The sequence below is a fragment of the Taudactylus pleione genome, unplaced genomic scaffold (genome assembly GCF_031769625.1).
Source record: "Taudactylus pleione unplaced genomic scaffold, aTauple2 ptg000041l, whole genome shotgun sequence".
Lineage (NCBI taxonomy): Eukaryota > Metazoa > Chordata > Amphibia > Anura > Myobatrachidae > Taudactylus > Taudactylus pleione.
In genome coordinates, this window is record NW_028284443.1 from 41,959,200 (window position 1) to 42,031,288 (window position 72,089).

The 72,089-nt window shown below is 38.9% G+C and overlaps 1 protein-coding gene across 1 annotated transcript; it reads right to left on the reverse strand.

The window, feature by feature from the left end:
- Nucleotides 1-2,706: 2,706 nt before the first annotated feature.
- On the reverse strand, nt 2,707-46,273 carry EFNB2 (ephrin B2). Its single transcript, XM_088458288.1, has 5 exons — nt 45,646-46,273; nt 25,236-25,516; nt 10,611-10,703; nt 8,238-8,351; nt 2,707-6,303 (listed from the first exon to the last, which is right to left on the reverse strand). The coding sequence occupies exons 1-5, from the start codon at nt 45,765-45,767 to the stop codon at nt 5,921-5,923; spliced, it is 993 nt and encodes a 330-aa protein (XP_088314414.1). The 5' UTR covers nt 45,768-46,273; the 3' UTR covers nt 2,707-5,920.
- Nucleotides 46,274-72,089: the final 25,816 nt, after the last annotated feature.

Below are 72,089 nucleotides of genomic sequence, written 5' to 3' on the forward strand. Positions count from 1 at the left end.
CACCCACAGATATATAGTGAATGACAAAAGTGTTTTTTTTAAAGTGGAAGTTATGTTTGGACTTTCTTGACTACTATTCATATTGCTGGCATTGGCTGCTCAGTTGTAATGTCAACAAGACGCATTTCAGCCATTTGACAGGCTACAAGCACCCAAAGACAATTCTGTTTTACTTATTCTTCTGCATTTCAGAGGCATTATCTTGTCAATCAAAAGCCTCTGAGGGACCAGTCATTTTGTAAATAGCCACCATGGCAAAATGTCAATCAGTAATTTACAAGAATAAAAATGTATCACATAGTTTGCAATTAAATATTATTGTTACAAGTATTGATGATATCATATAGGCTCAATGTAAAAGGGTAAATGCTTACATACTGCATAGGAATATTCTGGTCTTTTCAGATTTCTGCACGGCCAACAGTTAGGAAAATGTGAAGTGACAGTTGAAATTATGCCCTTTACAAAAGATGATAGGTATGCGCGTTAAAAATAGATTTTATGTATTGAAGTAGGGTGCATATTTTTATTCTAAACTGCTAGGACCTAGTATTTTGTAACACCTAGTACACGTTGAAGGCACTTAAGAGCTACAGTCACAACTTTTAAATTACCATATAGTGACAGAGAACAATAAAAGAATCAATAATGAAAACACAAGCTATAGGCAGTGCCAGATTAAACCCTGTGAAGGCCCCTGGGCAGTCAAAATCTCTGGCCCCCTCGCAAATTGTCTCCTAATACATTTTTAATTTTACCAATCAACATTTTTAATGAACCGTACTTAGGATGCAGCAAACATTTTCAAACTGACAGAAGATAAACTTTTAAGAAACAAACTGTATGGTGAATCTGATTTCTATGGTTTATGTACTTTAAGTTGTTAATTGGTACATTACATTAATACAGTATTTTCTCTATAGACTTTAATGTAAAGTTTTTTTTTCTTTGAGTTGAGTCATTGTTTCTGTCTTTTGGAAACAATTTAGGAAAGCTTGAGTGTAATTTTCTTTCAAGATCAAATCAATATTCTTTTTATCCGTCACAGGATCCATAGGCCAGTGCCTACTCTGCCTAATTGGTAATCTGGCACTGGCTATAGGTACGGAAGCCCTACTTTCATGGAGTTCTCTTCTAAAGCCCTATGCAATATCACTATCCATTGGCCTTGTGTAAATTATGATTCCAACTTACCGTTAGGTGCGGCAGCAGACAACATTGCACCGTAGCAATTCCGTATTGTTTGGACAGCTGACACAAAAAAGCAGATGACCCAAAAGCCCTACCACTACTACTATGCTTAGACTGGCAGGCAGAGTTACTGCACATGTGTGTCATTAGTTTATGCATGTCACAGTGAGGTCTGGAGTAGGCAGAGGGATGCAAATGGATCCCTTTTTACAATCCAGCTCTCCTTCCAATAGGAAGGCTCGGAGCTCAGGAGGCTACACCATCTGAAGATGGCATTAGTTCTCTCAGCCAAGCTACATAAGCTTTTAGTTTTTGGAGCTTGATGAATGCAGCCATATTTGGACTGCAATGGTGAATGGCAAGTTGCATAAAATATGCAGTAATTAGCATTTCTACATGTATAAACAGATTAACTGTGCAAAATAGGCTAAAGGAATCTGTCCTATCTGTAAGTGTTTGCCATGTACACTCTCTAGTTTTGCTTGTACAGAATAAAATGTATGAGGGAGGCTGTCTAATGGTTGGCCCTGCTGCTGCATAATCTGGTTTAACCGGAGTAACATGAATATATGCATGTGTCCTGAGAATGAACTTTACTGGGCAAACTAGATTCCAAATTAGTAAACAAGATGTTTATATATGTTGTAATGTTTCTTAGGTCTTATCAATACATGTTAAAATGAAAGCTGCATACACTCAGGCATAACTATAAGAAATCCGATTGGATCTGGCATAGCCAGGCAGAAAGTATATAATGACTGTGTGTGGTGTCCTTGGCAAATCAGAAAGTAATAAACACCAGACCCTCCAACATGACCCCTTCCACCAGGTACACAATGCTCTGCTCCTGGACTTCTCTCTTAGTATATAATTGCAGTCAGTGTAGAACTGATTAATTGATGTGAAGGGTGCTTCAGCACAGGTGATGGCAATGATCAATTAAGAGTGAAGTCCAGGAGCGGAAAATTATGTACCTGGTGGAAGGGGTCACGTTGGAGGGCATGAAACACTAGCAACACAACTTGTGATCTTAGCTTATGATCTTGACTATATAGCCCATCAGTCATGCAGCCTGCAGACATCTATTTATAGAGCAACTGTCAACTGGACCGATGCAGGATAATCCTGCAGCTCATCTGACCTGCAGTATCAGTTTTTCAAACAAAGAGCCCCTAAGATGACCAAGTTGGAGGAGATCCAAATTTTTGGCAGCTTCAGATGAGTGCAGGGCTGCTTAGCTGCTGCCTGTTAATTTGGCACAGATCGTAAAATATATTTCAACTAAAGGTTTCATGTCAAAGAATGTCAACATAGTACAATTAATTAATTATTTTGAGCATAATACATAAAAAGCAGCTGCAGTTCTAGCATACCAAAGGACATTATACACTACTTGTTCCATATTTAAAAAATGTATGTGTGTGTTTGATATAGAAATTTAGGATAACCCAAGGACATCTTAGTAAAAACAAAAAAAAAAAAATCAAACAAGAACTTCCATAGGAAAAAATATTTTATTTTTTTAAGAACAAATTCAGTTTGAAACAGACGTGGAATGTGAAATTTCAGAGTTTTGTTGTCTGGGAGGGAACGGGCTGAAGGGCTAAATACAATGTGAAACTAAAGCAAAACTTGTAAACCTAGGAAAGGCTATTTCGTTTCTTAAAAAAAGGAAACAAATATTTATAAACTCAGGCATAATACTGTGTTACTTACAAAATTGGACAAAAAATTATTTTAAATAAATATTCATGGTACACAATTACAGCACATATATGCAGCAATTTGGCAACCTTTTTACCTTTTCTCTCTCATTACAGTGCAAAGGGAAAATGACACTGCCTTTAAACAAGCGGTAGCTAAATACATAGCAAAAATTCAATTTTATACAAAACATTTTGCTTAGACTTTGTAAAAAAATCCAACATTGCTCTATGTACACAATCTGTTTAAGAAAATCCATTTTCTGTCTTTTTTTTTCCAAGTGTAATTTTTTTTCTATATTAATATTTAAAAAGGTGAATAAGGCTACGGACACACCCCAAATCCAGATACATTTCTTAACATATTTACAGCATCTTTACTTTGACATAATGGTGCAAATTCCTAAGTCAGGTGAGGATCACATGATCTCACAAGCAAGGCATTTACAGAAAAAAAAAATAACTTTCCAAACCTGAACCAACTAAACAAAAGGGAACAGTTTGAAGATTGTCATTCGGCGTCATACACAAAACAGACATAAAATAAAAGGGTTTGACACTGCAGGTTGATGCATTTGTTACCAAGATTTTCACAGCTTTAATAAAAAGAAGGACACTGCCAAAGGATGGTAAAAAAAAAAATATATATAATATATATATTTTTTTTTTAAGTTCCTTCCTATAGCACAGAGGATGGATAAAACAAGGTAACGCCAAGGAAAGGTCATTCCTATCAAATGAGTGTTCCTTTATGTTACATGTTGTGTTAGGGTGCTGAACAATTACATGCGTCATATTGGAATTTTGAACAAAAAAAAAAAAAATTGTATTGTAAATGCTAAGAAATAATTGCCATCACTCATTTGTTTAGCTGACCACACAACTATTCCTTCTTGCCAACAAAATTTTTCAGGTTCAAGAAAAAAGGAGAGCAATCAATCCTGTGACAGTTCATCGTTGCAGGTGCTCCTTAGAGACTCGAGAACCTTAAAACGCTGTTACTAATTTTTTTCTTTCCAATTCAGAGAGCAAAGTGTTACCATAGAAACAGGACGGTGTTGATGATATCTGTTTTGCATAGCACATAACTGTAAGAAAGAAAGAAAAAAAGACAGAAGGAGGGAAGAGGGATGGTGGCAGGAAATAAAAGGTAGAAGAATAACATAGGTATTGCTCTCTGTAACCTGCTGAAGTCTAGTAACATCGTTGCATTAAGGCAAAAGGAAATTCTAATGCAGAAAATGACTGACAAAACATCTTCTCATCTTTGTTATATGTACGATGTAGTAATACTGATTTCCTGCTTTTTTGGGCTGGAACTTCCTAGTCTGCTCTTGTGTAAGACGCCTTTAGAGGTCTTTGTTATTTTTCCTTTTTCTCATTATTGTTATTTTTGGAATCTAGTTGCTTTCTTCCCCCCAGAAGCATTGTCTGATTCTACTCTGTAATGCTAACAGTTAAGCCTATTTAACTGCTGCAAAATGGATTTCACATCTTCTGGAGGGGCAGGCTGTGCAATATTAAATTATATATTAGTAAAATCTTTTTACTATATATCCCCTGTGTGCTATACACCTATTAAATAAGTCTTTTTTTATTCTTTCCTGCTCCCCATACTAATAATTTATTTTATACCTAAGAACTGTAACATGTTTGCCATATGTGCTTTACTTTGAAACAGAGCACCAGCGATATGCCGTATCAGCTACGATACCAATGCTACACCCCTCTGGGTAGTGCGACCACAATGAAAATGCGGCCAATGATTTCTTTTAGAAGGACCAGGTAAATGGCTTTCTCAAATACATATCAAAGAGAGAAAAATTTAATTTCATATTTTCACAGACTTATGGAACATCTGCTCTTCTATGACCTCTGACTCTTGAAGCACTGGTTACATTTGGCTTTCTGTTATTATCTAGAAAGCTTTTCCTAGCTGAGGAATAATATGGTCAGTATAGCACCTGAGTCCGTTTATAGATTCAGTCACAACAGACTAGGAGTTTCACACAACATTCTCTTATTGCCTTTGTCGCCAACAGTCTTGCCTCTTAGCAACTTACTATTGTCTTTCTCTACCTGCTTATCATTTGTCTAAACATACTTCTTTGTCTTTACTTGTAGTGAAGGTTTTCTGGAACTCCATACACTGCAACTAGATAGCGCTACTAGACAGAAATCCGCCTGGTGTAGTCTTACTCCACTACATTTCATTTGCCGCTCAAATCCTAAGATATCAAAGTGCTTTGCTGCCTATGTAGGTCTCTTTCCTATGCTTGTTTTCAGTAGCAGCAGCATTTAACTGCAACCAGCTCGTTATCCTATGGACTCCTGTATATGCCGGGAGCCTAACTTCTTGCTGGAAGGCTCTGTATTAGCAAACACAATTTCCATAATACATTACCCATTCGAGTGTAACTGCGGTAGAATGGATGGAGTAAAGAGCCCACAAAGGTTAATGTTCCATTAGTGATTAAGGAGGTGGAGTGAGAGAGAATCTTATGTGAAGGATAACGTCATCATAGACAACAGACAAATATGAAACTGTGAAGGACTAAAATGCCAAAAAATTTCGTTTTTGTCTTCTTTCACGTTTCTGACAAATCCAGTATGTATTGAAAAATCTAGTTGTTATTAGATTAGGACATTGCATTTCATGATAAATATGCTAAAGCATCCTTAAAATGCCTCAGATGAATAATGTACTTGAATATGTCTATATTAACCTGGTTTTCATATATGCTTAGATGCCTGGCGCTCATGGCTTAGAGTAGGGTGAACATGACCAGGGTATAGCTATCAGAATGGGTATTTTGTTGTAAAGTCTACCAGCTTGCAGTGAACACTTGTCACAGGAACCATCACATCCCATAAACTGTGCGGCTTTCTCTGAAGAAAGGTTTTCTCTTGTGCCTGTTCCCTTATGCAAGTCCATGTTTATGCATAAGGAATCGCCAAAAACCCCCATCAGGAAGCAACAGACCTTTACTTGTCCTTAATATTGTCAAAAGGTGCCACCGAATACCTCAAACCTTGTAGTAAATATTTGCTGGACTCTGTGGTGGCATTTCTTGTACAATGTAAACAGGATGTCCGTAATCTCCACTGACCTTCTCATAATGGGGACAGAACACGCTGTCTGCAGTCCTTAGAGGGATGATAATGTCACTTGGCTCTGAACCATTATTATTGCCACTGCGCTTTGGTGTGGCTAATGTACTAAGGGACAAAGTTGTAGTATGTTGAGGTGAATGCTTTCTGTGTCGTCTTCTGTATTTCAACAAAAGCACCACAAGAGTAATTATAATGACGATGAAGATGATGCACCCTGAAGCAATCCCAGCAAATAAGGCCACTTCGGATCCTATGATACTTGTATGTCCAGCGTTTTTGCCATCTGTGCTAGAACCTTAAGGAAGAAAAAAAAAAAGACAAAGAAAGCTTTATGAACCATAACATAAACATACAGCACAATTTCATTTTAACGAGGTTAACATTTTGATTTGTCAGCAGAATAGGAAGAATGTACTGGCTCATAACTGAACTTTGACAAAGCAATTACCATCATAGGTAGCTAAATGCAAACAAAAGGAGCAAGTGATCAATATTAAACAATACTTTGTGTCTCATAATTCTATTTCCATGCTGATTTCTATCCACAGTATTTCTGCTATGGCCATGCATCAACATTGGCAACAAAGCCTTAGATATGCCTCTTCTAGAAATCCTGGCTTTCCTGTGACTATTGCAGGACAGCATTTCCCAGAAGATTTACCACTACTGTACGCAGCATATCTTATTGTGATTTTCGAAAGAAAAAAAATGCTGATCAACCTTTTTAATGCCTGAGGGAGCTGCAGCAATGTTCCCTTATTATGATATGAGTCATATCTCTCACCAGTGCAGATGCCTGTAATGTAATGTCATTTCATGCACTTTCAGTGCAGAATTAGGATCTATCTACACTCATGAAAACTGAAGGTAATTTGGGCAACACAGTAGAAATATTAATGATTCAGCTTATGTAATACACAATTAACTAAACAAATGACTGCACATCTGGCAAGCAGTAAAAAGTGTCACATTGAACAGTCTGATATTCCGTGCTCTCAGCACATTATGAATTAATTAGAATAATAAGCACATATAACATAATGAGCACAATGGGGGACATTATGGATGAACACATGGTAACTGACTCCTCCCTTTTTCTCGTTATCGCATATGTTACAAAGATTAGTCACAGTAGTCTCACACATAAGGCATCCTCCAATAGATACAATGACATATTAATGAATTAAAATGCACCAGAAAATGACTGATGTGTCAGTGTATTAGTTTAATTGTTCTCTAAATGATAACCTATAAGATTAAGGAGTGTATCCAGGGAAGACAGTACGATTACGACATCGTAATCGTACCATCGTTCCCATCCCCTGCAGTGCCTACACTGAACGATATGTCGTTCACTGTCTGCAGGCACCCTCCGTCATCCCCGAACATGGTTAATCTGTCGTTATCGGCAGATTGACCAGGATGTTCGGGCGATGATTGATGTCAGAAACGACCAGCGGGAGCGCGCATCGCTGTTCGTTTCCGACATTTTAGTGGCCAATTCATGCACGACTGAGCGATAACGATGTAGTTATCGTTCACTCGTCCATTAATATCTGCTAGTGGATGTGCGCCTGCCTGATGAAGACATCATGGACATGAGTATGCCTAGGGAACAAATCACCATTAACCCCTTGTATTTGATATATAAAAATACACTAAGGGGTAAATTTACTAAAGTGAGAGTTTTTAGAAGTGAGTTTTAAAAGTGATGTTGCACATAGCAACCAATCAGATTCTACTTAACATTTAACTAGCACCTTCTAGAAGATAATAGCTAGAATCTGATAGGTTGCGATCGGCAACATCACTTTTAAAACGCACTTCTAAAAACTCTCACTTTAGTAAATTTACCCCTAAGAACCTTGAATTTCATGCTCCACCATCACATTATATTAAATGCCCAAACAGAAGTAATTTTGTATCTACACAATATTTCTGTTTCAAAAGCGAATAGGACATTGGTCCCCAAGATGTACCAATTGTAAAGGCCATTTGTGACAGTTTGATATGTACACACGTATATAGAAACCTCTGATAAAAATAACTCAAATATGTATATTATGTATATGAGGAAGGGACGGAGCAGGGAGGCGAAACAGAGCCACTGAGGAGCCAGGGAATAGCAGAGAGGACCAGAGTGGGGTGAATATTAGACAGCTGACAGACTTACAAAGACTACAGGCGGCAGACTATTAAAAACGCAAGAAATATGAGAATGAAACCTACTTTTAGGGCCATTGACATATGGACTAGTTGTTGAACTCTTCCCGTTGATACCAGGCTCTTGATCTGCACGTCTTGTCGGATTTGCATTCAAACTGGTACCTGGAGAGTCAGCATCTACAAGAATACATAAATAGCTTCATTATACTGGACTTTATAAAGCAGAGACCACATGCCAAAGTATGCAAAAGGTATTAAGCAAAACCAGTGAGATATGCAGCAGTAACAAACAATCCTTGGTGTACGTGCTAAGATAACAGTGATATTTTTCCTCTAAGAAAGCACATAATGCAAGTTATATATGAAGCTGAGATTGTAAGACCATGTGGGGAAACTATAGGGATTCTCGCAGAGTCGCAGTTGGCAAGCAATGCTCTGCAAATGACATTTCAATTTAACACAGTGAGTTGATTGACTACAAAACTAAGTTCTAATTAGAAATATTATTAATTCTACACACAGTTATCTATATCCAAAAACAAGGAAACTTGTACAGATTAAATGATAAATAATATGCCTTTTGAAGCAGGTTGAAGAATTTGATGTCTACGATTAACACAAAGCAAAAAAAACATTAATAATTATTTAATGGCCCAAAACTTTTTTTAAACTGTATTACTGCCCAGTATAGTTAAAAATTACATTGAAAAACAGGAACGATTGTCTTGAATTTAACGTTTCTATCTATTGATGAATAGGAACCTGCAGTAGATGGAGAGTAAAGAGTGAAGCTGCTGCAATTTCCATGTAACTCCTACTTTGAATCAGAACAGGTTAGCCATAATATAATCCAGTTACACTTTCTTTTCCATTTTGTATGGTATTTGTAAATGAACATTTTATGGAGCTTATAGTCTATGGGTTGTGCTGGAATGTTGACGGATGCAGTATGAGGTGTGGTAGGGGTTACAGTAGAAGTAGGGACATGTAAGGCTGAAATCCTCTGCCATAAAGTGCACAATCTCATGGCTTAATGTTGGATGAAGCAAATATTCCTTGGAGGTTTCTACAATTCATCTGATCTATATTGCAGAGGTCAGGACTATTAGCAAATAACACTGTTGGCTCTGCTGACTGTTGGCATTTACATGTTGTGAATTAGCAGATACATTGTAAACAATAATAATGGGAGGACTTACAGTATAATGAAACTTTATTGTTCTTAAACAAACCTATGTTTATGTTTTGTAAATCAAGATTTAATTAGATCATATGGGAGGATAATTAAATTTTTGTGAAAATCTTTAAGAGTAGGAGGTAAAATAATTGGCTTTAGTAGATAGAAAGTAGATCACAACAATTGCTTGTAATGCTGGGTACACACTGTACAATATATCATTCAGTGCATCTGCGGGTGTTTACACACGATATACAGTATCTGTGAACGAGGGTGTTCACAGATATATTGTGCCGGTGTGTACGGGTGACCGACCGAACTGTCAGGAACTGCCGACAATAATATCACACAACTGGACAGGCAAATGACAATGCCAGTTGTGATATCTGGCCAGACATATCGAGTGGCCAATTGGTAAGTGTGTATGCTCTTACCAAATCAGTTGCTCGGTAGGCTTGTATGGTTGGCCGGCCGCTGGGTCAGTCACATGTGTACCCCACATAACAGTGAAGAATCCAAGTCTAATAGGCGGTCTCAATTAGCCACAATGTTCCGATGACACCTCGTAATATAAGGGAAGGAAAACTTCATTTGTAGGGATCAATCAAATTGTCTGCGATGATCTCGCATGTGCGAGTCATCGCAGCATGCCGCACTTGACGGCAGCTTGAACTCACACAAAAGTGCTTGCAGCCCATAGGTCTCCAAACAAAATTGTACGAATTCGGACACGATGCGAGAGGAGGTGCCATTGCTGGCGTTTTAACGCCATGACAACGGCAACTCGCACCCTTCGCTGCAAATTGGATTGACACCATTGTGCTTGCGTCCCATAGAGGTATGGGCAAAAGTAAACATACAAGGTTTGACCTACCATAATAACCAGAAATGTGTAGAGGCGCACATAGAGCGAGGTTCCCTGGGAATCTGCAGGCTAAATAAATTAGCCTCGATCTCTGTTACTACCACTACCACAATATGCATGCAATTGTTTCTGTGCAGTTATGTAAAGTGTATTTTACACAAGCAACCAATATACTGAAATAGCGTCAAATAAGTTATGATAATATATATTACAAAGCTGTGCCATATGGAAAACTATTAGTCATAAAAAAGAATTTACTCAGATTGTCATTGTTCTGAATAAAAAAATGCTATTAAAAGTCCTTTGCTCTGAAACATAAATATTATTCAAAGTTAATCAAGTAATATTAATCTCTAATGGATGATGAAGTGAAATTAAGTAGTGTTTTTCCTACCTTGTCCAACCTTCATGAGGATCTTCATGGCTTTAGTTACACACACTCCTCCTTCTTGGTTATCCACACCCTCTATTGAACCATTAGATGTAGCTGTAGAACAAGACAAATTGTGGGATTTTCAAAACACGTTCTATATTGTATATATTACACAGTAATACATTTACTTCTCTTTACAGTCCACTGGTAACTAATGACTATATTTGAGCCCAGAGCCACAAAATGTTTAAAATTTTAATCTTGGGGCTTAGAAGGCTTCTCCCTAGGGCTTTGCTGGTTTAAAGTAGTTTCCCCACATCAAAGCCATTTATTATGTTAAATAAATAAGATCAGGAAATTACATGGATGGTTTAACGTATCAGTTAATTGTTGTCATTAACAATAGTTAGCTGTTTTGTGTCAAGCCAATCTCACATTTCATTAGATGTTTTCAAAATGCCATATTCACCATAGAGGAGTACGAATGTCAGTGCGTGGCAGGTTCCTAAGTCAGCACAGGGGTTTATTATATACTTTACTGACTTAGGAACCTTATACTTTTAGAAAATTGAAGACAGTTTGCCAGCATTAACTTCTTTTCAAAGTGAATCTAATGCCTCGATTTTTTTGGTCCAAACAAGACTCCCGTGATATTTGGTATATACATATTTATTTTTCAATTCAAAAGTTAGACTTCATAATCTCATTGTATAACAATTTAATGGTCTATTTACTAAGCCTTGGAGAGACATAGTGGACATAGATGAAGTACCAACCAATGAGCTCCTAACTAATTTTTCAAACACAGCCTGTAAAGTGACAGAAGCGGATTGGTTGGTGCATCATCTCTTTCCAAGGCTTAGTACATAGACCCCTGTAACTTGTATTTTGCCTCTGCATCCACTAATTGTCCAGTATTAAAGCATTGCATAAGTACAACATCCCCGTACCACCCATCCATCTATTGTACACAATCACCACAATGCCCAAAAATCTCCTTATCTTGTCTATATGTGCACTTATCATTCTAAGTATAAACAAATTCTATAGGTTTTTTCATCCTACTTTATTTAATTTACACCATGGCATTCCAATGCACTCCCGTGGTGTTTCTCTTTGTAAAATCATGTCGCCAAACCTATTTTTATGCCAAAGGAAAAAAAAAAAGCGATAGTAATCTAATCTATGAGTACATCTGACAGCGTGACACTAGAACACAAGGCGCACAAAATAATGGAGACATAGTTTTTTTTTTTAGCGGAAACAAAAATCAATAGCAAGCAGCAGTACTAGACATAAATCAAATGTGTCTGTGATAAAAGTGTTTTTTTTTCAACCTATTTGTCGACGCACAGGCCAGCAAGATAGAAGAAAAAAATAGGTATAGAGAAAATAACAGCTGAGCTGTAGATATGCTAAAGCAGTATTTTTTTGTTTTAATTGTAATGAAAGCTGCAGGGTGCTTGTTCTTTGTCATCCACAAAATGTATTTACTATTGAATAGACTCTTGCTTCTTCTGCCAGTCTGTCACTCACATCTAATATTTTAACGTGTCAGATGAGAAAATGTACAGTGGAGGAGGAGTTTTGTAACACAAAACTTGCAACAAAATGGTACACACCTATAGGGGCAGCTGATTAAAGAAGCGTCAGGGTCTAAATCAGACTAGAAGCTTCACGTAATAGAATGCCAACATAAATCTGTCTCAAGCTAGCAATTCTCTATTTGAAGACGTACTACACTATGAAGCCGAGAAAGCATAATTCACATAAAACGGTTTCCTAATTATTATTCAAATGAATAGTAGTAGTATATGTTACTGTTAAAATTATACTACATTTTGTGCTGTTTTTTTTATTTATCCCTGCGTTGATGAAGGCGTTTGTGTCATGTAATTTTGCATGTCACAGTCTTTTTGCATGATCTCTGTTAGAGGTTCCTAAAATAGCTTTGGGCACCGCAAAGCTCATCTTCGAAATGAAGTGTTATCTGGTAGAATAGCAAAAGGCCAAAGCCACATTACATCCTTAATTAAAACTGACTGCTTGTAACAACCTCTATAGGGAAATTCAGAACACCAGCAATTTGGATGAATTCCTTTGCTTCCTATTCAAAGCACAAAAAAAGGCTTTTTATTAAGCAAACACATGAAATGACTGGAAGGCCTTTCTGATATCGAAGGGGTATTCTCTGTGGCCATTTTGTATTCTAAGCAGATGACAATGACATTTAAAGCAAACCCTCTACCACGAACAGCAAAATCACCATAGAAACTACTAAAGAGCTATCCTCTTTAAATATCATTAATATAAATGATCAAAAATCATACAGAAACATATTTTGTTGCATTTGTTATGCTTGAGGCATTGTGTAAGGATGTTTTTTTTGTCTTATTCATCAAAATTCTATAAGTTTCTAAATCTGCTGAACCATACTTGTCTACTCTTCCAGAATATCTTGGAGCTCTCCTGGGAAACTGGGAGAGCAGAAATCCTTCCCTTATACCAGTATTGGCTAACCTTGACACTCCAGCTGTTGTGAAACTATATATCCCAGCATGCCCTGCCACAGTTTTAGCATGCCCTATTAGCAAAACTGTAGCAGTGCATGCTGGGTTATGTAGTACCATAACAGCTGGAGTGTCAAGGTTAGCCAACACTGCCTTATACCATACACTACTGCAGAGAAATAGGTAGGGTGTGGCTGCATTAACGCAATTCGTTAACGCATTTGTGACCATAACACCCAGATAAGCAACAGAGCAAAGCAACCAAGTGTTAGGTGCACTAGTGGGGAGTAAGAAGTAGATGAAAATAAAGTAGGGAGAAGTACAATAGAGTAGAGGGCCCTGCTCATAAGAGCTTACATTCTAAAGGGGAGGGCCAGACAAACGGGTGTGACACAGATGGGGTAGGCAGGGAGGACCTACAGCTGTAAAGTGCAGCAAATCGCAGCATTTTGCAGGTGGGCCAGGGATCAGGGATGTGATTCATGGTGCTACTCACCCTGCAGTTCACCTGGGCTCCTGGGAATTCTCCCTCCGGGATCTCTGGGAGAAGAGCTTCTTAAAGTTGCCAACTATCTATCCGAACAATCACCATAAATGAGGACTATGGACAGACGAGCTATTAAGGTTGCCACTGTAGCCAAAAGTGGGCCTCAAAAATCAGTATGTTTTATGTAAGGAATGATTGGCAAATAGTTTCCCACTGTGGCGTCATAAAAACAACCAAATAGTGCATATGTTGTATGTAACTGTACATTTAGTTATTTATTGATGGAATCAGTTTCTTATTATGATGAAAACCTTTAATTCATACTTGTCTACTTTTGAAAAAGCATTTCTGGGAGATTGAGAAAGCAGCACCTATGAGCGCATTGGTAAAGTGGGCGTGTACTGCTATATCTGAGAGGCGTATCATAAAATTGATTTACATCCAAATGTAAAGGAGACCCAAAGCAGTTAGTAAGATATACTTGTTGATGAAAACACACTAATACTTTTCAGAAAATGCATGTAGCCATAGGGATCATTGTGCCTTATAACCAATGCAGGGAAATTATACTAATGATCCCATTAGAATGTATATATCTGTTTTAATATAACAGCTACATAATGGGGATAAGGTACTATCAGGGAGATTTCTAGACTCTTCAGGGAGACAGGGAGATTGCTACTATTTCAGGGAGTCTCTCTGCCAATGAGGAAGAGTTGGCAAGTATGCTTTAACTTTTGCACAAACCACTTATCTTGTTGTGCTGACTATACTGAGGTCTTTGTTTTCCTCTTTCGATAATAATATCTCTATATATGTAAATAATAAATGAAGCTAAGAGCAGGGAAATAGGTACTTTTATTTTATTGCTGAAACAAATCATATAAAAGGAAGTATAACATAGTCCAAAAAGCTCCATTACTTCAAATAAATCATGTAAAACCAATATGGAAGATTGATAATCAAATTTTGATAGACGAAACAGTCTATTTAACAAAAAGCAGAGATAAAAATATTTCTATAATTGCATATTGCAGAAAGAGAAAATCTTCTATCGATGCTATTTATCATTACAAAGTCGAGGAAGCAGTTGAGCGTTGCTCCGGTTTTCACTGAATTTAAGGGTTCTCCTCCTTATTATAAGCAGTTTCCTATAAAAGCCAAGTAACATATAGAGATTTGAAAGACACAAGGGCTTTATGTAGTGGCGGCTTTTGTAAAGTACGTCGGGCTCTACACTGACTGAGTGCAGTTTTACATTCTGACCTCCAAGCGCTTCGTAAATAAAGCCCAAGGAGAGAACTGAGGTATGAAATGTAATAGCAGTTGGAAGTTAGTAGGATTATTATTATTTTTTTATTAAAGTAATGTAAGGAATATGGTTTTGACAGGGTCACTAGTAGAGTTGGGAATGATAAGTATGTAGGAGTAGAAACTGCATCTTATTATGCAGTGAGAATCTTTAAGAAAGATCCTCTGATGCAGATAATGGATTTTGTTTTCATTTCAGATGTTTAAATGCTTAAAAAAATTGTCACAAAACTCATATAAAGCTAAAATGAATCATCCATTTGTGCAGCAGCAGGTTATCCAGATACACAGTGATGATACGAGTTAGACTGAAATAGTTCTTAAAAGCAACTACATTAATACTCCAAAAGCAGATATTTCACAGTGGGTTTTTTTTGTTTTATTTCATTCAAAAAGGCTTTAATAACATTGTCTTTTAAAAGAGATTTGCCCAATTTGTGCTCAAGTTACAATATATGTTTTTTTTTCTCCCTTTGGCTCCATAATAAAATCACAACATTAATTTCCTGTAATTTAAAAAGAGAATTAATATTCCAAATGCTTTGTTTTTATAAATTCTATAGCCAAATAATTGTAAAAAGCTGAGGCAAAATGCTAGAAATGGAATGTGCAGTTTATAATGCCTGGGGCTGTAAGCTGTTCCTACTTTAAGAGCATTTGCTCCAATTATTTTATCATTTGCTCTTGGCTTTTGTTGTCCTAGGAACAAAGTGCTACTGAAGTATGCCATTTATAAAGTGTGGTGTGAATGTTAACACAATCTCAAATTTTAATCCCTGGACTTTTTAATAAACGTAATATTGCCTAATGTTCTCATTTAGGATTTGCAACCACACATTGGCATTAATAAGAAATAGATCTATGTTACTTTTTTATAGGTTAGAAGGTCTGCATGTATCGCTCAGCGTTAGTGCCTGAATAGCTATGTCCAATATCTGGCAAGCACTGCAGTTTAGCGCTCCTTAATTATTCAGGAAAGAATGGGTAATCTATTGTATGCCAACAACAGTTTTTGATGATGCTTAGCCAGCTAAAGGCTTTAAAGTGTAATTTAACAACAGTTTTAACTCACTGCTGACCCACAAAGTGTCCCCCTCAGGCCTAGACCAGGCTCAACAACCCTCCAGATTTGGCCGGGAGCCTCCCGAATATCGGGTGCCACTCCTGGCCCCCTGGAAAGGCAGGCAAGCCTCCCGGTACCGCCGATCCCTCCCCCCCCAGCGACGCAATTCGTTTCATTGTGGCCCCGCCCCCTGCTTCACAATGACGTTACTTTGTACTTTGTTACATTGTGAAAAGGGGGTGGGGCAACAATGAAACCAATCGCGCGGTCACAACCCCGGCCCTGCCCCCAATACTTCATCATCGCCACGCCCCCCCTATATACAGACATTCAGCTCCCTCCCAGAAGGAGGGAGCTGAATGTCGGCAAATATGGCCTAGTCTGATATAAAAAAATTGATTTAACATATGTACTTGGAAATGATCTGGTCAGCGAGCTGCTGCTGTGTATAATTACACTGATCTGATTGGTAGGTCTTATGGTCAGACTGGCTGACCAAACTGAATGGAGCACCTTTGTAGTATGGTTGTTTGGCTCATCATCAGATATGGCCAGATCTGAACGAGTTGTGACACAGTTTTAATATAATGGTGATGTGTAAATTATGCATCTGAGTCCTGTTGGAATAAAATAAAAACTTGATCATTACAATAATGAAGTCCCAGGAGCACTTTCTCTCATCCCTTCTTTTCCTGCATTAATTGCTGTCGACATCTGAATAGCACTTTGGCAGGAATCGGTATGACATTCCTCCGGACATAAGCCTGGGGGGTTCCAAACCTTAACCTCCCCCCGGGGGTGCCTAACCCTAACCCACCCACCCTCCCTCAGCTGTCCGCTCCCGACGGCTGGCTTACCTTCGTTCGGTATGCCGGGCGTCGGGATTTTGGCGGGTGGATAATGATAGGCATCGGGATTTCGATGCCTATCATTAGTCCCATTCCAGGATTTCACAGTCGGGAAGCCGGCGGTCGGCATTTCGACCACCAGCTTCCAGACCGCAAAGCCTTTGGCAGTACGTCTGTTGAAAGAGAGCATTTTTCACATTTACAGTTTATTGGTGCCATTATACTTTCAAGTATAGTTGATTGGAGGATAATCTGATTTTATGTAATCTAGATATAGGTAGGACAAGGCTAAGCTCCCTTCATGGTTCAACAATTCCAATAGCTTTCATTGGTCAAGTATTGATTTATTGGAAATAACTGGACTAAGTTTTCCTCAACGTTCATGATGTGTAATGGCTTATTGACACAGCTGGAGAGAAGGTCTGTAGAAATAGCACAGCATAGAGAACCATTGTTCTCTATGGTACAACACCACTGCTGTCCACACAGGCATCAGTAAAATGTGGCTAGGAAGAGACAGCAGTAATTGGTGCCCTGCCGACATCATTTTCTTGTAGCGGACAACGAGCGTGTGCACGAGTCCTACGTTTTATCTGACATTGTCGGTCTATTTATCTGTCTTTCTATCTATTCTGTTTAGTGTTTGAAATGCTAACTCAAAATGAAAAGCTACTGATTCAGCAGTTAAAACAGAAGCAGCAGGCACAATCTGTTTCTGGCTATGATTTTATATAGTCCCCATGGAAGGGAAGTAATATTACATTTTAATATGTCTTCATTTGATCGTTATTATGCTGCCTCCCAGGAGACTAAGCTGCTGCATAGATCTTGGCTGATTTTGGCCTATCAAGACAGTAACATTGCACTAATCAGATAGAGCACTAAGCTGGCTGGGTTTCTGCGCCTACATAGTTTCACTGATGAAGGCTGGGAAAACATAATAACAAAAAAATCCATCTTTTGCACTTGGTTGGCGTATTGTAGACAGTGTTAGATGGAGTATCTGTTCTCTAATTACTGTCTATAATGTAGTCACTCGTATATTCTATTCACGCTATGCAGTGATTTAATCATAGTGTGAGATGAATTACCTGGGAGTTTTAAAGCCTAGTTAAACGAATATTCATTTCTCCAGTCATATCCGTTTGGGCTTTGCAAGAGAGAGGCAGGCATAATAAACATCCCTAGACTCAGTAAAAAAATCTATTCTACTCAGTAAAACAGAAAAAAGTGAAAGCCTTTAGAGTCAAGCATTAATACGAAGCAATCCTTATTGCAAGCTGTACTTGATCTAATGTCCGCTTCACAGGATTATCAAGCTCACAGCTCTCTTATCAAAGAAAATCCTTTGGCAGCAAGACCATGCAAGCACACTCTGGCTGTTTCATTTGTCTGCCTGCCTTATAGTGTATTATGTTGGATTTTGTCTTTTTTATTTTTAATTAGCAACCTTTGTAGCCAGTCCAATGCAGAATATATGCCTGATGTGACAAGCTAGATTCATGAGTTAATGCAATGTCACTGTGTCATCAACTTGATGATCCACTGGTAATCCCAGCTGCTAAATTTGTGCATAGTTAACTCCTCTAATACCAAAGATCATTAAAGAGACAGGGAACATTGCCCATTACTAGTGAAGTGTTACTCTTACTGACCTTAGCTTACACAGAAGTCACAACGGCTAAAAATAACATTTGAAAGCAGATTTTAGACAAAGACATTCAACGTGCTGGGAGTACAGCAAGACAAACCTTTATGTCAGCAAGTGACACAGTGCTAAGCAAAGTGAACGGAAGCAGAGAACTGCAGGCAAAAAGACAAATATAAAGGAGAATGCCATATAAATAATAATTAATAACAAACATCAAAAAAATTATAATGTAAAGCTACACTATGAAATACATAGTATTTGTTAAGTCCTCCTATAAAATCATCATAGCCACAGTCTGCTCCTTAAAATCTCATCTACAATGTTCCTTGTTTTTTGTTAAATATATATATTTTTAATAATACCTTCCCTTTGAGGTAATATATTTAACATAAACAACCAATGTTATTTCTATAGGATGAAAGGAAAACAAAAGATATATTTCTTTTACAGCAGTTCTTAAAAAAAAAAAACTCCATCAATTTATAATCAAACAAATATCTGCAGGTTATAATTCAAAGGCCAGATATACAGTACATTAGGGTTTGTTGGCTTTTCTGAAGATACATTTCCCTTTAAAAGCTAGGCACACTGAAATCCTGCTCATTTAGACAAGTAGTGTAATTCTACAAAATCATAAAGTGAAAGTCTGGCTTTGGTAATCAAGGTAAAGGAATGTATTGCTGCACTAATGTATATAGACATTAGACTGGGCATAATGCAGTAACACAAACACACACACATTATATATACATATGAAAATAGTGTCATGGTTTGTGCAACTGGGATATCCCAATTTATATGACTGTTTGAATTTAGTGGTAATGTAGCAAAATTGAAGGAAAAGTGCACATCACGAGAATTGCACCATATTTGTATGTATGTATGTATGTATGTATGTAAGTAAGGGTTGTGTATAGGATCCTGGCAGTCGGTATGCCGCCGGTCAGAATTCCGACAGCGGCATCTCGACAGTGAGAATCCCGACACCATTAGGTAAGTACCCTAACACTAACCCTTACCCCTAGTACATAAGCCTAACCTACCCCTCCCAGCGCCGGAATTTTGACCATCGGCATCCCACGTGCCGGGATGCAGACTACATCCCGTATGTATGTATGTGATAATGTTTATATAAATACAGACATATATAGAGAGTGGTGTGTGGAGTCTTGGAATCAGTATGTATGTGTGTGATTGATCACATAGGTACTCACCAACATGCTCTCAGGTTCTTGTAGTGGGTCTCTCTGCTCCTTGAACTTCATGAAGCGGTGATGCTCAGTGGCCATTGTTCTGTTTACTTAGAAGTGTAATGTCTTAAAGGGTCACTTCAATACCAGTGTACTTGAGTTGCATGATATGCATGGAAAAATGCATTTGAACAGATTTTTAAATCATAATCTATTGCTAGATCAAGGTTGGGTATGGGATATTAAGGAGGGTTGGGTATGGGATATTAAGGAGGGTTGATTATGTGGTAGTGTGGAGGGCTGGGTTACAAATTTCAGGGCTAATTACAATGGGGAAGGGTGATGTGGACGAGAGAATTAGTCCAGATATAAAGTTGGAAAAAAATGCCCTAGTCCTTCAGAGACTAGGCACATGCTCCATATAGCAATATTGCAGTAGCGAACAACTACGGATTTGACAGTCCATGTCCCCTTTCCCCATTACAATTAATGGAAACTGTAACCCACACCTCCCCATTTACACTATACTTACCCTAACCTTGATTGGGTAATTAGGTTTGATTCCAATATATGCCTTTTTCTGTGTATATCAAGCAACCAAAGTACACTTGTTCTGAAGTGATCCCTTAAGACATCACACTTCTAAGATTACAGAACAAAGAGTCACTGAACATCACCGCTCCACAAAGTTCTACGAGAAGAAGGACCCATTGCAAGGACCTGAGATCATGTTGGTGAGTACCTATGTCACAAACCTACATACTCTACACAACACCCTTTATATCTTTATATTTATACATGTCTGTAGTCATATACACATTATCACATACATAGGTGCAGAGTTCCAATTCTCCTCATATTCCTTTTAATGCTATATACATTTATAGACTCCTCAGAGTGGGAAAAGTAAAATACCAAAAAGAAACTTTTTTTTATATATTAAATCTCTTTATTTTATTCTATTAGAATATCAATTATACTTTTATTTTCATTTTAGTGTTTTACTTTTAGAATAACAGTGATTTTATAATTGGTAATACAATGACTTTATGAACACAAATATACTTTGTCTCCTACCTTAACATGGAGGAGGAAAATACCCCTCTCCAAAGCTTTAAAATAAAAAAAAAGGTAGACGAAGCATCAAGTCTTCTCACATCAAGTGGAATTCTTGTGACAAGACAAAAGCATAGTAGGGAGCTTATGAATATTCTGTAGTGCAACCTTAACCTCGCTCTCATTGATTGTAATTTGAGCTAGATTTCCTTCATCCTCCATTTTTGGAGGGTGACACAAAAACGAAGGAAACGCTAGGAAAAGAATAAGCAAACACGAGCAACATTATCAATTTTTTCTCATATACTGGCTTTTCAATAGCTATCAGGAACACTTTAAACCTGAGTGTCTTGATTTAATGAGCACAGATTTCACAGACCACAGCTGTCTTTGTTAAGCACAGTTCATTGCCATCCTTGCCGAAAGCAAAGAAAGAGAAAGAGTGACAAGGACACAAGTACCTTCCCAGGCCATAGCCCAATACGCCTGCATTTTCTCAAGAAGATCAAATGGTGCTTGCAGTAATAAATCGTCTTTTTTTTCCGCCCTCCTGGCAGCGGAGGGCGATGTTTTCTTCTATTGAAGCACACAAAATATTCAGCAGAGATTGGAGATTTAGGAAGGAGTGTCCTATTGCCACTGCAATCTAAAGGCGTACTTAATGTAAACTACAGATGTAGGTGCCCCTATTATTCCTTATAAAGAAATGGGTCTGTTCAATCTACAAGAAGTACTCTTATTATAAAGGAAGATAAACTGAAAAATAAAAGGAAACAGAGTAGTTAAATAAGCAATCTGCAGAAATTGATACAAATGTAAACAAAGCTCTGATGTAGGCCTTGAAGCCCTACTATATTAGTTTTGAAAAATTACTTTATTGCCCAACTATGCCTAAATTTGTTGTCTGACTTTAACCTGATAAGACTACACAGGGCATTCTGAGCAATTTATATTTGCATTTATGCTCATGGCCTTTCTCGAACAAGACTAGAGAGCTTTCATTAAAATGGTGGGAATAAACAATAAAAGTAGCAAATAACCATAATTTGCAAAAGCAAATAAAAAAAAAGAGGGGCTTAAATGCAGTGGACAACGATAAGGCACTAAGAATGAATAAACTGAAAAATAATTAAAATACTGTATGTAACAGACAATACGGCAACAGAGCTCTGTAATGCATGGAGGACCGCAGAATTAATGATTTAACTCATTCCCAGCCATAGTGACTACTCAACACTGCAATTACTGTAATTAAACCATTACAATATTTTGGCTTAAAAACACTCTCTCCACAAATGAGTCTGAATTGATCAGCTGAATTCCCTGGCTAACAAAGGGTCATGGTACAGGGAAGACACACAGGCTTGCTCTACTGGCACTAATTGCATGCAATGATATTAATGACCCAGTAATTGCGTTACAAGTGGCACTGAAGTGGAAAACATCATTTTGAGGCAGAGTTCAGCTCTTAGTGGTGAGATTTTACCACTGACTGAGTTAATGCCAACTGACAGTTTGGAATATAACACTACAGTTTAGAAAAGGTTCCACTCTCATTGTATAATAGCTTGGATGGACAGTTTACTTTGACGGAGGACAGACCAGTGGTAAACCCAATAAATGCCACTGTTAGACTTTGCCCGGATGATGAACCTCATTCCTTCATGGTGAGCTGCTTCATACAATCTAATGCTACTTTCTACAAGCTTGGGCTGATTAAAAACAACTTTACCTTATGGTTTTACAGCAAAGCAGTTGGAAACTTGAATTACAAAGAAGCCTAAAATACTCCTCTATAAGAAGAAGCAAAGCAACAACTGGTAACTTCAAGTAAAAGAAAAAAAGAAAAAAAAATCACAGAAAAAAAAACAGGAATTAGAAAGCCGTACTGCCAATGCAGTGCTACAATATACAGAGGTTTGTATGTACTAAAGCTGCAGTAATTCTGCCATGTTAAAATGTACCTGTCGCCAACATGCAATGGTATCAACCATATTCTGGGTTGAATCAATCAATGTGCATGACAATGCAGCCTAGTTTTCAAAACTAGGCACAATGTATTATGGAGTTCAAGCCTCAGTGATGTCACTAGTTCCTGATAAATTCAAAGGCTGAATATTGATTAATCCAATAAAACAGCAGTCTCTGCAGTGTGAAAATGACTGGTACACCTTACAATAAGATAAACTGACAGTTTTGCAACAGTAATGTCACTGAATGAAAAATATTATGATAGCAATTCAAAATCCTATTAATAGATCTGGGTGGCATGCAATGGTAAATCACAATAGACCATGACTCCATTAAAACCTGTAAGTCTACCAAGACCTTTATTTCTATTAAAGTATATAACACATCAATGATATACTCCAATCTAACTAAAAGAAAATGGACATGATAAAACACTCTATTAGAGTGGTACATTCTCCCTAAAGACGTAATTCTGGCATTTATGACAACCATTTAATGGAAGGATACCTGGCTGTGTGAAATCACTTAGTAGTAGATTTATCAAATCCTGGAGAGAGATAAAGTGCCAACCAATCTGCTTCTACCATCAGTCATTTTACAGGCTTAGCTAGAAAAATGACAGTTACAAACTGATTGGTTTGTACTTCGGGGTCTATTTACAAAGCCTTGGAAGGAGATAAATTTTTACGGAGATAAAGTACCAGCCAACCAACTCCTTAATGTCCTTTTTCAAACACAGCCTGTGACATGGAAGTTAGGAGCTGATTGGTTGGTACTTTATCTCTCTCCAAGACTTAGTAAATAGACCCCTTTATCGCTCACCACTTTATCTCTCATTTCTATTTGTTTGCTTTCCTGTACAGATGCAATGCAAATTTACATTTCTTTCAGTACGTATGCGATGGATATTGACTCACACCTATTATAACCCTTTCTTGTACTGAGGATATAGGGGCACTTGGATGAGGCCAGAAACTGATCACAGTAGTTCAAAAAAATAATGTTATTATACATAACTGTCAAAATGCATATCATTGTCTGCACAGATACAATTTCCTTAATCACATTTGTGAACAGAAAATTTTCCAATTTAAAAATGTTTTACTCTTTGATTACCAACATGACAAATATTTCCAGTGGTTTTCTACTTAAACTATCAATGGCTGCAAATTATATGTCATTTTTCTAAGGAACTCTAAAAAGAATAGGTGCAATTGTGTGTTCTATAAGAGCTGCTTTTTTTTACTCTGGAGTGATCATTTTCACCTGGGGCAGCAGTACCAGTTTTTATTCTGTGTTAGCACTTAAGTCTTTGTTTTGGAGATCTCCAAGTGTAACAGCAAACTACCAGATCTGATCTGAAAACTGCACTGAGTTCTGGGGAGCTTACAATGACAAACTTTCATTGTCCATGTTAGCCCATTCAGTGCATGCTAAGCATTCTTAGAAATGTCTGTTTTTTGTTAATAGTTTTAACAAAATTACAAAAGTAGTGTATTCAGCAAAGGCCTCAAGATATTACAAAGCAGGTTTGTGCATTTCTTCAGCTGTTATGTTACTAATTTCTGTCACAGATCCACCATACAATGGATAACAGAGATCATCGTAGCTGTAGTTATAAAATAATAATATCCTACTATACAGCCTAAGCAGGCTTTTAGGATAAAGGGGAATCTAAAAAAAAAGAAGATGCAGTGGCCAGTTTCCAGATTACAGGAAAAAGATGTAGTCTTCTGTGGTCTTCTATGACTAAAATGTATCCAACTAACTGCATTCCACATTAGATCAACTCATGCAACTGGTTAGGGAATTAGACTGTTTGGACTGAGGCAAAAGGGTCATTAATTAGGAGGGTTATTTGAAAATGGAAGATAAAAAAAAAAATATACAGGACAAACATTTAGGAAAACCTACATATCTGAGTTTATCCATGTCAGAATAAATGATCATCTCAGTGTAAACTGAACTAATGAGGTCCGCATGCAAGCTGGAGATTTTCAGTTGAATGTTTCCCGAGGCACTTCTTTACCCACTTTACAGGTCATAAAAGATGTTAGAAAGCCGAAAAATGATTATATTTCATGATAGTCTGGGCAGTACTTTCAAAAAGGTTAGCAACTGGGCTTTGAGGTCTGAGGTAATGAAAGTGTGTTTCTTGGTTTCCAGGCTTTGATCAGCTCTCAGCCTGCAAACCCATTTAATGCTGCTAAAAAGCAGGGGACATTAGATGCCTTTTTATTTCTACTCTGATTCAAGCTGCTGAAGGAGATTTTGATACCCCAACTATTAAGTAGACCTATATATCAAATCCAGTAGCTTTTATTCCCTGCGTCTGCCACAGGACCCCAATGTTAATCTATTTTCAATATGAAAAACACATTGATTTCTAGAAAGGGGATTTAGCTGATATATTCTGATATGTATTGTCTGTCTCAGATCAAGTTTCCAGTGGACATTAAAAGTTATTTAAACATTAAAAGATACAGCTACTTCTACACATAGCAACAATTCATACAGCATAATTTGACATAAGAGATAAATAAAATCAGGCATACGTACATATGATGTAATAGTCCTTGTTCCTCTGGAATTCCAGTCCCCAGAGATTTGGACTGAACTCTTGAAACTTGATGGTGAATTTCACATCTTGGTCTGGTTTAGCACAATTCAGCAAAGGTGTTTTGTCTTTTATAGTGCAGGTATCAGCTTGATCCTTATCCACTAGGTAGACTTTATAATATTCATATTGGGCAGAAGATTTGGAGTCCACTTTGGGGCATATAATATCAAGTTTATCTCCTATTTGTGGATAGAGTATCAGCCCTTGTCCAGGAAGGAATCTAAATAAAAAAAAATGCATGAAACATAAGTATAACAGAAAGTGATGTTACAAAATAACTAGCAATATATTTATGAGGAATCCTTACATAGAGGCAAAATTAATGGTCACTTTTGGTCAGGACACTGTATAACTAACTTAGATTGAATTAAATAATTTTGAATCCCTATACAATATCCCTATACAATATGGAATTGATTAATTAATGCTGAAAAACCATTTATAAATATAACAGAAAAAGTGTGCTACATCAAGTAAGGTTTCCAATAAGCCAAACAAACATAGGAATGCAAACAAATTCTTGTCCGTCGAGAATAAAAAATAATGTGCAATTATTTATTTTATCTCATTCAATTTTTATATACTTATTATGGCTGGTAATGTTTCTAAACATTTGTTTAGTTGTCTAAATAAATAGAGTAACCTGTGCACCTAAATAATATATAAATCAAGTGAAGAATATCTGTGTAATTACAGGCAGCACATAAAAGGACAGGTTTCTTTCAAATCAACGCTTACACAGATTAAAAATTTTACCAACATGCCCCTCCTTACTGGCGGCCCCGGAGGGCTGGTACATGCACCGGTTTTCCCAGTCCTCCTCTATTCCTCTAAAGGCCTAAACATGGAAGACGGTTACTGGTAACCAGTAATACCAATCAGAATACAATTAGTTAAAAGTTGGTGAAGTAATAAGAGTCCCAGGGGAAAAAAATAAATAAAAGCTGCTCAGGAAGTAGAACATTGGTTATTATGTAGGTGGTAGTGCAGCTTTAAAAAAATTCACACATTTAACATTTGTCACCTTCAAGGGTCTATTTATAAACAAGCTGAAAATGAAGCCTCTGAATTCATGTGTCTATTTCAAAGCTGTAGAGTCATCTCCTCAACGCACAGATTGCCATTATCAGCAGAGCTGTACATGACTCAAGAGTGCTCCAAGAAAAACATAAGACTACAAAGCATCCAAAATGAAAAGGAAAATCTTTTAGTATGTCTCGTGGATGTAAACTGCTAATTCTGAACTTGCTAGAATGATATAAACATATTGCTGTTGGTTTGATAAAGTATGTAAACTAAACTAAACAAAACAGCCAGACCCAAAACATAATAGAAATTGTAATATAAATCTAAATGAATCTGGTTTTGTAATATTGCCTTCACTTTAAATAGAAGACACCAGTTTCGAAACAACACTGTATTTAATGTTACATAATATTCAGACCGCATTCAACTAAATTAAATCTAAAGTAAAAGATAAGTCTTTAGGTCACAGTATGCCATACTACGGTATCCACATACATAGACTGGTCTCTGTTTATTGCTTGCGGCACAATGCCTGTGGGAAATTGAAACAAGAGCTTTCTAATCACCGTCCTTTGCGGAGTTGAAACATTAAACACCACACTTAGAAATCCCTACTCATTTGTAAGCAGCTAAGCCTGAAGGCTCATTAAAATATTAAAGACTGAGAACAAAGACTTTAGCCAGCAATTCCTCCATAGTAAGTCTCAAGAAGGCCACCAGGTAAGTTTATTAATTGCTAAATCAATTCTCATGTCAGCCGAAAGGAATCACATTTGGCCTAGCAACCGTTAGGTTCCGGATTATTTGATATTCTAACTTTATACGAACTGCTTTTCTTGGTTAACATTATGCATAATCAAAGCCATGGAAGATCATTGCATATTCCCAGCAGCTATTACATGCAATCACACAGCTAGAATAAGACTTATCTTGGTCCTGGAGTAATAAGATGCTGCAGCCCCTTACCAACACTCACATGAAAGTTGAGCCAGGCTAAAAAGCTGTGTGCCTACTATTAAACTAATGTTAAATAAAGAGCCAGTTCCGTTATTGTTCCAGTATTTACTGGCACATTATTTTACATCCTCATGTCTAACTTGGATTTAATACAGCTAGAACTCATTATTCAGATGGTGAAGTCTGACAGTGTCGCTTGTAAACTAGCCCAGCTTCATACTTTTGCAGAGTACAAGTGTCAGTTTGCCAGGCCTATATGAAACTTTTGTAAGAAATTTTAAGGATACGAATGCAATTGAAAGAAATGTACTGCATATGGGAGCGTAAAGTCTTCCAATGCCAAATATAGAAGCAGACAGCAATTTCATGAGCCAAAATGGCATAATTGAAAATGATGTCCTTAATATAAAACTAGTTATTCAAACATCACCTGATTTAAATAAAAAAAAAACATTCTGAAATGCAGCGGGTCATCATGATATGTGTCACAGTACGAACAATCCGTATACACAGTAATTAGTTGTTTTTGCTCGTTATTCTTGAGAAATGATGCTGTCTATTCTGGATGAGGGCCAGCTCTTGACCCATGACACCGCTACACACTTCAGTACTTCTCTGCTTCTTAACAGTCTGGTGATCATTTTGCCAAGAGGGGTTTTCTACACTGTGGGTTCCCTTTTGTTCTTTTTGAATTTGTGATAATTTATTTTCATGGCCTGCAAGGGGGGGGGGGGATGACTTTCACCGTTGCCGATTCATAAATGGCAACAAACAAAATAGTGGGGACAGCCACTCCTGTAGGGGACAAATGTAACACAGGGAGAAGACATAATTGTCATTAAGCTAGAACAATATGCACATTACATAACAGAATTCCTAAAAATAAAACAATCTAGGGCCCAGCGATTTTCAGCTGCACACATAATACAGTAAACCAACCTCACCAATTAGCCTACACCCCTCTATGGCATGTGAGGGAAACTCAGCGATTTTGTTGCCCGCAAAGTATTGTTCCAATATGACTATGAGACCATCACTTCTAACTGAATTGCCCCCTAGGAATATTGTACAAGTACTTCCCAATGTCATATGTGTAGTTTGTAATCAATAAGTTTCTAATTTGATCCTGTAGATAAAATACTGCAGCTGTTTTTATTTTTCATTTAAAGCTGCTGGTACTTTCCAGAAATATTTACCCATGGTGAAGGAAGAGAGCTGAAAGTACAGAGTTAGGATAGGAACCAGTCGGACAAGTATTTCTGTTACATGTCCCAGCACATTTTTGTGTAGTCTGGAGGTAATACAGTACACTTGAATGCTTATTTAATTACTAAATAGTAATTTATATACTGACATAGCTCTTACCCTCAGTGACCTCAGTTCTATTTCACAAAGAAACTGTGCAGCTGTGTATAATTTTACTCAATTCTTAATCAATTTCCCACCTCTGTCTCACAATTGCTATGTATATAACAATAATATTACATTTCAAAGTACAAGACGGCATCATTGAGTCTTCACACTTGCTTCCCTTTGATCTATTGTTTGACTTTAAAAATATAGGTTTGAGACCTAGCAGAGTTTGCCATGCCCAAAATATTGTTTCAGTGTTATTAAACATTATCACACTGTACACTTTACAAACAGAAATGAATAATATACTAAGAAACCTAGTAAACAGAACTTAACTGAAGTCAAGAGAATGTAAGTTAAGGAAACCATTTTATGGGACTGAAATAATATTCATGAGAATACAATGACATTAATGAGTCCGAAGGCACAGACCTTCAGTGTAAGGCAATGATTAGTATATCTGCCGCCTTGACAAAGTTGATGCAGTTATTTTGTGGGTATAACCAGTGCTCAGCCAATTAAGTGACTCGGGTATTAGTTAGTAAGGAAATGATGGGTTGAATTCTCTTGCGTATTAATTCAGCCACAAAATAGTCTATACTGTAATTTGGCGACGGGTAAACTTTAACCTGACTAATATAGGAAGTCTACAGAACCGCATAGGCCTTTTGGGGATAAGTGAAATAAGGACCCCATCACCCATCCCTGCCTCTCATAGAAAATTCTTGATTTTTTTCAATACTTTTCAAAGTCAAGCTGGCACCTGTTAAACAACTGCCTTTACATGCAAACCATAAATCAACACATAAGCCTGAGTGGCAGAAATACCCAGCAGAACATGAAGTCATTTGGCTTCACCAAGCTGCATAATCAGTAGATCTAATCATTCCTCCACCTCAATACAGTTTGCAGACTCCTATCAAATCAATTTAATCTGCAGGTAATTTACACCTGTATAGTTAGCTTCCCGACGGCAGCGCTCCAAACCACAGACTGTAAAGTAGGGTGGGGTCTGTCTTGCTATGTGCAGGTGAGGCATTAGACAAATAATGACAGAAGCCTGTAAATTAATTCATGCCAAATACAGATTTTGAGTGATGTCACCTTTTTGGTGGAAAATTGATTTAAAAAATGCAAATGACATGACATAAATGCATAAAGGAATATTTCTTGATCATTTGTAGCTTTTGACAGATTATATGACAATCACAAATGCATACGAGATGCACAATTAGCAAGTTGAATGACAACCAGTTTTTGTTTTGTACATTAGTGGTACTTCTGTTAAGTCCTATTAACTCCCGCTGCTGTAAGCTTTTAAGTGAAACATTTATCAAATATTGGACCACTCACAACAATGTACAAATACAATGGGGGAAATTCAATTCTGTGGGAAGTTACTTTGCATTTTGTCCCTCACTTCTCTGTGGAGTGTGAGGGAACAGTTGCGATGCGGACAAGACGTGATATGCCGCTCCAGATCGGTACATTGCGGCAATGCCGGGAATTCAGTTTCCCTCAATGCTTTCACATAGTGGGCCTGTTACGGAACCACACACACACACACACACACACACACACACACACACTACCATTCTTCACGTAGTTGAGCAATTACTTTTGCAACTGCGCATGTGCGAAAATTCATAAAAACTTGTACGGCACATGCATTACATGATGTGTACGCACAAAGGAGCTTTTGTGATCCATATGCACAGTATCAGAAAACTGGCAGAAAAGTGATGGGCGTTCCTGTGCGGTGACTGGGAGGTGCTCTAAATTAATGCAAAAATGTATCTTGTAATGAACGTGTTATGGGAGTGTCACAGTGAAAGTGGCTGCATACACAGGCAGCTGCAGACAAGGGAGACTATAGTCAGATGGAGGAACTGCACCTGCCACAAGCGACCGATGGTGGCATCTATGGACGCACCAGAAGGTATTACTGCTTCTGCGGTATTTGCATAAAATCCCATACAACTGCCTACAGACACAGCTGCATACAATTCTGTGTCCCACACAGAATCAGGCCTAATATGTGTTAATAGGGCTGGATCACTATTCCGGTTTGTAGTGGTGGTAGCTTAGGGGGCGAATATTCCCTCTGTACTATATGTTTGAAAACTCTAATTGTGCAAACATAAAGATTACATTTATTTGTGCTAACACTGACTTTTCAGTGAGCTGTGTTCAATGTCACAGCCAATATTGGGTAACTTGTCTGATATCACATGTGTGCCTCAAATAACCATAATGCTTCATAACAATCATATAAAATCAATTAGTCACTGTCACGTATGTTGGTAAATAAGAGTCAGAAGAACACAGATGTGTCTGCAGTTATCTTCCGTACTTACTAAAAGGCCACAAAAAAGCTGGAAGCAAATGCGTAACTGTGATCAGTAGGGGGTGCAGACTCTGAGGCCCACAGGTGAGGGGTACAGAAGGGACCTTACAAACAGTTGCTATGGGGCCCTCAAATATCTAGTTACGCCCCTGGCTGTAAGAGATCTGGCAACTGGGCCCGAGGTGCAAAATGTCCAAATCCTGTCCGTTTTGACAACCCGCGAATATCTTTTTTTCTTTTATTAACAGACCAAAGGTTTTACATGAAGCAGCTTGCCCACACTAGTGTGGCTAAACTGGGCCCTGATCCTTTTAGTAGCTTCAGACAAACTTTAATATACATTAAATCTACGAAAGTGTGATAATCCTGCCCTCTAACATAGTTTATACATCTATATACTGTGCTGTGATATAATATGCTGTGCTACAACTCCTGACACTCGTTAATTTTAAATTAATATTTTTTTAATAAAGAAAATATATTGCAAATAAACTGAATGGAGGTTACTATTGTTCATTTTTTCAGGTATTTTTTCACTTATAAGTGTCTGGAGCCAGTGTGGTTTTACAATTAAACATAGAATTCTGTACAGTCCTGGTCTGGTTTGCCTTACCACTTGCTGTTGTTGGTTGTAATCCAGGTTTGCTGAATGTTCCTCCGGTACAGAAGGTGTTAATAATAATATTATTATTATTATTATTAGTTATTTATATAGCGCACACATATTCCGCAGCACTTTACAGAGAATATTTGGCCATTCACATCAGTCCCTTCCCCAGTGGAGCTTACAATCTATATTCCCTATCACATGCGTACACACATACACACTAGGGCTAATTTTGGTGGGAGCCAATTAACCTACCAGTATATTTTTGGAGTGTGGGAGGAAACCGGAGTACCCAGAGGAAACCAACACAAGCACAGGGAGAATATACAAACTCCGCACAGTTAGGGCCGTGGTGGGAAACAAACCCATGACCTCAGTGCTATGAGGCAGTAACACTAACCATTACACCATCTGTGCTGCCCTAATATCCACTACATAATAGAATATGCAAGTTTAGTAGTAATGTGCTTAAACCTCTGGGAGGTAGTGAAATATTTACAGTTGTCATACATTTAATTTAGCTGGTATGGTTATACAGGTATAACATACGGGATGTAGTTAATTTACCGGTGTCCGAAATGCCGGCCGCCAGAATCCCGACGCGGAAAGCCCGACTTAGGACTAAAAATAGGCATCTAAATCTCCCGACGCCTATCTTTAGCCCGACGCCGAGATCCTGACAGCTGCCATACCGAATGAAGGTAAGCATGTATGTTAGGTGTTAGCCATGGAGTAGGGGTGGGGTGGTTAGGTTTAGGTTCCCACTGGGGAGATTAGGGTTAGGCACCCCCCTGTAGAGGGTTAGGCTAGGGAAAGGGGGGGTTAGGGTTAGGCACCACCGGGGGGAAGGTTAGGGTTAGACACCCCCCGGGTAAGTTAGGTTTAGGGTGCAGGAGGGGTGGTTAGGGTTAGGCACCACCGGGAGGTTAGGCACCACTGGGGGAAGGTTAGGGTTAAGCACCACTAAGGGAGGGTTATGGTAATTACCAGCCCCAGTCGGGATGTAGAGTGTTCGGGCTTCCGGCGTCGGTATTTCATCCGGTGGCTAATCCGCCGCCAACATATTTGTGCAGTTCCATCTACTTGTAATATCATATTTGTATCTTCTATCAAGACAATGTATTGACGGTTTTACACCTTCCCAACAATCAACATTTATGCTTTTGGAAATTATGAAAAATACTTATCTGAAAAAGCTAGGATTTTAAAAAAAAGCTACATTGCTATATTTTGTGTCTTATTATACAGGAAATGAGCATTCAGCTTTTACAGGCCATACAGAGAGGATGACCTCTTTAAAGCCCCAGGATCTGAAACAAAATGAATGTCTTTTAAAATATGTATCGCTCTGCCCTGCAATTTTCACTCAGTGAGATAACATGTTTTGCTCAAAGTACATAATAAAAACAAGGATGCAACCAAACATAAAAAAATGTTTAAATATTTATATCAAGACAGACACCTAGATAATACTATTGTTCATTTTTATTATTTTAAATAAAAATGTGCCTGGGAAGTGTAAAGGACCCTAACAACATATGTATTCTGTCTAGTGAACACAGCAAATGACACCCACTATATGTTCGCTAAACATGTAAACATTAACATGGTCTAGACACAACATACAATTATCACGGTTTGATTTTACTTATTTATAACAGTCTATTGATACTGTTAATAAAATTACCTTGCTGTAATACAGAGGATATGTACTAATCCAACAGAAGCAGAGGTTAATTTGTATGATGTATTAGTCAAATTATAAGCATACCATTACCATACGCATCTGTTAAACAAGCACATTTATATTAATACAAATAAGAAAATAGAAACATTGAAATAATATGATTTAGTACAAAATATGCAACAGCCACACAATACTATATAAAAAAATTTTTTATAAACCTTCTTTAAAATCATATTTGACTTATACATCTAACTTTATTAACAAACTGGCTACTAACAAAGGATTCCTTTGTACACTCTGACATCGGTTTTCAGAAAAAGAGCACTTTTAAGGGGATTTATGAATGTGAGCACTGTGGCCAATGAAAATATACAACAAATAATATTTGAATCACCCATCAGCTAGAAAAAGTAAGCAGCTTACCAGTATTTATTTGTGCCAATGCATTTGCACTTAGATATGTAGGTTTGCACTACACAAGAGCTTAGCGATAGAATAGCATGACACCATTCATGTTAAAACTATTGCTGACACCGTATCAGCGATTAATAAAATAATTTTACCCTCAACAGGAAGGTTAAAATTTGACATTATTTTGTTAGTATTGTCTATTTTGTGCTATCATATGTCTGTATGTGTTTCTAGGCTTGAAAATGGTGACGGTCAACCTTTATCTATATGCTAGTTTTAACCTTTCTTTTTTTAAGAATAAGTTTGCATCTATAACATTGAAACAATTATACCACTTTCCAGAAATGCCAGTATACCTCTATGTTATCACCTAAGTAGGATATTTATTAAATTGTTCAACATAAAACTGAAGTAGACTATTTGCTTTACTGAGTGCCAGTATACCAAAAAAATGACAGTACTGTTTAAAGCAGTGGTTCTAAATCATTGGTACGCACCAAGCCCAGTTTTTTTGGGGGGGGTCGACTTGCTGCTAAAAGGTTAAGCAAGAATCAGAACCAGGAGCCATAGCATAAACAGGAGCAAGCAAGCAAACCAGGAAGCTAGAAGAACATCAGACAGAAGGTAAGAAGGGGCTGGAGCAAACTAGAGGTGATGGAGCCAGACGGATAGTCACAGATGGCATGAGGCGGGAGGCACAAGGGGGATCATGACACAGAGGGCATGAGGCTAAAGACAGACTAGGGACCTAGGACCTCATTCAGAGGCGGTCGTTAGTTGCAAGCGGTCGCACTGAATCAGGGCGGCCGCTTCCATCCTGAACGGCCGCCTCCTTGTCGATCATTAAGCTGTGGGTTACCACCCACAGATTAACGACCGACCAGGTTGAGGGTCGCGATGGTGATCACCATCGCGACCATCGGGGCTTACGACCAGACCCTAAGGTTGGGTCTGGGCACTTGTAAGCCCCAGGGAGCTTTCTGCTCTGATGGAGCAGGAAGCTCCCCACTGACATCACTGATGAGGTCAGTGCGGCTGCCCACAAAACAGTAGGCGTTCGTAAAGGAACGCCTCCGTTTTGGTAACCACCCCCCCGGCCCACCTACCAAACGGGGCTAGCTGTCGATCAACATCGACAGCCGCCCCTTTGGTAACAAGCTCCGGAACGTGTCGCTCCAGGGCTTGCGCACGCGCAGTGTGGCCGCTGCGCGTGCACAAGCCTAACCATCGAGTCGGTTATGAGTGCATCGGCGCTTGCGACCGACTCTGAATAAGGTCCTTAGACTCTAGAGAGACAGCATATTCTAATCTCCTGGAAAGCTATGTGATTGACTTAAGTTTTCCTTTTCTATTAGTTGTAAGTGCCAGCCGGAGAGGAAGGTTTTGGTGTAGCGGGCTAAGAAGTCTGTGGAGTGGCAGTAAGAGCTATGTAGAATGGGCAGTGAGAATGTGCAGAGTGCGTGATGACGTGATTCATGTCATAATGGCTTCCCTCCCTCTGCACAATGCCACAAATACACCAGAGGATGGGACCCTGATGGTTCAATATGCTGTGATTCAATGAGGGTAGGTGACCTGTTCTTACCAGGATTTCATGAGAACTGCCTGAAATTTGGGAGACTGTCTTTGTGACAGTAGGGAAGGCTGGTTTCAAATAAATTTGTTGTCTACACTCAATGAAGACAGCCATTTTGTGGGCTGAGACAAAATTTAACATAACAAAATGAGTTGACAGCACACTATTGTGACAGGTGCTCTCTAAGTAATAATATGATCAAATCATTAACGTAAAATCTTGCAGATAAAAAAGATAACATTACTTGGGCCCAGTTCAGCACATGTACAAGCAAACAGTGAGGATTGCAATTTTAGAAGGAACAGGCCTGTCCAAGATGGCAACTTTTCTAATCCAGAAAAGCTGAAAAATGGCAAACACCCCAAAACCAAAACAAATGGCATTTCATTATGATTAGATGTAAGTAAAACAAGCCATCATTTCTTCAATTTTAAACTAGAAAGACTGCTGACATTATTGCCTCAGCTATCTGAAACTACAGCTCTTAGAGAGCGTGAAACCTCACTGAGACATCCTAATTCCGACCACTATTACATATTCAATTTCCAAATCTTTAAAAATCTACATTGGTTGCAACTTCATCCGCCAAGAATCTGCACTTTTTTTCCATTCTGACTTAGTGTCACTTTCAATAAAGTAGATTTTCCAAAATGCACGTTTACAGTACTCCTATAGTCCCTTGAATTTTCCAATGCTGCTCTCTAGCCGGCTTGTTAGATTTGCTTGAATATCTGTCTCCTTCATAATATCCCCTCCAGACTGTGATGCAAGTCCCTACTATTCTGTGCTTGACATAATTTAGGACAAAATATAAATAGTTCAAAATTACAAAGAATTTTCTACTAAACAAACACACAGTCACATCACATATTAAAAAATATTGATTTGGTAGCCTGGGAACTCAGTTAAAAGCTAGAAAGAGAACATAATATTTATATCATGCTTTCAATCAACAGCTTTGTAATTAACAGCCATATACTGCAATGAAATACTGGGTGTTGGCCAGTCACAGCTGCCAAAGGAGGGGTGACGTCTTGCACTTTCAAACAGATTCCATCAATGCTTGAGAAACAGAATCAAGAGAATGAGTAGCATATAAAATAATGCTAGTATTATCTAAAGATTACTGTGCTTCAGTTTGCACATTGCGTTCCAATCCAGTGATAAGGAACAAGAAGAATGAATGTGGGATGGTAATATACTGAGTCAATGTGTGACTCACATTGTCCTATCAGGTAATGCATACTTCCACCTTTTGCTGCATAGCAGATGTTGCCACACTGTTGAGAAAAATATTAGCATCACAAAAAGAGGCTTCTCAATAGCTAAGCAAATGGTCTCCTGTTTGCTATGCAGTTTGTGATCTCCTTATTAGGTCATCAAAATCCACGATCATTAATAAAAGCTTCATTATGGTTATCAATCTTTAATTTAGTCATAGGCTGATTGCCATTATGCATTTAGCTTCCCATTGTTAATGATTTTTTAATGCTTGAAAAACATTTGAATTCTGTTTTACAAGCTGCCAAACCGTGTGGATTGTAAGTATCTATAAATGAATGAAGATAAGTGAATAGTATTGTAAATGCCTGCTTCCTATTTTCTGTGTGGTAGACATAAATAGGACTACCAGGCACCTAATGGCTGAAATAGAGTTCACCTTCATGGGCCGGTTTTAATGCTCTGCAATGCTCAGGCATTTGTGTGGCGGATAAGAACACGTCTGATATGGCCAGAACCAGATGTGGAAAGCAAACTATTCAGTAGTTGAAGGAAATGAGAGACAGACAGGCACTGCTCTAGATCAGTTATTGCTTCTCTTTTGTACAAATAAGCACGCAGGCCAAAGCCATTTGCGTTACTTCTTTTGTTATTTGAATGCCTTACATATGCATAGTCTCCAAAAGAGGCAGTAAATCTGCCGGACGCACATGTAGAAAGCTATACTCTCCTTGCACCATAAATATTTCGGCTAAATCACAACTTGCTAAATACCCAAGCAGCATGCCTTTAACTCCTTATCTACAGGACAGAGTGGAAAACGTGAATTGCTTACTATCTGCATTGAGGTTACATGTTCTCTCCCTGCCTGCATGGATTTCATGCTAAGGGCTAAAAATATACTGCTTGGTTAGATGGCCACTAACAAAATGTGACCTGGTGGGAGTGTACACATTTGTAGGCCTGTCTTAGGGAGTTTAGATTGTAAGTTCCACTGGGGCTTATGTGAATGAATAAAGAGTCTCTTGTACAGCACTGATATAGGTTGGTGTTATATAGAGAAAGAGTAACAAGTCCATCATTATTGTTTACTGTTTTCTGCAGTGAGCATGTTACCACTTGTACAAACCAGAACTGTAAAAGAAAAAATGACTATGCTTATATTTTACTGATGTACCTAAATTAGGTGTATATTTGCTTGGGAGGAAAAGAAAGCTATTGTACAGTGCTTCCACGTTATGCCAGTTCAGCGATAAATGGATGTGCTGATCTTGTGTGAGGCAGTGACCTGTCCTCTCCTGTGATTATGTCAGCAAGGACAGGGCTTCATGTGACAGGGGCAGTGTCATGATGTGAGGAGGGGGATAAGGACAGGAGGCCACAGACTGATAGTAGAACCATGTTACCCTGGCAGAGCTGAACAGTGAAGTTACCTCCTGTCAAATTGATGTGGAAATACTGTGCGGTTTCAATCTCACTTCTTTATGAAACAAAGTTGATCTCACAGATGACATTTTATTATTCCCTGTCATATAGCGGACATCATCTGAAGCTAAAATGCTAAGGTACCTGCTCTCGGATTTCAAGCAACAAAGAAAGATGTAAAAAGCTGGAAACTTATCCAAGCCAACCTGCCAAGAAACATGATTTAATAAAATCATCTGAGACGCACTTAATCAAAAAAGTGTGTTTAGGATTATTTGTGCAGACAGAACAGTTACTGTGAGCTTCTGTGTTTTCTCCCAGTCTGAGCTATTCTTCCATCATAAAGAATTCTATTCTACCAGCACACAGCCATTCAGACTATAAAACAAATACTCTGTCTCCTGCACCTGTACTACCACATCTCAGCGTGAGGTTTAGAGCACTTCTAAGAGTCATTCCTCGGTGTATCTTGTATCTGTGAGGACAAAGTGCAGGGAAAAACAAAAGCGAAAGAGCCTTTTTCTCTTCTGCTTTTACAGGGCTGTTTTCAGCTGGAGAGCAGAAGTCAGGAAATCATCCTTCGTTTTACTGCTTTGCTGCATAACAAAACCAATGGCTTTAAACAAAGAAATGTCTGATGCATTTAATGTGACATTCTGCACTGCTCTTAAACAAGTAAATCCCTTCCCCCTTTTTCTTATTTCAGCAGCCAAAAGAACGACTTTAATAGGAAGGTGACGTTTTACCTAGAGTAGGGACCTGATTTGTGATTAATGTGTATGAAAGATGCAATGTGACATGTTTATTTAAACTTCTAATTTAAATGTAATGCTCACAATCTATTTTCGAATGATGAGGCCTTTATTCCCCTACATACACTCTCTGCTGCTTAACAGTATGAGCATGCCTAGAGCCAGTACATAGAACCACAGAGCACTGCATAATGCTACACGACTGTCACTACTGTTTTCTAGAACCCGGGGAGTTAAAAGAAAACATGATCAAACATGAACTAGGAAAAATAAGTTATATAAATAAAACACAACTATAAACATGTCTCCGTATACTGAATGTAGGCTTTTGCAACTGTGTACATTGGGGCTTATTTAAGAACAAGGTACAATGTCCACACATGTCCTGTAATCCACCTCAACCCATCAGATGGCAAGTCATTTTTCCTGTGTAGTGCAGAAAATGAAAGCTAAGATCTGATTGGTTGCCATGGGTTACGTTAATACATTACCCCCCTGTAAGAGTAACTCTCTATAGCCACAAGCAATACAGACCTTTTTTCATGCTGTTTAAGTCTTGCTTCCAAGTTTTGTGCACTCCTCACATAATACCCAACAGCCTGAGCAATGCCTTTAGTTCCAACAACCCTTTCAGATACGTCAGTTGTAACATCAAGCTAATCTATGTGTTGCCATGGTTGCACCCTTCATCTGCCTTTACATTTTTTTTGTAACTGCATGAATTTGTAGAAGATGGGAAAATGGTGGTTTTATTGCCATACAATCAGATTACAGCTGTTAGTTTCACTATGCCTTTTTACCTATGCTTCAATCAAAAGGGATCAGTTTCTTTAGAGATTGTCCTCAATTTAAATCACTCCTGCATAGACCTGGCCCGAGTTGTAATCCCCTTATTAACAATGACCATGGGTTGATTTGCTTAAAAATAAAGCAAATGGTGTTAAGCTTTGTTTGTAAATCAAAACTACAAAATGAATTACTAAAGAAATCAGCAGATTTCACACAGCTTGTATGGTACTGAATTTAAAATGAGAATTAAACAAATCAAACAGGAAAGCTGTGTGAATGGTGTACATTTTTCTTTATGAGGCAAGGCCTCGGATTGCTCATATCTTTTGTCTTGTTGGGCTCTGACCAGACAATGAAGCCACAGGAGTTTTCCAAGCTTTTCTATTACTGACCAGTTGCTTCTATATACCATTGGGACAAAAATAATTCTAAGAGGTGAAATTCTGCATAGAAGCCTATGGCTCGGAATCTCTGAATACATATAACTTAAACAGACCTATTTTAAACCACCAGAAAATGTCACAAAGAATGAACACATAAGAAAGTCTATGAAAATGTATGACAGGGTGACCTGCAAAACAAGTTCTCCGTATGTCAGCCAGCACAGAAGGAATAGATTAGGCCAACATGAAACTCCTTAATTGCTGGCTTTCAGAACTTTCTTCTCATTTACAAATGTGCCACTTCTGCTGACTACATAACAGTAACAATGCTTTTAGTTGGTGGTCACCGTGTGCCAGGTGAGTATCACTGTTTGATCTTCAATGTAAAAGTGAGGTAGTTTTTTTGGGGGAAGCTAAACCAATATTCAGGAGAATGTAACCTATGACATTTACTAGGAATTAGCAGAATCATTGTGGAATGAGATGCCTAAAGTTAAACCAACCTTCAAAATAGCCCACAAAATGGCTGCCGCCACTGTGTGCAACTGATCGGTACTCTATTCTTTTTTGCTATATTTCTTATATGTTAAACATAGACTTGGCTAACACACGACTATGTTAACGGCATATACCTCGGCATTAAGAAGGAAAAATTTTACATGCCAAATGCAACAGGGTTAACTTATAAGCAAATTAAATACTGACAAACAGAATACCGCTATGAATACACACGTTTGATTAATTTACTACATTACTCTACTTTCTTGTGATTTTTAAACTGCCTGTAGATTACACATACCATTAGCAAAAAACAAAGTTCCTCTTTGCTTATTTACAGTGTAATCGTGAAGTAATGCGTACTCAAATAGAACAGTTTGCAGGCAGTTTATAGGCCTGTAATCAGAGCTTGCAATAAAATGCAAAATAATTTAACGGATACCTTTAGACAAACTACAGCTGGGTGGCTGTAACTGCCCTTTGAGCTCTCTACCCTATTAGAAACCAGTGTGTTACATTATAAATTATACTCAAATTGTTTTTTACATTGTAATTGAATAATATAACCTATCCATGTTTTACATATGTTTGTGAATTGTTCATAATATTCACTAATTACATTTATTGAGATGTTTAATTTAATTTTATGCCATATTACTAGGCCTTATTTCAAACATGGATAGAGCATATTGCATTGTGTGCAGTTTTCACAGAATGTTTTACTACTTTCAAAAGTTCTGAAACAATGTTTCTAGGAATACTGAGACTGATCAATATTTATGACTAAAACATGAGAAAGGAAGGCAACAGCATCAAAGTGACAAAGTGCATAATTCGGTTTTGTCCAATTGGCAGATACAAGATATAGCTGGGAGAGTTTTGACATTGCAGGTCTTTGGGGAAGATGGATGAGTTGAAAGTAATACCTTCAATAAATTGGTTCACCAAACAGATTAACAAGTAAAATGTGATTTCTATGTAGAATACCAATTACTTTCTCTATTGACATGTTTGTTTCCGTAGTAAATGAAAGGTAATGTTTGTCCATAGGTTTGAAGTATCTCACATTTCATACATACCTCAAAGCAAGGGGAGTAATAACTGCACATGAAAGGAGACCGTAATACATTTTACTGCACAGAAGTTTCAACTAGAACGCAAAGGATCTGTGCCCAGTGTATATCATTACTATACTAATTTATTATTGGCTATATTCTGTGTAATATATTATGGGCCAAGAAATAGACATAATAGATAAACTAGATATACTTGCTCTATTTTCATCCAATACCTAACTGAATGGTCAACATACCGATCTGCCTACAGTTAAGAATTTATAATTTAAAAAATAATAAAGCCAATAAGAAAATGTAACCTAAAATAAATACATTGCATTGTTCCCTGCCTCGCAGTCACAACAATTACTGAGCTAAACAAAGTGCTTTACCTGAGCAGGTTTACAGATAAGAGGCTTGGAGATAATTACAACAGATAATGTAACAATTAAACCCCAGCTGAACCATGGAGGAAAGATAAAAGGGAATGCTATATCTACATTTCAGCTTCTTCTTGGTGTTCTGGATGCCAGTAATTTACCTGAGCTAATATGGTGTGCAGGTGTCAAAGAAACGTAAAGGATTATAAAACAAAGATGTTAGCATAAGTCGTCAAAGTGTCATCACCACAACTTGGGCTGATTTAGAGGTAGGACCTTAATCCATTTTAGCCTTTTGTTTCTTTAGCTTGAAACTGTAATTGGTACGGTTAAAAGGACTATCCCAGAGGGAAAGGATTCCTAAATAAATTATTGTCTACAGCAGTTTAACAGAGACTGAGATATGGTTTCAGTGGGCACTTTGTTCAAGGGCCTGCTCAGTTGTCCCATTACCTTCAGTTTATCATCCTGACAAAATGTGAGGAATGTGCAGGCAAAACCAGCAACAATTCCACCCCTGGTGCTTTCTCCTTTCATTGCTTTCTATATTAAAACCGACAAGATTAACCTAAATACAAACTGAGGAGCAGAGTTCAAGGGGGTATTCACATGGCACTGAGTGTGCATTTTGTCTTATGTTGTTTACCTACAAAAATCAAACTCACATACGATAAATGACTGCTATGTACATGAATCAAATTGAGAAAACCTCTTCTAATCAACTTTTCCAACATACTAATTATCATTCATACTATCCAATTGTTTTGTTTTGTTTATAATGGTGAAGAAACATTTTTAAAGGTAGAAAGACATAAATGCATTTACACATTTTAGTTAGAAAAAAAAAATAATTTAGATATAGTCTTAACTTATGTACTGTGACGTTAATTTTATCAGATGTATTTCAGAATTATCCAGGCGTAAACATGAAGGAAAGAGCATGACATATGCATGAAATGTACATTGTGATTTCTCTAGTGCACACTTTTCTTTAGATTTTGTGTCTAGCAAGAGAGATGTTTTTTCCTCATAACAGTATCAGTAGTGACAGCCGACAAACTATGAAGAATGTATTTATATCTTGTGTGGTTAATCAAGCGCAGCCCTGTTAAGCCATGAGAATAATGCCTATCCATAATATTGGTTTTGTCGACCAGAAGATAAAAGCGATGGTGAGAAGGCCCTCAATCTTCTAATTATATGGAACAGTGAGGATACATTTTTATAACTAGGAATGAAAGTTATTATCTGAGTATATCCCCCATAGTCCTATTTATAAATGGAATGTTCTACTAGAAATCACCAGACTGAATTAATATCTCATATGAAAAGCGGTGACATTCATATTTAATCACTGATCCCCAAAGTGGAAAATTACATTTATTATTAAATGATACTTTCAACTAATGTCCACCTAATGCAAATAAATGACTGTATGTTTTAATTATTTTATCTAAATGACTGCACAGTAGTATAAGAACATAAATTCTCTAGGGTTTCTGCAACATAAAAGCAAATGCGTAGACTACAAACTAGAACACAATTCTGCCTCAGGAGCAATGTGGCATTCTTTATGTCACTCCAATAGCAGTTGATAGGTAAAGTGATCTTAAACACTGTATAATGCAGAAAAAAAAGGACCCATAATGCAGTCATTCATTCTGGAGTCATTAAAAAAACAAAACAAAGTACTAGTAGAAGGGCACAGCCATAACATGAGGAAAACCTCTACATTTAGGAATTGGGGATGTTGCTAATAAAAGTCTTACAACATCACCATACTAACCTTCAATGTGCACGAATCAAAACATTTGATTAACATAATACTGAACAGTAAAGGGATTTTGCTTGTGAAGAACTGATCAAATGGTTGGACTGAAAACTGAAACATTAGGGGAATATGAGCAGGCTCTAGCAATGTGCTTTGAAAGAGTGACCTCTGTAGGACTGAATTGATCACTGTTTTTTAAATGTTCCCTTTACAATGTGACCCTTTTGAAAATCAGTGGGTTTGGAAGTTAAAATCTGCTCAGGATTTCCAGTCCAATGTATACTATTAAATTATATTACTGGCCTAGTAGAAAAAGGCTCACAATACACATTGTTTAACCTGCCAAGCCACTCAGCCCTACTATCATATCACTCTGCAATTCAAACCAATAACTATTTTATGGCATGCACTACCACCTTATGGTGACATTCAAATGAATAGGTGAACCCCATTCACCCTAGCATGACTGTAGAGTTCCTGTGCTCTGCTGGTCCCAGCACTCATGTGGCAGGACAGAGGATGGAACTAATCTATTTAAAGAAAACTAAATATTGTAATTAAAGTTTGCAATCGTGTAAGGAAGATGATCTTCTATTACATGATATACTGTATATCACTATGCATCTGGTGTATGTGTTTTACACTACTATTAGAGTTACTATATAGGGGGGATCATGGAAAGGTCACACACCCTCACTTATCTATTGTGTCAGGGTACACTATCAGTGGCCTTATAGTGTAAATTGTAGACAGCCCTGCCACTGATATGCAGATAGCCCCTCAGTAGGGATCTAAGGGGAACAGTGCAAGATTAGTTACAAAGCCGATTCTTAACCTTTTGACTTTTTGATGTCTCCAAAAGCTTTCCTGAGAAACCACTTATGAGAAAAACACATCCCAAATACATTCCCTCTAAATTGGGTTCTACTGTGTTTCATTTTGCTCTCTACGCTCCACAGCAGCTATAAAATATAAATGTACTTTGTGTTGGATCACCCTTGTATAAGGTAGGTGTGCATGTACGTCATACTGTATATGCTCTATGAATAGGAATCACATACAAAGGATTCGTGTTAAATGGAGAATCATATGTATGATTTCTGTGTAATTATTGGAGTGATAACACTGGTGTCTACTGTCTGTATACAGATAGTAAGTATGTTGTGCAGTGTAGCCGGGTCAGCAGAGCCCATAGAGCCTGTATTGTGTACTTATGGAAATAAGCCGTCACAGCCGCCCGCTGAATGGAGCCTCAGCACTGGGCTGATTAATGGCCTGATCTAGCCGGCTCCGTGCACTCAGGGTGAGGGAAGAAACATCTCCAAGGTGGTGCACTGGCTGCTGTAAGGCAAATGGTCACCATTCAGCAATGAGTGCTTAGATGTAGCCCCAAAGTACGGACCCGTGCAATAATGCTGCTGTCACTTGTCATTACAACGGTGACGCCGCGTATTGAGACGCACCTTGCACTGGGGTGACGCACTGGCCGAGCGCAGCCAGCCCTTCAGAGCAGTCCAGTTGCTCCTAATAGTGTGAGTAGGTATGCACTGCGGCTCCTTCTGTATACTACAGTACAGGCACTGTATCCCAGGATGTCCTGGAGTAACAGAGGTATAGCATGCACTCTAATGCTAGCTCTGCAAGGGCACCATCCAGTGTTCACATATTACTAGCATACCAAAGAGTGTAGTCCTGCTTCTGTAGGGTGCCGCACCCAATATATACCAGCTCTGTCCCATGCATACCTGCACTACCCCCATATATACTAGCTCTCGCCCTCGGCCACACCGGGCATGTCGGAGTTCTGCACCCTCCGTACGGACATGGCAGGGAGTGCTGCGCTATGTTGTACACTGTGCACACTACTGGCATATGCCACAGGGGACGCATCCCTTAGCGCAAGTGGACCCACTGCTACTAGTAGGCGCAATGCACACTGGCCGGAGTTGGGGAGCTGTGAGTGTTATAGTACATCATACAGTGAGGCGCCAGCCCCGTACACAGGGAGCTGTGAGTGTTATAGTATATCAGCCCCGTACACAGCCAGGCAGCCACCAGTGACATGACACGGACAGTAGTAAGCGCTAATAAGAAGATAAGAACAGACTTACTTGGGGTTTGAGGAATTCCAGTAAATGGGGTCTAATACTAAGGATCTGGAGATAGCAGTCCTAACCAACAGGATCCATAATCCCAAGCTGTACTTCCACAACGGGTCCCTGCCGAGTGCCATGATGCGGGGTTACCCCGAACCAATGCGGGATCCTGTGCCCGGCGAGCTCCCTCTGCCAGCTCCAGTCAGGGGTTCTAATAACGAGTCCAGCACTACCAGGGGATGTATCCAACCAGCTCCCCCAGAGGATCAGTCCTCACTCCGGAATATCAGCGCACTCCCGGGAGGAAAACACAACACACACAACTCCAAACTGAGAAGAGCTCCTGCTGCCGCTGCTGCCCGGTTATCCTATGGCATCGCCTGCGGCCACATTGTTACAGCGGGGACCCGCCAGCCCTTACTGCGCTCGCTGTGCCCGCCTGGCACTAATGATCCCCAGGGAACCAGCCCAAAGAGGGGAGCAGTGCTGAGTGATCCAGCTGTATGCAGTCAGTGCATGGAGCCAATCTCCAGGGAGAATAACTGGAGGTAAATCCCTCGGTGCTCCTGTGCCCTGGATGGGTATGGCTGTGTGTGCCAGTGACTGCTGCTGCTGCTATGTGTGTGTGTGAGATCTGCTCCTCCTGCCACACTCAGCCAAAGTAACCGCGGTGAGCTCAGTGCTGAGTGCCTATAAGATGACCCGCCCCCTCCGTCCCGCCCCACTCATAGGCTGAGAGGAACTGAGACAGGCGCGATTGGCTGCACTGCACGTCCATCAAGGAGAGCCCAGGCTGAGAGTGTCTGTGGCAGGGCTGAGTATTGTGTCTGACAGGTACAGACCTCCCATACAATGCTGCATCCTGACTGCTCCGCATTAATATTCATTACGTGACCCACTAGCACCCTCCTGCACTACTGCACATACCCCTCCATCTATAAGCGGACAAGACTCACTTTGTTTCTCTTCTTCTCGTTCACTATACGCTGATTAGAATAACAAGGGCTAAAGTGGTAAATGCAGGAGGCATAATAATATACACCTCTGACATCTAACACGGCTGGTCACATAACCTATATAATAATGTACACCTCTGACATCTAACACGGCTGGTCACATAACCTATATAATAATGTACACCTCTGACATCTAACACGGCTGGTCACATAACCTATATAATAATGTACACCTCTGACATCTAACACGGCTGGTCACATAACCTATATAATAATGTACACCTCTGACATCTAACACGGCTGGTCACATAACCTATATAATAATGTACACCACTGACATCTAACACTGCTGGTCACATAACCTATATAATGACACTATGTCGGCTCGGTTATTTTTACGGGCTCTTCATTAGGGGATTGTGTGCAAACCAAGTCATGCTAACTGCATCAAATAACTAATAAGTAAAAACATAATGACTTTTCTTACATTGCTAAATTGCTTATAATGTAAATGAGTGATACAGTACGTGTAATATAGGGAGCTGATAACTTGATGTTGTTAACGTCTCTAATGAAATCATTATTTTTTTAAATAGATCACGCTAATAAGCAGCCTGGATAAACGTAACACTCATTTTTACTGGTGTTAAGGTCTACGTGTAATAAGCGTCACTCGTGTGCGTTTATATAAAAATCTCTCTCTCTCTCTCTCTCTCTCTCTCTATGACATATATATATATATATATATATATATATATATATATATATATATATGTATATATATATATATATATATATATATATATATATATATGTATAACAGATAGATAGATAGATAGATAGATAGATAGATAGATAGATAGATAGATAGATAGATAGATAGATAGATACACACACTAGTGGACGAACCACAATTATTTTCTGTTCTCCTTACAAATGTAAAGTTAGCATAGCCATGGCGCGTCAGGACCTTAGAAAAGTTTTCAGAAGATAAGAGGAATATGTACTCTTATATACATACAGTAATAGGTAATTAGTTGCTGTAATCTGAGTAATGATCAGAGCCGTCCCTAGAAGTGAGCTGCCCGCAATGTTTCCCACGTTGGGCTATACAGAAAATAGCCATCCCCCGGGTGAGTACGTGTTGAAGAAGTTAAGGTAATTTAAAAAGAGATTAGAGGATACACTGCATGTCTGGAAGAGAATGTAAAGTACGCAGACATAGACACTGTACCCTGCCGCTTCCCAACTAATGTGTATTTTGTTTGTGTGTATCATGTGTGTATTGGATGTATTGTGTGTATCATGTGTGTATTGGATGTATTGTTTGTATTATGTGTTTCGTTTGATAGGTAGAACTTTCCTCTGATTTATTTAAACATTATGCACATTTACAGAGGTCTTAATCTACACTGTTAATCCAATTAAATGTCAGTCTGTATATATTCTGGCAGATTTTTATTTCATTTATACAAATGTTGGATTGCATAAGTTTCTGTTTGCGGCGGATCAGAAAGTATATATAGCCTGTTATAACTTAAACTGTCTGTAAAGTAATTTCTGGTTAACATCTGTGGGAAATTGACTATTTTGCAGAAGGTTGGAAAGGTGTAAAACAACTTTAGCAGAGCCGTGCTTCTGTACATTAGGGCAGGATCTATTGTCATAGTTATTAGAGTGTGTTTCTGAGTAGCTCTATTTGTAGAACAACACTCTGAGGCCCAAATCCCTCTGTCTTTAACCTTCCTTCTCAGGTTATAGAAGCCAATATTCATTGGAATGAAAAGATAAAGAACTGCAAGATTGAGGAGACAATAATGTGTCACAATGGGTGCATCAATCCCTGTACTATAAATAGGTAACTTTAATGTCAGCAGCCTACATAATCTACACTAAAAGTACAGTAAATCAGTCTGAAGTTTAGAGATCATCTGAATGCCACAATAGTAGATAGAGAAGTTGCGATGGGCACTATGTACATTCTATAAGGTGGTCTGCATTTTGGCAATGGAAAGCCCAGACTGTCTGTCTCCTCACTGTAGCCACCCTCAAATCCCTACACATCCCCTTGGGAGCTGTGTAACTTACACACTGCAGTGCCACACGGGTCTGCACACTGTCACACATAGCAGTGCGACTTTTTGCGACAAGCTAAAGTTTGATAACAGAAAAAAAATAATCTGTGTGGCTGGTCCCCTGAAGTGCTTTGCACCACGTCTGGCAACTTATCTAACTTTCGTCAAGAGGTGCTTATTATGTAGGATATAACAATATAGATTTTTCACAGAGTAGTGGCAGAAGCCAGGTCCAGATGGGAATATTAATTATACACACTTGTATTCATTTGCTTTATGTAAAAACAATTGGTAATGCAAATGTGATTGCTAAATGACTCCCAGTTCACGTTCCTGGATACAGTGTCAGTGATCCTTGCAGATTTCGCTTTCTCAGGCCCAGCGAGTGCCATGGGGGAGGTCTCCATAATGTATGCAGCTGCAGGTCTGGTATCACAGCCAGATCCAGCTCTAAAGGAACTGCCGTACTCAGATGTGTTTTCCACGGTGCCATGGCGCCCACTAGCGGTGCCCATGAACGCTGAATACCCGACCTCACCAAGACTATTCTTAGGTCCTACACTCCACCCATTTAACCTCTTCAGTGTCTAAGCTGCTTTGTTACAAACTCCCAACATGCCAATTGTAAAGGGCAACTGAATATGCTGTGCTGTGCTATATATCATATGTTAGTAATAAATAAACTCCCCGGTCCATGTCAGGCTTGAAGAATTTCTCTTCAGCTTACCTGGAAGCAACCACAAATTCCAGCATGCGTTACAGAGCATACTGGGACTTGTAGTCCCACATCAACAGAAGAGTCACATGCTACTTTTGTAAAATATAATGTCACTTTCTGTGCAGACTTCACAATAACTTTTTACTATAATAGCACACGTCTACATTTATCGGTAATAGACAAGTAGTATCAGTAATACTCAGGGAAAGTTGGATGGTATATTAGCAGACAGCTGGGAAACTATAACATGAGAGCAGTGTTCTGTGTACTTCCAGTAATGAGGACTCAGGACCAGTACACACTTCCTATACTCTCCTTTTGATGTCTTTGAGTTTGAGTGACAGCTGCTGAACACAAAGTGTTTGGTAAATTTGCAGAAATCGAGACAAAACAGTGACAAGCTGCATTATCCAACGACAAGCAAAAGGGAGTGGAGAAACTCTGACCTCATTACTGCACAGACAAAAGCAAGTACGGAATTTACAAATATATAAATATATTGCTAAGTAGGATGTACATTTTACCCCACCTATTAAATCATATAGAAGACACAAATGCAGTCCCCCTTAACCTGCTTTGCTCATATTTCCAGCCTCCTGAGTGAATGTGGATTCTTATCTCAGAAATGTGTTTTGCACCATCAAAGACAGCGAGCAGTTTGTCTCTCACACTCCATTTCCAAAAGGTCTCTTTTGCAGCAAACTATTAATTTAATTTGCAGCTTCACAAAGGTCGTGGATCCGGTTTTCATCAGAATAAAGGGTCTGGCTCTCAGGACGGTCTCAAATCACATTTAGCTAGAGACAGGTCTTTTGCTGGACAGATATCCATCAACTAGTGTACACAAAACAACGAATACCCAAACACAGAGCCCCTCTCTAAAAATCATGAGATATGAGTAATTATATGTTTTAACATAAGCAATTCATGTGTTCAGCCCTATGCTTCTGTGTCAATGGGAAGCATTCAAATAAAGAAGCTGACTGCAATGCTAGGTCGGGCTGTGTCACTGGCCCTATCTCCTGGGCGATAATATATACTAAAGGTTCCAGTACTTTTCTTTTTTTTTTTTTTTTTTAAATAGCTCACGTTGTGATATATGTGAGGGGGGTAAGCCGTGACCTCTATCTGCTACATCCTTGTTCCAAGCAAACTAAAGGAAGTCGGTCATCTTACACCGGTTCCAAAATCCAAATATAACTTTTATAGCTAAAAATATAACAGTAAAATAATTGCTCTGATAAACATTACCTTGGAAAGCACATGTTCATCCCTTCTTCACAATTCCTGTGTGTGTGTTTATAAATATAAAATAATATATTATATATATATATATATATATATATATATATATATATTATATAACACAAACACACATCTGAATGGTAAAGATCTATCTATCTATCTATCTATCTATCTATCTATCTATCTATCTATCTATCTATCTATCTATCTATCTATCTATCTATCTATCTATCCATCTATCTATCTATCTAAGAGATGTGCGCAGTTTTTGTCCGATAGCTCTTTGTATATATAGTAGACTTTATTTGTTCTAGCTCAGAGTGGGAAAGTCTGGAAGTTAAACGTGTAACAATGTAGCCCAGTAAGTCATACTGTATGTAGCTGGTGATGTGTCTGGGGATCTGAGATCTATACATACTGTAGAACATGCCGTGGGTGTTGGAGCTGTCACTTTCTCCCCCATTAGCTGCATTATTCCTCGGTGTGAAGGTAAAACGTTCTGCCTGCTGACCGTGTGCAGTATCCGCCTGGGCTCTGACACACACAGCACCTACATCATCTTCGCTTATTATTACCACATATAAAGGCAGTCTGCAGCATCATCATTCTTCCCACTCGGATAAGTATTTACATTCCCCACATTAATGTTATCACCGCGTTCACTGAATATAACTATGTGGATTCCTGCTGAGAAAATATAGTTACAAAGTCTAAAAAGTGTAAATAAAACTAATAACTATGTATTTAGGGGTGAGGATATCAATAACAAAATTATGATATGTCATCATCAATAATAAATAGAGTATGATATGCCATCAATAACAAATAGAGTATGTTATGTCATCAATAAGAAATAGAGTATGTTATGTCTTCAATAACAAATAGAGTATGTTATGTCATCAATAAGAAATAGAGTATGCTATGTCACTTTCTTTATTCATTGCTATTTGAATTTGATGGCAGAAAGACAAACCAGACAGAAGATTTGCAGACACTACACAGGAAATATTTCCGGGAACACTTGTCAGACTGGCAATAATCAGAATAAAAACTGACACTAGGTTAAAAAACAAATTCATCCCCCCATGATGAGTGCGGCAGGCATACCTCACAGGAGCTGAGGTTTCACATCAAAGGCTTCTCAATCACTGATAAGATCCCAAACAAAGCAATGTAATCATACATAGAGAAAACTCCAAAGTAAGAACTTCCTCCGATGTGCAGAGATACTGGGCACCTCTGTCTGTTAGATAAGACTACATCTATAATATTATGTCTAGATTTGTATGACTTAAAATATTGTTAGGTAATTATTAGGCTTGATTGGCATGGGGTTTCAGTAATATCATGTGAAAAGTTGCTTAAAGAGAAAAGGACAAGCAGTGAGATGGGAGCACATGAAGTAAGATTTCTAAGTTATAATTATAGAAGCCAGCATCCCATGTTAGTCTATATCTCTATTGCTGGGAGTGGGACTGCCTGTTCTCCAGCCTCTTCCCACACGTATTGGAAACAGAAGGGAGAACGACAACTATACCAGTAACAGTATTGGGATTAAAGTTCCCAGCACCGTGAACAGAAAAATCCCACGTAAAATGTGAGATATTTATGTGCTCCTTGAGATGTGAGACTCCACAGTAGCTGACTCCCTGACACATGAAACACAGGGTCTCATTTCACTCCTAGCGCCCAATCCTATGTGAATGGCAAAGGTCACTCCAAGATTTATACTGATTTAGGCGGGACACTGTATACATATTTCTATCACATACCAACCATATTCTGGGGCAGTGCAACCTGAGATTAAGAGATTCTGTTAGGCATTATTGTACACTTTATACATGAGCTTCCAAGTAAATGATCTACATTTTACACTTGTGCAGTTATTGTAAGTATTAATAATAAATAGAGTGAAATATTTTATATATCTATTTACTTGAGTGGAAGTTCTGAGTGCCGCCGTCTTCATTATATATATATATATATATATATATATATACATATATATATATTTAAATTACATGATGAGACTACAGCAAAGGGGAGGGCATCAAGGCAAGTTGCTGTTATGGTTTTATGTGGAGTGTACTGCTGTCCAGGAGGAAGGGGGGTTACCCCGAAACGTCGGATTATTAAAGGACCGTTTTATATTATCAAGAAGTCTACTGAGTGCCGTCCTTTTGGAATTATATGTGGGAGTGTGATCTACGCTTAGAAAAGGCACCTTAGCAAGTACTCTCTACTCCGTTGGTGAGTGCCGGTTTTGTTTTTTCTTTGTGTGTATATATATATATATATATATATAATTATTCACCTATTCTTCAGAATAACAGGAATCAGTACTCACATCACCAGCAAATAGTGAAATTCATTGAATATTCATAACATAGATATCGTACAGTTTTACAACTTTCTTATGGATTGTGCACCACTGGAATTTAAACCTGTTTCTCTATGTAGTACTGTAAATTTAGGGGTGTTCAAACTACAGTAGTAAACACTTTTCTTATATACATAATTCTAACCTGCAGGTTCCATAATTACGTAAACTGGGTACACACCTCAGTGATCCAGCGACGCAATTGTGCAATGTATCACTATATCACGTCCTTGTACACACCGCACGATCCAGCGTACAACTCCATACATACAACTCTGCATTATATCATTACATGGTTAATGTAGCTCCACTGCATCATACATCTCATTGTCCTATCTGTTGTGCAGCATATCAGATGGAATGATGCGACCACACAATTCATCAAAACATGAATTGTGTGTACACATTACATGATGGTTGTGTAGAGTGGTCACAGGTACCACATATCCTGTAGCAGGGCCGGACTGGCCATCGGGCACTTCTGGCATATGCTAGAAGGGCCGATGGCCTAAGGACCGGCTCGAGGAGGTGGAAATGAAGAGTCCCCCGCCCTCCACCCCACGGCTCCAGAGTCAGTGTAATATCACGGAGACGGAAGGGGTAGAGGCATGGATGGGCCGGCAGCTGCTGTGCTGGGCCGGGGAAAGACGGGCGTGTACCATGAGGCCAGCCCCCGTGATTCGCAGCACGCCCCTCTGAATTTAACCATGTGCCCCTTCACACGGAAGTGCAGGGCGGACTGCCAGGGCTGAAATACAGCCCCAGTCCGTCCCTGTCCTGTAGTGTGTACCCAGCTTTAGAGACCACACAAGGAGTGAGGGTCCTGCTTACATTCCAGAAGGGCTATCTATCTATCTATCTATCTATCTATCTATCTATCTATCTATCTCTCTCTCTCTCTCTATCTATCTATCTATCTATCTATCTATCGTATGTTAGAGACCTACCCTACAGAGGTTATCTGGATATGGTGGGTAGGCCCATAATCTTGGCCATGATTATCCCAAAAACCTCTATTTATTTATTGCAAAATTTTATTGCATAATGTATTTACATATAATCAGTAATTTGGAGTTGTGCACCTGTGATTTGTGTGTTTCTGTGCCTACATTCCAGAAGGGCTATCCATCTATCTATCTATCTATCTATCTATCTATCTATCTATCTATCTATCTATCTATCTATCTATCTATCTATTCTATATGTAGTCTGTAAAGTATACACCCACATAAATACATGTTAATCCTACAAAAATGTAATATACTCTACATTAAAATAAATGATGGCAATGGTATATAACAAGCACATAACATTACAACCAAAATATTTTGCCTTCCCTAATCAGGATCCCTGTGTCTTATTTCCAGAAAGTTGTATTCAACTTAGCACATGTACTAATTGTGTAACCATTGTTTTCCTTTCATATGATGACAGGTGATTCATATATGTTTTTCTTCTACTTCCCTGTTCCTTCTGATAAACAGGAGATAATATTGGATGTTACAAGTGTGCAAATAGTGTAATTAGAAGATAGGATGTGTCGGGAATGACTGAAGAGGATGCAGACACTCGGGAGATTCATGTGGGTATATATACAGGAATGTTCATAGGGGCTGAGACCAGAAGACATTAATTTTATCCCAAAGCATTCTGATTGTGTCTTTCTGCAAGCAAAGACCTTTTCTGTAAAAGGTTTCTATTGTTTCATTCCAAATAGAGGCCTACAAATGCTGCTCTAATTAGCCCTCTTACTTTATACACAAGTAACATTAAAGAAGATCTGTCACCAGGTCCTTTGATGCCATTATTTTGCTGTTCTATATAGTGAAATATACACTATGGCAGGCCTGGCCAACCTTGGTTCTCCAGCTGTTGTGAAACTACAAGTCACAGCATGCCCTGTCAGTTTTATCATTACCTAATAGCAAAACTGTGTCAGGGCATGCTGGGACTTGTAGTTTCACAACAGCTGGAAAGCCACAAGTTAGCCTGGCCTGCACTAATTCTGATTAGGAACTAAAGCAAAAAATAAAGAGTAAGGGGTATATTTACTAAAGTGAGAGTTTTTAGAAGTGGAGATATTGCCCATAGTAACCAATCAGATTCTAGCTATTATCTTCTAGAAGATGCTAGTTAAATGTTAAGTACAATCTGATTGGTTGCTGTGGGCAACATCTCCATTTCTAAAAATTCTCACTTTAGTAAATATATCCCTAAGAGCAAGCATATGGACAAACCATGTTGCAATGCAAGGGCTAAATATTTATTTTAATTTTTTGCAGACAGGGTAAATACTCAATGCTTTTGCATGTAGCCCACAAATATTAGACAGTGTTATTTTTATCTTCATTATTGAGTTTAGCTAGAACACGCACCTCGCAACTCTAAATCTACCTGCATAATTAAAGCTGCACCATAACTATCCCACTATCTACATCTGTCCCTGAGAAACACGGTTTTAGCAAGGTGAAAATTTGCTTCTTTTTTTTTTTTTTTTTTTTTACTGCTTTGCTCCCAACTCTGAATCAGCCCTTATGTACAGTAAGTCGGCTAAGGAAGTTATTTTATTCAAATTGCTGCTTATGTTCCATACTCTCTCCTAGAAAGGCTTTCTCCAAGCAAGTGAGCTGTGAGGTATACTGGAATCCAGACCAGGACTTGGCACTTTATTCTGAAATGCAACTCACTTTACAAGGCCCTGCTGAATGTTTGCCTAGGGGACAGGAGAATGCTCTTGCAAGGACCATTTCACTTGTACTCAAGTAAGAAGTAAGGTCCATGTGAGAGAAATATATATTTCTATATAAATATATATATATATATATATATAACAGATAGATAGATAGCAATGTGACACATGGGAAGGTTGGCTATTTAAGGGGACGCAGGTAAGGAGATCTGTGATGCTGTTCTTAGGACATATGCTGTCTTTTTTATGGTTGATGTGATGTTGATCGTCTTGATAAAGGTCATGGACGACCGAAACGTCGACTGACATATGTAACAAATAAATAATTTTTTTTGCCTATTGGAATTGCTCTGGTGAGTGCCCCTTTTCTACAGTGACTATATATATATATATATATATATATATATACATACAGGTTGAGTCTCCCATATCCAAATATTCCGAAATATGGAATATTCCGAATTACGCAATATTTTTAGTATGACTGAGAAAGTGAAACCTATGTTTTCTGATGGTTCAATGTACATAAACTTTTTTTAAAGCACAAAATCATTAAAATACAGAATACAATAACCTTCAGGCTGTGTGTATAAGGTGTATATGAAACATAAATGAATTTCATGTATGTACACACATTTTTTTTGATGCTCAAAATTATTGAAAATATTGTATAAAATTACCTGCACACTGTGTGTATAAGGTGTATATAACACATAAATGCATTCTGTGTTTAAATTTGAGTCCCATACCCAAGATACTTCATTAAAGTATGCAAATATTCCAAACTACGGAATAATCCGATATCCAAAATACCCCTGGTCCCAAGCATTTTGGATATGGGAGACTCAACCTGTATATATATACACACACACAGGATGTCTCCCATATCCAAAATGTTTGGGACCAGGGGCATTTTGGATACTGGAATATTTCGTATTTTGGAATATTTTCATACCATAATGAAATATATTGGAAATGGGACCCAAATCTAAACATAGAATGCATTTATGTATTATATACACCTTATACACACAGCCTGCAGGTCATTTTATACAATATTTTCAATAATTTTGTGGTTCAAACAAAATTTGTGTACATACATGAAATTAATTGATGTTTCATAATTCATATACACCTTATAGACACTGCCTGAAGGTAATTTTATACCATATTTTTAATACTTTGTGCCTAAAACAAAGGTTGTGTACATTGAACCATCAAAAAGCAAAGGTTTCACTATCTCAGTCATGCCAAAAATATTCCATATTTCGGAATATTCCGTATTTCGGAATATTTGGATATGGGAGACTCAACCTGTGTGTGTATATATATATATATATATATATATATATATATATATATATATATATGTATATATATATAAATACTCATACACAAACATACATATCTCTAAGGAGTTTTGCACTTATGTATGAAGTCCACAGAGTAGCTGCTGCCTCCATTAGTTCCAGTGCACACCTTTAAAGCTTTTAAAAGAATCACACTAGATCTGAAATGTCGCTTCTGCAACTAAATAAACTAATATGTTTATTGCAGTCTCCCGGAGTGCTGTCTATTCCTTACCCTTTTATTCTGGAACATGGAGTCTATATATTTTATTGTGGTGAGGGTCCATTTTTTTCATCCTATATATATTTGGATAAACATAAAAGACCAGCTGCAATGGCACTGATATAAAAAGGTTTGCATTGCATTGGAAGGAATCAGGGACAAACCAAAGTCATTGCAGTGAGCAATGGAACATAGTTTAAGTATTCAAAGTCAGTACACAGATAAGAAAGTAGACACGTTCGGGCCACCACTCTTGCTTCTTATGTTGGCAGGTGTAAAACTGGGTACACACTAGGTCGACCTGCCGAACTATCGACCTGCCGAACTGACGTCATTCACAGACATATCCGCTGTACACATCCGGCGATGCACTATAGATATCGGGAGATATATCTATCAGTGTGTACCCAGCTTAAGGTGAAAGCTCCTGCTGGCCAGTCGAGAGCTATGACAGGCCTTGGTACTGGGAGGGGGCGTGGCCAAATAGGGAGGCATAGACATGCCCCGTCCCCCAAAAAAGAAATCAGAAACTTCTAACCCGGGTTGCTTTTAGGTGTAAAAGGGGCCAGGGTTGGATTCCCGGGTCGAGTGACCTAGCAATCCAACCCAGGTAACTTCCAGGGTTTAACATGGGAATAACCCGTGAAACCCTGCAGTGTAAACGGGAACCAGGGTCGACCGACCTGGGTCCCATTTACAGCATGGGGACTTCCTGGTTTCTCAGCGCTTGGAGATTATGTCACCTCCAAACGCCAGGAGAAGTGTTCCACTCCACCCATGGACAGTGTGAACGGCGCAGAACTGGGAATAACCTGAATCAGCGCCGTAGTTGAAAAGGTGTATGTCCAGGGACTGACCCATTTTGGAACTGTGTGCTCGATTCAGACCCACTCGCTAGAGCGTGCCCTCGCACCCAGCGTATGCAAATTCGGCATACACCCAGCAAGGCAGGTGATTGCACGGCAAGGCATAAGCATGCCCACTATGTCTTGGCGTGCGATCGCTTTGTGTATGAAGATGCCCACCAGCCTGTCTTAAGACGTCCACTTGCGCACATCATATCCAGAAAGTGTATGCAACCATCAGTACATCGGGTACCATTGGATGCAATCGCAGCACTTGAGGCAGACCATACCCTACCGCAAGCACTGCGAGCACTTCAGTGTCAAAACCAGCCAGGTGACGTGTACTATGACGCTTCCTCTTAATTATGCATGCCTCTGAAATGGCGTTAAGATGTTCAGGCACGCCTGTGTTCGCACCTCCACTCACCCGTTTATAATGTCCAGCCCCTGTCACCACCCACAAACGGATTCTCCTGTCACTCATTCTGCTGGGCTGTCTATGCGCAGCGAGCTTACGCTTCCCGATCTCTCCCACTGGTTCGCGCACGCACACTGCGATGCATACGCACAATGCAAAAATCGGACAGCTACGAGCGAATGCATCCTAGCGAGCGGGTCTGAATCAGGTCCAGTGTTCCAAATCTCGGGTTAGACTCTGGACTTAGGTGGAAAAGCAGTATAAGGTATTTATTTTATTAAGCTTTCTAGAAAATAAAAGACTACTTGGCAATTCTAACCATTTGAGTTTTCTACTTTCGCCAATGTATCAATTTGATCCTTGTGTTTTGTACACATTGATACCATTTAATGTTTGTGTTTATTTTTTTTATGTCTGCACAGTGTTTTTGTATATGTTCTGCAATTCTGCTGGAAGACTCAACTTAGCTTTCAAAACTTGTGTGGAATTTAATTTGGCATGCCTCCTGTTTGCAGTTTAGGCGGCAAGGCAATATAACCAGGTACAGACTCACTTAGCTGCCATTGCTAAATCAAATCAGATGATTCCTGATCTCATTATGTCTTCAAAGAGGTGTGGTTGAGCATGGTTATTTCACAAATAACTTTCTATCAGCTTAAATAGGGGGCCAAATGAGTGACTGAAATCCAGGCAAGATGAGAGGAAGAAATCTTCCAGACATGAAATGTGAAACAAATATCTTTGAAACATCTAAGGAAGTCAGGAAGATTAAAAAATGCTTCAGTTGTCTGTCAATTGGAGTTAGTATAGACCAGTGGTGTTGCAGTAGATATACCATGTGTGTATAATATATATATATATATATATATATATATATATATATATATATATATATATATATATATACTGGTAGGTTACTTGGCTCCCAACAAAAATTAACCCTAGTGTGTATGTGTGTGAGCATGTGATAGGGAATGTAGATTGTAAGCTCCACTGGTGCAGGGACTAATGTGAATAGCCAAATAGTCTCTGTAAAATGTTGCAGAATATGTGTACACCATATAAATAACTTGTAATAGATAAATAATATATAACTTCTCTTTTAAATTACTCTGTCTGAAACAAAGTTTGGGCTATGACAATGGAGAGCCCCTTTGGGCATACTCGGACTGATTAACACACACCAAAAAGGGACTTTTTTGCATATTTTCTTAAGGTGCTTGTGTCAGTGAAGAGCACTTTTTTATATTACAAATATATACAATTTAAATATTATGTGGGGGTCATACTGTAATGTACATCTGGCACAAGTGTTGTGTGCTGCACTCATTGGATGCTTTGTGTATACTAGTTCCACTTCTGCCATATGATGAACAGACCCTGAATGCAGCTTGGTCTTTTTCTAATCCTTATGGCATTTGTCTGCAATGCATTGACTATAGACAAAGCATTTCTCATAATGATTAAAAGATCACTATTTTAAAGTCTGTATGAATACATAGCAACATACCACAGGATCATGAGTTTGTCTATATTTATTACACAGAAGATAGGAGACTGCTCAAGGCTGAAAAGAGAGAAACATACAGGAAACTCTAACTGCAGTGTCACACATAATTAAACTAGAGATGAGCTAAATGTTCTGCGGATTATTTGTCTCATTTCGTGTCTGGGTGCAGAATTTCCCTTGTTTCTGCAGCGGAATTTGGCCTTCGGTGTTCCGCTATCATTTTTGTCTGCCTGGAATTGAAACCATACTATGGAGCAGAATAAATTAACAACATCATCATCCAAGCTCGATTTATAAACTTTAAATTTAGTGGAATACAGAATTTACAAATACAGCGTGGAATGGCCATTAGGGTGGGTTGAAAAGAGGGTCAAAAAGTAACATATTTCCACATTGATTGCGAGGGTTGATGAAAAATTGTGGGACCACTCGAGAAGATGATTGCTGTTTTGTTTATCAAAATCGGATAACATCTTTGTCGGCCAACCGGTACCTAAAGATTTAGTATTTACGCCTTATAGGGATGCCTGTAGAACACCACTGCAAAGTGCTCTGGCAGCGTTTTTTTTTCGTACTGTTTGTTGCTAAGTAGCAGAATACAATAGTTTTGACTCGTAATACACACCCTGTTCACTGTATAGTGTTATATAGTAAGTGCGCTCAGCCTAGCTGTATCTTCTAAAATGCAGTAGAAGGGTGTAAGTTGCCCTGCAGCTCTCAGCTTGTTGCAAACAAATACATGCAACAACCCAGAACTCATCACGTGGAGGTGGCTGCAGCTTGAGTCCCATCCGCCGCCCACCCTGTCACATGATAATGTGCTCAGACGATCACTGCCCACTGTTCTAGCGGCTTGTAATCTTTTTTAGAACCAAACTTTGGCATTACTGCACGTGACCGGAGAGTAGACCTAATGAAACCATCCCGGCTCACCTCATCACAGCACTTTCAGAAGCCTCAGTCACTAATTAGACAATTCTCTCTACACTTTGGCTGTGTGAAGGGAACGCAGAAAGAGGATTTTCTCCATCCGTGTAGATTTGGGTGAGTACATCTGAGGGTATATTACGGAGAGCTGGAGGCTCTGTGACGTTGACCTTTTTCCAGTTTATGAGCTGGTAGTATTTTGATGCCTTTAAATTGATTTCAGGTACTTGAAATATCCGCACATTTTCAGATGGAGCTGCACTTCCCCTAGCCTGCAAGATGCGGCTCAAACCAAGCAACCTAATATCTCAAATCTCATCTGTGATCATCGACAAGAGGATATTTTCAGGGTGAGCCCAGAAAGCATTCCTGCGGAGTATGGGATCATTGACATTTCTTAGTGAGACAGGGAGGTACCTAGAGAGTTTCACTACCTGCCAGAAGTGTCTTGAACCATCCTTACACTTTGTTTTAGTTTTGACAGAAAACCACACAACAGTATTCACCTTTTGGATGTACCTTACAAGGCGACAATGTCCACAGATGGATTTGGGGTTCCAACATAAGTACGCAGAATTCTGTTGGCTGTGGTCACAAATTGTGCATGTGATGGATTACCTGTTGCCTGTATTTGTACGCAACAAGCTGATAGCTGTAGGCAGAGGGCAATTGATACCCTACTACTGCATTTTAGATGATACGGCTATGTTGAGCGCACTAACCATATGACACTATACGGTGAACAGGGTGTGTATTACGAGTCAAAACTATTGTATTCTGCTACTTAGCAACAAACAGTACGAAAAAAAACGCTGCCAGAGCGCTTTGCGGTGGTGTTCTGCGGGCATGCCTATAGGACGTAAATTCAAAATATTTAGGCGCCGGTTGGCCGACAAAGATATTATCCGATTTTAAAAACTAAATGGCAAGCATCTTCTCAAGTGGTCGCACAATTTTTTTTTTCAACCGTCGCAATCGATGCGGAAACTTTTTTTTTTTTCCACCTACCCTAATGGCCATCCCACTGAAGGGTAAAGCAAAATCAAAACTATAAAAATGCATTGTACCACTGCCAAACAGTCTGATCCACTGCAAAATCACTTCATGCAAACTTCCACCACTATTTAGTGAAATTATAATATATGTAAGCACTACTGTGAGTCTATGAACAGATTATTGTTGTCACTACAGAATTAAAGCTTTACAGATATGCAAAGATTGTAAAGTTATTATATCTAAGGAGACACTACTTAGACAAATTAACTCATTCTCCACCTTATCACTCTCAGCCAGATCAATGATATGCATTTAAGTCGGCTTCCAGTCCTAGAGGCCATGTCTCTGATCATTGTCTTCGTAATCAACTTCTAAAGAATTTCGCAATTCAATTGTATTCAATTAACAGGTATAACCATACGTTAAGCAAATACCTGCTATTGTTCATTTGTAAATCAATTGTCTCATCTCATGTCTGCAGGTCGCTGTGTGATAAATGCTGTCAATCAAAACGTGTTTGTCTCAGACAAGGAAAAACAATAAGTAATCAGATTAATTGTTGCTCATTTATTCAAACCTGTAACACAATCTTTTCACATGACATAAACAGTGTACTAGGTGGTATATTTCACCACTGTTTTCACTAGCGTTAATGTGATCTTATGCTCGTTTTCAAAATATATCTAAACCGCTCTTTCTATATCATCTGACCTCCATACAGTGTGTCTTATCTAGCAGGAGGGGAGTCCCACAGTAATGCCCAGAGGTCACCTGAGTAGTAAGCCTTGGGGCGTAGTTCTTCAGAGGTGGATGCTAATGCCGCCACCATTGCGTCTTTTTCCGCTGTGCTACAGCGTCTTTATGCTAATACCCCAGCCGATGGGATTCATGCAGAGACGCCCACCGACTGCAGCACTATTCTGCCACTGTGCATAGAAATATCACCACTGGTCGCACCATCGGACATTGCAGCAGTCCTATAGAGTGGCAAAATGTCTGTCTGAGCATGGCTGCCTAAATCAGTGCAACTGCGGAAAAAGACACAGTAGCTGACTGCAACACACACACACTACTCACCTGCGTCTGACTAGTCACCTCCCTGTTACCACCCAGGAATGCCCAATGAAATTCACTCTGTGTACCCGGCAGTAACCATCGGGATGCATGCGCACTGCAACGTGGGCGCTTGCACAGACGCCACTGCATCCACCTCTGAATCAGGCCCTGTAGGTCTATTTACCAATGTCTGATGGCTTTATTTATTATATTTATTTATACTTATATTTATTTATAACAAATTACTCTGTCTCTGACTACTTACCAAATCTCCTAATTATCCGCCACTCAGGCCATCTTACTATGCTGCAAATGATTGCTGGAAAAACAGTGTAACAAACACATCACTTGTGTTTCTCCTACAATTAAGAGTGGAGTTACTGATATTGTGAGTAAGATTTGGGAGAGGGAGTATATTTCCTTACTCTCTACTGTCACTACTAATAGTGGTTGCAGGAGACATTTCATGTGATTGCTGTGTCACACTGCAAACAGTAGTGGCCCTGATTCAGAGCCGGACACTCTGACAGAGTGCTCGCTCTGAATCAGGGCATTTTTTTTTGGGAGCGGCCTCCTGGCCGCTCGCATTGCTGTGGGTTGCCACCCACAGCTAATGCGAGCAGCCAGGATGATGGTCGCGATGGTCAAGACCATCGCGACCATCGAGCTTGTGACTAGACCCTTGTGGTAGGGGCTCGTGGCCCCAAGCCCCAGAGAGCTTTCGGCTCAAATAGAGCCGATGTCTCTCCCACTGACATCACTTGTGATGTCAGTGGGGCCGCCCCCAAACGGTAAGCGTTCTCATGGTAACGCCTCCATCTAGGCAGCCACCCCCCCAGCCCGCCCACCAAAGGCGGCGTGCTGTCACTCAACATCGACAGCACGCCCCCTTTGGTGCGAGACCCGGAGCGACGGATTGCCCGTCGCTATCCGGGTCTCGCGCATGCGCATGTGCTCTGTGCCACCATCAACCCGGTTGCTAGCACTCAGCGCTTGTGACCGGGTCTGAATCAGGCCGAGTGATAGCAAAGCACAGAGCCAGTGCTTTACACTAGTTAGTAGTAATAGGCCATCAATGGTGGCTATGGGATTAGTGCCACTGATGTTTCCTCAACACTGAATGACACCATTGATGGTGCAGCATCTGCACAGCACCATTGATAAAAAGAACCCTTGCCTTCAGTCATAGGCCATTTATGGTTGCAATACCATAGATGGTCGATGCCTATCCCTATTAGGGAATGTCACCCCCAAGCATTGCTCTCACACACCTGTTGCTTCTTACCTTGGCAGACGGAAATATATTTTGCCCTTCAGATTGGGAATGTAGCACTTGGCTGTGCCATCATACCTATTCCAAACACTCCCGACTCCCAGCATAACTCTAAGACGGGGGAGCAGCAACTTGATATGTAAGAAACTGCTGGCTGCTTCTCCTTCCTGTCAGCAGTTTTGAGAACATTATTCCAGTCATTCACTGCTTTATGCGCCCCCTAATAATTAGTAACCTGGGCAACTGCTAATGTTTTCGCACTGACCCTTGCAGAGAAAAGCCACTGGAGCTACTGAGAAGGGGCAGTTAAGTTGCTAGGATGCTGACTTCTTCTGTCACTAGAACTGAGACTTATCATATTAGGCTGTACTGTGCTGGCATCAAATTCAAGTAACTGTCAGAATGCAGGTCTCAGAAAATGATGCATAGTACCGGCTCCTCCATTAAATGGTATGGGAAGTTGATGAGAGGTGCTCTTAGACTCAGCATTAAGTAATCACTGTCACAGTTCTTAGAAAATTGGTCTTCAAGTGTCAAATGTACTTTGGTGCCATTGCCTACAAATCTACACTTTGCCATTTCTATTTGAATCTCAGCGACCAAATACTTGGTACATTGGACTAAAGAAGTTAAAAGCAAAATGTAATGAAACTGGGCCTTTATTGATGAAAACATATATATTTTCTAATAATACATTGGTCAAGTACAATTAGTAATTTTTTTTTTCTTGAGATGCATGGCATCTGTACATCCAGCTGTGGGAACATTAAACAGTAAATGGCAAACATAATCATAGTAAATGAAACATTTTTGGAAATATCCTAGTTCCTAGTTCGATAGTGATTGTGATAAAACATACATATAAAAATGGGGTCATAGGGTTTAATTCAGAAGTAGGTGCAATTAAATCTGCGCATGCATCCGAGATTCACTGCACATGCATCCTGATGGTTACCGCTGGGGGATGCAGAATGGAATTGCTTGGAGATCCATACAATTCCGATAGGTCACAAACAGGTCATGTTTTCCAGGTCTCCTCACAGAATCACAAGTGAAATAATTATCTCCACCTGTGGAACTTTGTGCACATGCTGGGTGACCTTGAAAACGTGACCTGTATGGGGTCCTGAGGACCGAGTTTGAGAACCTCTGCAATAGGTGTTCCTGGGCGGTGACTAGGGGGTAGCTTTCATCTGCGGCTTGTTGGGGGCATGCTGGTTTCAAGGACTGTGTTGGAAGACCAGTTCCACTGGCACCAACGGCCTGTACGGTCAGCCATTCTGGGCAACCATAGGGTTTCTCTAATGTCTCATGGTGAAGCCGATGTCTGCTTGATGGTGCAACTAATTGTGTACCGCAGCAGATTACAGCCGCAGCTGGAATCTGTCTCAGTAGACAGCCCATCGGGTGTGACATTAGCATAAATTTGCAGCAGCGGCTGTGGCAAAAGTTGCAGCCACTAATGCATTAAAGTCCACCTCTGAATCAGGCCCACAATCTCTACAGGGAATTTATTTACGAAGCGTTTATGACCTATTCAATATTGGTAATAAACATGATCAGAACCGCCGGGTTTTACAATGGGATGCTTCGTAAATAAACCCACAAGTCTTTATTTTGCTATTGCTGGGAGAATAGTATGTGTAATTCTAGTCTGGTGCCAGCTTTTCATTAATCTTAACTGTGCCAAAACCAATCCTCTAGAAATTCTTAATGTCTCTTTCATAAGGGTGTAATTATCCTACTATGCAAAAGTATACTATCACTGTGATATAAGCCTGTAACAGAGAAAATACAATGAAAATGCAGCTACTGCCCACTGATATAAAGCTGTTGGAATTTAGGAGGAGCTGCTGATTCATTTTACTTTGTCCAAGGCAGAAGGATATAATAAAGTCTTGACAAGTTAAGTGTTCGCTAACAATGAGTTTTAGATGTATTATTGTAGATGTGTTATGGGTAGGAGAATGTATTGAATAATCTGGTAAACTGGCACAGACTGTGGTACATGTGTGAATGTAGCTTTAAAAGTAAAGTATCAGAACTGTGAATCATTTCTATTCATGGTTATCTTATCTTGGACTCGTTAGTACCCAATCTGAGTCAATGGGCCTGATTCATTACGGATTGCAATGGCGATTATGCACGCAGTCTCACTGCGATAGTATGCTAATCCATTGCGATCGCTATGCCGCCACAGCACAACATAAGGACTCCCCCTTTACCTTACACATAGCCGTAATCCTTAGCAAGACTGCAAAACCATTGGTACCATCGAGTACCATCGCACCCTCACACACACTTGCACAAGCTCTGACCCTACTCAGGAATTGCTAACTTCATCGCACGCTATGAGTACTCAGGCTGCGTAAGGCATCACAGTGGATAATTTATGAACACACATACAATGGCGTTCAAAGGCACTGACATGCCTGAGTTTCACCGACCACCCCCCTGTCACCACCCAGAAAAGGCACTTCCTGTCAATCACTTTGTGATGGGTATGCATAGTCACTGCGATCACAGTCCCGATTGCAGTGGTCAGTTTGCGCACACTCACTGCGATGCATAAGAATGCGCAGTATACAACAATCGGCCGATTGTGTGCATATTAACAGTTGCAATCCTTGCTGAATCAGGCTTTTAATCCCGTGTTCCGGTGTTAGTGGTAAATATGCTCTCCCTACCTTACCCTTCTAATAAGCCTTTTCGGGTTGCGGTGAATCAGAGCTGCCGGCATGTCTCCTTCCTTCCTCCACCATCACGCCGGGATCAGTAAAAGGTTCTTGTAGTCTCTGTGGTTTTGTATGTCAATCACCGTGCCTAGGCTGTCCAGGTGCCGCTATGCAGATCTCGCTCTCTATTCGCTTATGCACACAATTAACTTGTGCAATATTTGAGAGTCTCCATGGGTCAATAAGATCTTGTAGCCACACAAAAATCCTGTGCAGTGCATCTGTACGGTTCTTCCACCAACGCGTTTCATTACAATTAGTAATTTTTCAAGGTGAAAGGAACACTTCCCCTCCACACCTTTATTAGGTTAGGTTCCAAAACATTAGTCAAATTCCAGACAGGCTAAAAAGCAGTGCTAAAATATCTAAAAAAATCTTTATTTAAAGAATTGTATAAAATCACTGATATACAGTCTCCATATTAAAAATCAGATCAGATTGATCTTAAAACAGGGTTTTAAAATATACCCTAAAAGTTTTCTCAAATACGCTGTTCACTATAGTAGGTCCATCTCTTGAAGTGTGAATTAAAAAGTGTCAAGTATAAAAAATATAATTTTAATAGTATCTAACAGATACAGATGCTTTAAAACCAGTGGTTTCAAAAAAAGATACTTGAAATGTTTCAAACTTTCAAAAATTATCCAAGATCAAAGTCAAGGTCTAAGCCATCCAGATGTAGAGTTTTTATTTTGTAAATCCAATCCGATTCAGCTTTTGAAATTCTCTCCAAATATTCTCCACCCCTCCAATCATGTTTGACGTTTTGCATAGCCAGAAATTTCAGTCCCTTGGCATTCCTATTGACACTGTGGGTTTGCAAATCTTTCCTGATATTGTTAATATGTTCCCCTATTCTAACTGTAAGTTTCCGTTTGTAAGACCGATAAATTGATATCCGCAGGGGCATTCTAATACGCAGATCATTCCTTCTGTATTGCAGCTTAGATTACCTCATATTTTATGTTCTCTGCCTCTTGTCCTGGTGGTAAATGTTCTTATCTGTTTTGTGGTTAATCCTATTAAACTCTTACAGTTTACACAATTGTTACAGTATGTGAAACCCTATGACCTGATAAACCACTGCTACTCTGCTGCTGCCCTAGAAGCACGGAATCTAGTGCCAATCAGAAGCGATTCACGCCTTTTCATGCTTGTGGCACAGAGGAGCGACTGAAGTATGTCTACAGCTTGCACATAGACACACGCAAGCCTGGAATTAATGGGAAGATTTATCAAATCTTTGAGAGAGCTAAAGTGGATGGAGATAAAGTACTAATTGATCAGCTTCTAACTGTTATATTTCTAGCATAACCTGTAAACTGACAGTTTCAAGCTAATAGGTTGGTACTTTATCTCTCTCCACTTTATTTCTTTCCAAGATCTGATAAATCTCCCCCTAAGTTTGTTCCAGCGCCTGAGAGAGGTGAATTGTTTGATGTGCTGTGGGGAGAAGATATGTGTTATGCGCTCTGTGTAATTCATTGGATATGTGTTATGTGCTAGCTGTGTAATTCATTGGATATGTGTTATGCGCTCTGTGTAATTCATTGGATATGTGTTATGTGCTAGCTGTGTAATTCATTGGATATGTGTTATGCGCTAGCTGTGTAATTCATTGGATATGTGTTATGCGCTAGCTGTGTAATTCATTGGATATGTGTTATGCGCTCTGTGTAATTCATTGGATATGTGTTATGCGCTCTGTGTAATTCATTGGATATGTGTTATGTGCTAGCTGTGTAAGTCATTGGATATGTGTTATGCGCTAGCTGTATAATTCATTGGATATGTGTTATGTGCTAGCTGTGTAATTCATTGGATATGTGTTATGCGCTCTGTGTAATTCATTGGATATGTGTTATGTGCTATCTGTGTAATTCATTGGATATGTGTTATGCGCTAGCTGTATAATTCATTGGATATGTGTTATGTGCTAGCTGTGTAATTCATTGGATATGTGTTATGTGCTAGCTGTGTAATTCATTGGATATGTGTTATGCGCTAGCTGTGTAATTCATTGGATATGTGTTATGCGCTAGCTGTGTAAGTCATTGGATATGTGTTATGCGCTAGCTGTATAATTCATTGGATATGTGTTATGTGCTAGCTGTGTAATTCATTGGATATGTGTTATGTGCTAGCTGTGTAATTCATTGGATATGTGTTATGTGCTAGCTGTGTAATTCATTGGATATGTGTTATGCTCTAGCTGTGTAATTCATTGGATATGTGTTATGTGCTAGCTGTGTAATTCATTGGATATGTGTTATGTGCTAGCTGTGTAATTCATTGGATATGTGTTATGCGCTAGCTGTGTAAGTCATTGGATATGTGTTATGCGCTAGCTGTATAATTCATTGGATATGTGTTATGTGCTAGCTGTGTAAGTCATTGGATATGTGTTATGCGCTAGCTGTGTAATTCATTGGATATGTGTTATGTGATAGCTGTGTAAGTCATTGGATATGTGTTATGCGCTAGCTGTATAATTCATTGGATATGTATTATGTGCTAGCTGTGTAATTCATTGGATATGTGTTATGCGCTAGCTGTGTAATTCATTGGATATGTGTTATGTGCTGAATGTGTAATTCATTGGATATGTGTTATGTGCTGAATGTGTAATTCATTGGATATGTGTTATGTGCTAGCTGTGTGTTATGCGCTAGCTGTATAATTAATTGGATATGTGTTATGCGCTAGCTGTGTAATTCATTGGATATGTGTTATGCGCTAGCTGTGTAATTCATTGGATATGTGTTATGCGCTAGCTGTGTAATTCATTGGATATGTGTTATGCGCTAGCTGTGTAATTCATTGGATATGTGTTATGCGCTAGCTCTGTAAGTCATTGGATATGTGTTATGCGCTAGCTGTGTAATTCATTGGATATGTGTTATGCGCTAGCTGTGTAATTCATTGGATATGTGTTATGCGCTAGCTGTGTAATTCATTGGATATGTGTTATGCGCGAGCTGTGTAATTCATTGGATATGTGTTATGTGCCAGCTGTGTAATTCATTGGATATGTGTTATGTGCTAGCTGTGTAATTCATTGGATATGTGTTATGTGCTAGCTGTGTAATTCATTGGATATGTGTTATGCGCTAGCTGTGTAATTCATTGGATATGTGTTATGTGCTGGCTGTGCAATTCATTGGATATGTGTTATACGCTAGCTGTGTAATTCATTGGATATGTGTTATGCGCTAGCTGTGTAATTCATTGGATATGTGTTATGCGCTAGCTCTGTAAGTCATTGGATATGTGTTATGCGCTAGCTGTGTAATTCATTGGATATGTGTTATGCGCTAGCTGTGTAATTCATTGGATATGTGTTATGCGCTAGCTGTGTAATTCATTGGATATGTGTTATGTGCCAGCTGTGTAATTCATTGGATATGTGTTATGTGCTAGCTGTGTAATTCATTGGATATGTGTTATGCGCTAGCTGTGTAATTCATTGGATATGTGTTATACACCGGCTGCGTAATTCATTGGATATGTGTTATGTGCTAGCTGTGTAATTCATTGGATATGTGTTATGCGCTATGTGTTATGCAGTAGCTGTATAATTAATTGGATATGTGTTATGCGCTAGCTGTGTAATTCATTGGATATGTGTTATGCGCTAGCTGTGTAATTCATTGGATATGATTTATGCGCTAGCTGTGTAATTCATTGGATATGTGTTATACGCTAGCTGTGTAATTCATTGGATATGTGTTATGCGCTAGCTGAGTAATTCATTGGATATGTGTTATGCGCTAGCTGTGTAATTCATTGGATATGTGTTATGCGCTAGCTGTGTAATTCATTGGATATGTGTTATGCGCTAGCTCTGTAAGTCATTGGATATATGTTATGCGCTAGCTGTGTAATTCATTGGATATGTGTTATGTGCTAGCTGTGTAATTCATTGGATATGTGTTATGCGCTAGCTGTGTAATTCATTGGATATGTGTTATGTGCCAGCCGTGTAATTCATTGGATATGTGTTATGTGCTAGCTGTGTAATTCATTGGATATGTGTTATGTGCTAGCTGTGTAATTCATTGGATATGTGTTATGTGCTGGCTGTGCAATTCATTGGATATGTGTTATACACCGGCTGCGTAATTCATTGGATATGTGTTATGTGCTAGCTGTGTAATTCATTGGATATGTGTTATGCGCTATGTGTTATGCAGTAGCTGTGTAATTCATTGAATATGTGTTATGTGCTAGTTGCGCTATCTGTGTAATTCATCAGTGACGGGCAGTCAGGTGAGGCAGAGCCTTTCATGTCATGCTTAGGGATATTCCACAATTTTTACTATAAAAATTATAAGAAAAATGTAAAGAAAATATTATAAATATCTTCTTTGTATTATTCTAATCATTTTTGTAGTCAAAACTCTGGAGTAAAAAGTGTATGGCAGGTGAGGCACTGCCTCTCCTGTCTACCTTTTCCGCACATCCCTGATCAAAACACACCAAATTTCCAGCACTAAATATTGCTGCACCTTTGTATAATGCCCACATGTACCCTCGGGTACGTATATGTATCTGTAAATCTGGCTTTGATACTAGCCAGTGCCTCCCCAGCCATTTACCTCTCCACACGTCACTGTAATTCACTGGATATGTGTTATGTGCAAGTTGTGTAATTCATTGGATGTGTGTTATGTGCTAGCTGCGCAATTAATTAGATATCTGTTCGCTTTGTATTTAATTAAATATATGCATTAGCTACATCTTTCATTAAATTTAAGTATGATTGTTTGCATTACCTACATATTTAGATATACAGTCAGGTGCATAAATATTGGGACATTGACAGAATTTTCATATTTTGGCTTCTATTCACCACCACCATGGCTTTGAAATGAAACAAGCAAGATGTGATTTAACTGCAGACTTTCAGATTTAATTTGAGGGTAATTACATCCAAATCAGGTGAACGGTGTAGGAATTACAATGGTTTCTATATGTGCCTCCCACTTTTTAAGGGGCCAAAAGTAATGGGACTATCAACTCAAAAGCTATTTCATAGACAGGTGTGGGCTATTCCCTCGTTAT

Coding starts and splice junctions, on each gene's coding strand:
- EFNB2 (XM_088458288.1), bottom strand. CDS start 45,767: ATGGCACTCGGCAGGGACCCGTTGTGGAAGTACAGCTTGGGATTATGG. Junction 8,352..10,610: donor CCTCATGAAGGTTGGACAAG/GTAGGAAAAACA, acceptor GTATTCTTGTAG/ATGCTGACTCTCCAGGTACC. Junction 6,304..8,237: donor ATATGTCAATGGCCCTAAAA/GTAGGTTTCATT, acceptor TTCTTCCTTAAG/GTTCTAGCACAGATGGCAAA.